At 47.5% G+C, this 72,089-nt stretch overlaps 1 protein-coding gene across 1 annotated transcript; it reads left to right on the forward strand.

The window, feature by feature from the left end:
* Positions 1 to 6,628: 6,628 nt before the first annotated feature.
* ghrhrl (growth hormone releasing hormone receptor, like) lies at positions 6,629 to 57,785 on the forward strand. Its single transcript, XM_078424254.1, has 13 exons — positions 6,629 to 6,682; positions 9,863 to 9,968; positions 12,994 to 13,101; positions 15,624 to 15,721; positions 26,240 to 26,337; positions 29,240 to 29,372; positions 33,043 to 33,196; positions 37,375 to 37,435; positions 40,483 to 40,552; positions 47,445 to 47,536; positions 50,370 to 50,499; positions 54,363 to 54,404; positions 57,687 to 57,785. Exons 1-13 carry the CDS (start codon positions 6,629 to 6,631, stop codon positions 57,783 to 57,785), a joined length of 1,245 nt encoding a protein of 414 aa, XP_078280380.1.
* The last annotated feature ends 14,304 nt before the right edge of the window (positions 57,786 to 72,089 follow it).

Below are 72,089 nucleotides of genomic sequence, written 5' to 3' on the forward strand. Positions count from 1 at the left end.
CTGAGGATCGCGAGCAAGGATGGCCTAATTTTGTATAGGAAACTGCAGATGCTGGTTAACACACAAAGTGCTGGAGTAACTCCAGGCAGCATCTCTGGAGAAAAGGAAGTAGTGAAGTTTCGGGTCGAGGCCCTTCTTCAGGCCCTTTTAGAAGAAAGATCTCGCCCTGGAACGTCATTATTCCTTACCCACTGAGTTACTCCATCTTTTTGCCTTTATACTTCATTACAATCAAGCCATCCGTAGTGTACAGATAAAGGGTGTAATGTTTAGTGCAAAATAAAGTTACATCTAGTTTAGTTTAGTTTAGAGATACAGCGCAGAAACAGGCCCTTCGGCCCATCGGGCCCGCGCCGACCAGCGATCCCCGCACATTAACACTATCCTACACCCACGAGGGACAATTTTTACATTTACCAAGCCAATTAACCTACAAACCTGCACGTCTTTGGAGTGTGGGAGGAAACCGAAGATCTCGAAGAAAACCCACGTAGGTCACGGGGAGAACGTACAAACTCCGTACAGACGGCACCCGTAGTCGGGATCAAACCCGGGTCTCCGGCGCTGCATTCGCTGTGAGGAAGCAACTCCACTACCGCACCACCGTGACCGCCATAAGTGCAAGATTAAAGATAGTCTGAGGGTCTTCAATGAGGTAGATAGCAGCTCAGGGCCAATCTCTGGTTGTGATAGGATGGTTCAGTTGCCCGATAACAGCTGGGAAGAAACTGTCCCTCAATCTGAAGGTGTGCGTTTTCACACTTCTGTACCTCTTGCCAGGGGAGGGGAGAAGAGGGAGTGTTGGGAATCCTTGCAACTGTTACTGTGATCCTTCCTGGGATTAAATAGATTTGTGTAGGTCATGGACACAAAATGCTGGACAGGTCAGACAGCATCTGTGGAGATGGAATAGGTGACGTATCAGGTCGTGAACCTTCTTCAGACCATCGGGTGGCGCCACCACAGTGGCTGTCTCGCCAGGAGTCTGTCTGTTCTTTCTACTGTTTTATTATTTTAAGTATGTGTTAAAGAATGTTTTAGTGTTTCTTGGTTTGTTTTATGTGGGGGGTGGGGGGGGGGGGAATTGGGGGAAACTTTCTCCGTATCGTATCTCCGTCCCCACTGCGGCCTAACATCGAAGAGTTGGCGGCCTTCCCAGGAGACCGGCCCAGCGCTTCATGCCGCGGGCGCGGCGCGGACTTTACCATCGTGGAGTTGCGATCCTTTGCCGAGGATCGACTGTGGAGAGCTCCAACCGCGGGGCCTGTGGACTTTAACACCGTGAAGCCCGTAGCCTCAGGTAAGAAGAGGCCGACTCGGGAGCTCCATGCCGCGGAGAGCGTTTCAACCACCCCGACGCGGGGAGTTTAGATCGATGATTGTACATCGGACTGTCGGCAGCGATGACAATAGACAATAGGTGCAGGAGGAGGCCATTCGGCCCTTCGAGCCAGCACCACCATTCACTGTGATCATGGCTGATCATCCACAATCAGTACCCCGTTCCAGCCTTCTCCCCATACCCCCTGACTCTGCTATCATTAAGAGCTCTATCTAACTCTCTCTTGAAAGCATCCAGAGAATTGGCCTCCACTTCCTTCTGAGGCAGAGAATTCCACAGCTTCACAACTCTCTGAGTGAAAAAGTTCTTCCTCATCTCTGTTCTAAATGGCCTACCCCTTATTCTTAAACTGTGGCCCAACAGTTTAAGAATAAGTGTTAGGACTCCCCCAACATCGGGAACATGTTTCCTTTCTCTAGCGTTTCCAATCCCTTAATGATCTTATATGTTTCAATAAGATCCCCTCTCATCCTGCTAAATTCCAGAGTATACAAGCCCAGTCGTTCCAGTCTTTCAACGAACAACAGTCCCGCCATTCCGGGAATTAACCTCGTGAACCTTCGCTGCACTCCTTCAATAGCAAGAATATCCTTCCTCAAGTTTGGAGACCAAAACTGCACACAATACTCCAGGTGTGGTCTCACTAAGGCCCTGTACAACTGCAGAAGGACCTCTTTGCTCCTATACTCAACTCCTCTTGTTATGAAGGACAACATTCCATTGGCTTTCTTCACTGCCTGCTGTACCTGCATGCTTCCTTTCAGTGACTGATGCACTTGGACACCCAGATCTCGTTGTACTTCCCCTTTTCCTAACTTGACACCTAATTTAACTTAATAATCTGCCTTCCTGTTCTTACCACCAAAATGGATAACCTCACATTTACCCACATTAAACTGCACCTGCCATGCATCCGCCCACTCACACAACCTGTCCAAGTCACCCTGCAACCTCATAGCATCTTCCTCACAGTTCACACTACCACCCAGCTTTGTGTCATCTGAAAATGGTTCTGCGGACGGTTCAACAGCCCCGACCGCGGGTGAACAAAGAGGAAGCTGATTAAACTTTGTTACCTTCCATCACAGTGAGGAATGTGGAATTCGTTGTGGTGGATGTTTATGTTAAATGTTACTTTATGTGGCTGTGTGGCTTGTTGCTTTTCACTTAGTATGGCTGTATGGTAACTCAAATTTCACTGTACCTTAAGTGGTACATGTGACAATTAAATTGATCTTGAAATCTTGACTGAGTGTCAAGTTTTCTAGTGAGGGAAACTAGAGGTAAGAAAGGGTACAGAGAACAATAGAATAAAAGGTATGAAAAGAACAAATCAAGGATGATCAAAGAAAGTTGAAGCATACAATGGTCAATGGTCCACAGCCAACACTCGGCTAACTCCATCTACGCCTCACCTGCCTCGGCAAGGCCAGCAGCATAATCAAGGACCAGTCTCATCCCCGGTCACTCCCTCTTCTCCCCTCTCCCATCAGGCAAGAGGTACAGAAGTGTGAAAACGCACACCTCCAGATTCAGGGATGGTTTCTTCCCAGTTGTTATCAGGCAACTGAACGGCCCCATCACCAGCTTGAGAGTGGTCCTGACCTACCATCTTGCTCATTGAATACCCTTGGACTATCTTTGATCGGACTTTACTGGATTTTACCTTGCACTGAACATTATTCCCTTTATTCTCTATCTGTACACCAGATGGCTTGATTTATGTATAGTCTTTCCGCTGACTGAATAGCATGCAACAAAAAAGCTTTTCACTGTACCTCGCTCGGTACATGTGACAATAAACTAAACTAAACTACTGAACAATTTTGAGGAGATTTCACAATTGAGCAGTAAAATGAAGGCACAAGGAACTGGAATGTTGGAATCTTGAAAAGAACACAAAGTGCTGGAGTAACTCAATGGTTCAGCATTTGGTGAGAGAATGGGCAGATAACGTTTTGGGTCGGGGCTCTTTATCAGATTGATTGTTGTAGGAGGGCGAAAGCTGGAAAAGCGTGGTGCGGTTGGGGCAGGGCTTGGGGGGATGCAGGTGAAGGAGGTTTGATTAGCTATCGTTGTCTGGTTGGGTCAGAGTTTGAGCTTGTTCAGCAGACATTCCAATGCACCCTGCACTGTTGTTAATAGTTTAGTTTAGTTTAGTTCAGAGATTCAGTGTGGAAACAGGCCCAGGGCCTACCGAATAGGGTTGCCAACTGTCCCGTATTAGCCGGGACATCCCGTATATTGGGCTAAATTGCTTTGTCCCGTAAGGGACCGCTCTTGTCCCGTATTAGGCCCGGGGGACACTGTAGGTCCAGGGGGCACTGTAGGCCCTGACACTGTAGGTCCGGGGGCCGCTGTAGGCTCGGACAGTGTAGGCCCGGAGGCCTGGGCGCCGCCTTACGGAGGTTACATAGCAACCCGCTTCCCAGCCCAGGCAGCCGCCATTGGTGGAGCGGGAGCACGTGGCCGCTGACTGGGTGAGGTCATGAGGGGCGCGGGGCGGCGATGTCACCTTTTGTCTCTTATTTGGGAGTGAGAAAGTTGGCAACCCTACTACTGACTCCACGCTGACCAGCGATCCGTGCACACTAACGCTATCCTACGCACACTAGGGCCAATTTACAATTATACCAAGCCAGTTAGCCTGCAATCTTGTACGACTTTGGGGTGTGAGACCCAGGGGAAGGCTCATGCAGGTCACAGGGAGAACGTACGAACTCCGTACAGACAGCACCCGTAGTCAGGATCGAATGCAGGTCACTGGCACTGTGAGGCAGCAACCTTATCGCACCAATTGAATTGCTTACAACCACACTTGGAATGACTGGGAAATCGTATCTTTATTGGACATTGGCATTGTTGGAGACTGAGGGGAGCCCCGATAGAAATATATAAAATTATGAGAGACTTAGACGGTCGACAATCAGAACCTTTCTCCCCAGATTGGAAATGTCCAAGCCTAAACAGCATAAATTTAAGGTGAGAGGGGCAAAGTTTAAAGGAGATGTGTGGAGAAAGTTTTTTTTAACACAGAGAGTGGTAGATACCTGGAACATGCTGCCAAGGGTGATAGTAGAGACAGATAGTGGTATTTAAGAGGCTTTTAGATATGCTGGGAATGGATCACAGGCAGGCAGAGAAGATTACTATCTTTAATCAGACTGCAATTTTTAAACGGACTTTACTGTACACTATCTTGCACTATACGTTATTCCCTTTATCCTGTATCGGTACACTATGGATGACTTGACTGTAATCATGTTTGGTCTTTCCGCTGACTGGTTAGCAGGCAACAAAAAAGCTTTTCATTGTTCCTCGATACAGGTGGCAATCTCCTGTATCACCGTGAGGAATGTGGAGGAGTCACTGTGGTGGATGTTCATGTTAAAATGTATTTTATGTGTCTTGTTGTTTTTTATTGGTATGTCTGTATGGCAAATCAAATTCCTCGAATGTTGCAAAACATACTTGGCTAATAAAGTATGATTATGATTACGACTTCCTGCTGGAACGACCGCAGGCAGTGAGAATGGGCCCGCACCTGTCCTCCACTAACACCCTGAGTACCGGCACACCACAGGGCTGTGTTCTGAGCCCCATGCTCTACTCCCTCTTCACACACGACTGTGTTCCTGCATTCGATACCAACACCATTGTCAAGTTTGCAGACGACACAACGGTGATCGGGCTGATCACCAACGGGGATGAAACAAAATACAGAGCGGAGGTGCAGAACCTGGCGGACTGGTGTTCGGATAACAACCTGTCCCTAAATACCACCAAGACCAAGAATATCATCAACTTCCGTAGGTCACATAACGGGGAATATGCCCCGATCTCTATCAACGGGGACAGTGTGGAGGGAGTGTCCAGCTTCAAGTTTCTGGGCACTCACATTTCGGAGGACCTAACATGGTCCAATAACACTGCTGTGCTGGTCAAGAAGGCACAGCAAAGACTGTTCTACCTAAGAACACTGAAAAAGTCTGGTCTACCCCAACAGCTGCTGACGACCTTCTACCGCTGCACCATAGAGAGCATCCTAACGCATGGCATCCCTGTGTGGTACCTCAGCTGCACGGAGGCAGAAAGGAAAGCTCTACAGCAGGTAGTCCATAGAGCTCAGAGGGCCATCGGAACACAGCTACCAGACTTGGAGGGCATCTACAACACACGATGCCTCAGAAAAGCCACCAGCATCCACAAAGACTCTTCACACCCCTGCAACAGTCTGTTCGAACTCCTTCCATCGGGCAGACGATACAAGGCCTTCTACGCCCGCACCTCCAGACTCAGGAACAGCTTCATCCCCAGGGCCATAGCTGCTATGAACCGGTCCTGCTGAGCCGGATGGTCACAACGCATAGATCAACTTGCACTTTACCCTGTCTAAAACTGTTACAATTGTTTCGTTGGGTTGCTGTTGTCTAAATTAATTAAATTATTGCATCGTATGGGAGGCGCATTCCCAATCTCGTTGTACCCCTGGGTACATTGACAATAAAGATATATTGTATTGTATTGATGGTAAACTAAATTAAGCGTTCTCAGTGGGGAGAGGGCCTGTTTCCATGCTTTTCACTAAACTAAACTATACTAAAACTGAACAATAATGAACAAAACTAGACAATGATTCCTTTTCTCTTCACTCTTCACTCCCTCCCTCCTTTACTTCTGAAGTGTCCCAACTTGAAATGTCACCCACCCTTGTCCTCCAGAGATGCTGCCTGACCCGCTGAGTTACTCCAGCACATTGTGCCCATCTTCGGTATAAACCAGCGTCTGCAATTCTTAGTTTGCAAACCAATCTTAGTTTAGTTTGTCTTGGCATGATGGTCACGAATGGCCATTGTGGGCCGAAGGGCCTGTTTGTGCTGGACAGTTCTATATTCTTAAAGTGAATGGAGGATGAAGTCGCTACCTGCATAATTGGACAATGCTGTGGTTCCCTGATCGAGCATTTGCTTTCCCACCTGTTCCTGGCTGTTAACTCATCGCAGGCTGCAGAGCAAAGGTTAAGGCCACACTTTGTTGGTCGGAACACCTTTTATTGTTCCCTTTTATCACCAGCCGAGCTGTGATTGCAACCAGTGCTGTAGAATCTCGCTCTCCTGGGTCGGACGGAGGGTGGGGGGGGGAGGTGTGGCTAGAAGAGGGAGGGGTGGGGAAGAGGGCGTGTGTGTGGGAGAGAGCGAGAGAGAGAGAGGGAGACGAAGGAGGTGGGACTTACCGCAGCAGTGTTGCACTGCCGACAGTCAGTGCAGGTCAGCGCTGCTGCCAAGCATGAAGAAAATCATCTGGTTCACCGCCTGGCATGTCCTCTCTCTCACGCCCACCGTGAGTACCCCTCGGGCAATTCTGGAGACCCCCCCGTCCCACCATCCTCTTGCGTCTGGGGGTGGAGGGGGGGGGGGAGATGCTGACCCTGGTAGTCCGACCGTTGCGTTGCGGAATGCTGCGGAAATCAAAGATCGCCGTAAAGTAGGCTTTCAACTCCACGTGATTCCCTTGCCTGTCTGACCCACCAGCCAGGTTTTTAAACCCAAGGCAACGGCTCAGCGGTGAATTACCAGATGTCAAAGAAAAACCAGGGAAACAAAAGAGTCAAAGAGGGTCACCTAATTTATAGAGAATAGACAATAGACAATAGGTGCAGGAGGAGGCCAATCGGCCCTTCGAGCCAGCACCACCATTCAATGTGTTCATGGCTGATCATTCTCAATCACTACCCCGTTCCTGCCTTCTCCCCATACCCCCTGACTCCGCTATCCTTAAGAGCTCTTTCTAGCTCTCTCTTGAATGCATTGAGTGAATTGGCCTCCACTGCCTTCTGAGGCAGAGAATTCCACAGATTCACAACTCTCTGACTGAAAAAAGTTTTTCCTCATCTCAGTTCTAAATGGCCTACCCCTTATTCTTAAACTGTGGCCCCTTGTTCTGGACTACCCCAACATTGGGAACATGTTTCCTGCCTCTAACGTGTCCAACCCCTTAATAATCTTATACGTTTCGATAAGATCTTCTCTCATCCTTCTAAATTCCAGTGTATACAAGCCTAGTCGTTCCAGTCTTTCAACATATGATAGTCCCACCATTCCGGGAATTAACCTAGTAAACCTACGCTGCACGCCCTCAATAGCAAGAATATCCCTCAAATTTGGAGACCAAAACTGCACACAGTACTCCAGGTGCGGTCTCACTAGGGCCCTGTACAACTGCAGAAGGACCTCTTTGCTCCTATACTCAACTCCTCTTGTTATGAAGGCCAACATTCCATTGGCTTTCTTCACTGCCTGCTGTACCTGCATGCTTCCTTTCAGTGACTGATGCACTAGGACACCCAGATCTCGTTGTACGTCCCCTGTTCCTAACTTGACACCATTCAGATAATACTCTGCCTTCCTATTCTTACCACCAAAGTGGATAACCTCACACTTATCCACATTAAACTGCATCTGCCGTGCATCCGCCCACTCACACAACCTGTCCAAGTCACCCTGCAACCTCATCCTCACAGTTCACACTACCACCCAGCTTTGTATCATCTGCAAAGTTGCTAATGGTACTTTTAATCCCTTCATCCAAGTCATTAATGTATTGGGGAATCTAGTCATTAATGAATTTGAGGAAGGGCATCCTTGCTATTGAGGCAGTGCAGCGTAGGTTCACCAGGATGGAGGGACTGTCATATGAGGAAAGGTTGGAAAGACTGGGCTTGTACTCACTGGAATTTAGAAGGATGAGAGGGGATCTTATAGAAACGTATAAAATTATAAAAGGACTGGACAAGCTAGATGCAGGAAAAATGTTCCCAATGTTGGTGATGTCCAGAACCAAGGGCCACAGTCTAAGAATAAAGGGGAGGCCATTTAAAACTGAGGTGAGAAGAAACTTTTTCACCCAGAGAGTTGTGAATTTGTGGAATTCTCTGCCACAAAGGGCACCGGAGGCCAATTCACTGGATGAATTTAAAAGAGAGTTAGATAGAGCTCTAGGGGCTAGTGGAATCAAGGGATATGGGGAGAAGGCAGGCACGGGTTACTGATTGTGGATGATCAGCCATGATCACAATGAATGGCGGTGCTGGCTCGAAGGGCCAAATGGCCTCCTCCTGCTACTATTTTCTATGTTTATATGTCAATGATTTGAAATGTGCAGAAGATAGACACAAAATGCTGGAGGAACTCAGCAGGACAGGCAGCATCTCTGGAGAGAAGGAATGGGTGGCGTTTTGGGTCTGAAGCTTCTGAAGAGGAGTCTCGACCCGAAATGTCACCCATTCCTTCTCTCCAGAGATGCTGCTGTTACTCCATTGTGTTGTGTCTATCTTCGGCTGAAACTGGCATCTGAATTTCTTTCCTACACATTTAAAATATGCAGTTCAGTGATTTTTAGTTTTTACCTGAGATACTTCTGGGGTTTTATAGTCGTAGAGTTAGGCGGGATGGTTCTTGAAGAAGTAAAATCACGATGTCACCTATTTTGTGGGTGGTGGAATCCTTACAATCCTTAATGTGGTCCATCCTGGGATTAAATAGATTTGATTTGAATGCAGACACAAAGTGCTGGAGTAACTCAACGGGTTAGGCAGCATCTCTGGAGAAAATGGAATATATAGTGTTACCGCGTTATAGCATTACAGTCACAGAGAAAGTGTAGATTTTTTTTTAAAGCGCAAGGGCCACAAGGTAGGTTGGAAGATCAGGACTATACCTTTGCCTTTAATGAGGAGCGTTCAGGGGTAGGATAACAGTGGGGAAGAAGCTGTTCCTGAATCTGGTGGCGCGCGCTTTTATGCTTTTATATCGTTTAACCGGGGTGGGACACATCTTTGATTATGTTGGCTGCTTTCCCGAGGCAGCATGAAGAGTAGACGGAGTCAATGGTGGGGAGCCTGGTCGGCATGATGGACTGGGCCACATCCACAACGCTCTGTCGTTTCGGCAACTTGAACGTTCAGGAGCGGAAAAGCGTGCAAGAAGTTGTGAATGCTGCCCAGTCCATCACCGGCTCTGACCTCCCCACCATCGAAGGGATTTATCAGAGTTGCTGCCTCAAAAAGGCGGCCAGCATCATCAGAGACCCACAGCACCCTGGCCACGCTCTCATCTCACCCCCGCCATGGGGAAGAAGGTACAGGAGCCTGAAAACTGTAACGTCCAGGTTCAGGAACAGCTTCTTCCCCACAGCCATCAGGCTATTAAACACTACAACCTCAAATAAACTGTGAACTATATAGACTATTATTATTATTATTATTATTATTATTATTATTATTATTATTATTATTATTATTATTATTATTATTATTATTATTATTATTATTATTATTATTATTATTATTATTATTATTATTATTATTATTATTATTATTATTATTATTATTATTATTATTATTTACAGTGTATTATGTTTACATATTCTGTTGTGCTGCAGCAAGTAAAAATTTCATTGTTCTATTTGGTACATATGACAATAAAACACTCTTGACTCTTGATTTTGTCTCACCTCGCTTAGGTAACTGCAATGCTCCATCCAGAATGCGACGTGGTATCGGCGATAAGGAGAGGGGAGGGGGAATGCTTGCAAAGAATTCGGGAGATGGGAAACTCATCAGTCTCAGGTAGGAAGTCCTTGATGTCTCTCTCCTTCAGTGGTTTGTTGTTAAATATGTCGTGTGGGTTCACAATGACTGGCCCACGAAGTTACAGGCAACATGGAACATAGAACAGTACAGCAGAGGATCAGGCCCTTCGGCCCATAATGTCTGTGCCCAACATGAAGCCAAGGCCAACTTTTTTAGTTTAGAGATACAGCGCAGAAACAGGCCCTTTCGGCCCACTGGGTCCGAGCCGACCAGCGATCCCCACACATTAACACTCTCCTACACCCACTATGGACAATTTTTACATTTACCAAGCCAATTAACCTACAAACCTGTACGTCTTTGCAGTGTGGGAGGAAACCGAAGATATCGGAGAAAACCCACGCAGGTCACGGGGAGAACGTGCAAACTCCGTACAGACAGCACCCGTATTCGGGATGGAACCCAGGTCTCCGGCACTGCATTCGCTGTAAGGCGGCAACTCTACCGCTGCGCCACCGTGCCGCCCTAAAGAACTCTTATCTGCCTGCACATGATCCATATCCCTACATATCCATGTGCCTATCCAGAAATCTCTTAAACACCACTATCGTATCTGCCTCCTCCACCACCACCCCTGGTAGCGTGGTCCAGGCACACAACACCCTCTGTGTAAAAGATCTTGCCCTGCAAATCTTTTTAAAACTTTGCCCCTCTCACCTTAAAGTTGTGCCCTCTAGCCACTCAGAGGGTGGTGGGTGTATGGAACAAGCTGCCAGAGGAGGTAGTTGAGGCCTGGACTATCCCATCATTTGAGAAACAGCTGGACAGGTACATGGATAGGACAGGTTTGGAGGGTTATGGACCAAGCGCAGGCAAGTGGGAATAGTGTAGCTGGGACATTGTTGGCCGGTGTGGGCGGGTTGGGCCGAAGGGCCTGTTTCCACACTGTATCACTCTATGACTCTATGGCTATTTGAATTTTCCATCCTGGGCACAATGTTCTGACCGTCTACCTTATCGATGACTCCAATAATTTTATAGACTTCCATCGGGTCTCCCCTCAACCCAGGATGATCCAGAGACAACAATCCAAGGCTGCCAACCTCTCCCTATAGCTAATACCCCCTAACCCAGGCATTGTTCCGGTGAACCACCCCTGTACACTTATATCTGGAGCGCCGGAGGTTGCGGGAAGACCTGTTGGAAGTATATAAAATTAGGAGAGGCACAGAGGGAGCAGACAATCAGAACCTTTATCCAAGGATGGAAAAAAATCCAAGACTAGAGGGCATAGCTTTTAGTTTAGTTTAGTTTAGAGATACAGCGCGGAAACAAACCCTTTCGGCCCACCGGGTCTGCGCCGACCAGCGATCCCCACACATTAACACTATCCTACACCCACTAAATTTACATTTTACATTTTACCAAGCCAATTAACCTACATATGTTTGGGTCTTTGGAGTGTGGGAGGAAACCGAAGAACTCGGAGAAAACCCACGCAGGTCACGGGGGGAACGTACAAACTCCGCACAGACAGCACCCGTAGTCGGGATGGAACCTGGGTCTCCGGCGCTGCATTCGCTTCGAGGCAGCAACTCTACCGCTGCACCACCATCACTTTAAAGTTAGAGGGGCAAAGTGTGCGTTCTTTACGCCTGGAACACACCGCCAGGGGTAGTAGTTGAAGCAGATATGTTAGTGGCATTTTAGAGGCTTTAGGATAGGCACATAGAGGGAATGGAGGTGTATGGGAGAGATGCAGGCAGATAAGTGATGGCCATGGCATCATGTTCGGCACAGACATTATGGGCCGAAGGGCCTGTTCTTGTGCTGCACTGTTCTATGTTCCATGTGAGTCTTGGTCTCCATCTTTACATCCTGAGTAACAGATTCTGACTGGATTTGGCAGGTTTGTCACAGGGAGGAAAGATAGCCCCCTTTGACCTTCCCCGAGAGGTCGAATCAGAAAGGATCCCTTTTGCAGAAGTGCGGCACGATGGTGCAGCGGTAGAGTTGCTGCCTTACAGCGAATGCTGCGCCGGGAGACCCGGGTTCCATCCCCATTACGGGTGCTGTCTGTACGGAGTTTGTACGTTCTCCCCGTGTCCTGCGTGGGTTTTCTCCGAATTCTTCGGTTTCCTCCCACACTCCAATGACGTGCAGGTTTGTAGGTAAATGTGGCTTGATAAATGTAAAAATTGTCCCTAGTGTGTTAATGTGCGGGGATCACTGGTCGGCGAGGACCCGGTGGGCCGAAGGGCCTGTTTAATGCTGTATCTCTAAACTAAACTGATACTATGAGAACAGTCAAACCCCACGCATCCCATAATAGACTGGAATCAGGGTGAACGGAGACACAAGGAACTGCAGATGCTGCAACCTTGAGCAAAAAACAAAGAGCTGGAGGAACTCAGCAGGTCAGGCAGCCACTCTGGAGAACACGAATAGGTGACGTTTCGGGTTAGGACCCTTCTTCAGACCTTATTACCGTCTGGGTAATCGTCTGTGCCAAATATAGCACTCCCAAATACGGGACAAAGTGACATCACTGCCCCACGGCCCACGTGACCTCACCCAGCCAGCGGCACCAATGGCGGCCGCCAGGGCCGGGAGGCGGGTTGCTACGCAACTTCTGTTAGGCGGCACCCGGGCCTCCGGACCTACACTGTCCGTACCTACACTGTCTGGAAAGTAGACACAGATTTTAACCAGCATCTGCAGTTATTTTTCTACTACACTGTCCGGACCTACAATGTCAGGGCCTACAGTATCCGGGCCGATAGTGTCCGGGCCTACAGTGTCCGGGCCTACAGCACCCCCCCCCCCCCCCCCCCGGGCCTAATACGGGACAAACCAATTTAGCTCAAAATACGTCTGGGCGATCACTGGTCAGCGTGGGCCAATGGGCCGGTTTCCATGCTGTTTCTTTCAAACAAAACAATGACAATAGCACAGCTGCAGGCAAACATGCTCTGGGGAGGGGGTGGGTCTTTGCTGTGAGAACAGCTGTTGGCGATGGACTTGCTGCTGTCCACATCCCTTGTTCTTCCCCTGTTTACAGGCTGCAACATGACCTGGGAAAATGCTCTGTGCTGGCCAAGCGCCGAACAGGGAGAGACCGTCAACGTGTCCTGTCCTGCAGTCTTCCTGCACTTCAGTCCCGTGTTAGGTAAGAGCACGCACCTTGGTCGGCATGTAGGAGTTGGGCCAAAGGGCTCTTTTCCCATGCTTGGTGACACTATGACTCCACCTCTCGACGGGCTTTGACTCAGTGGCTCCCTCTACAGGCTGCTCCTTCCTTCTGGCCGAATGGACCATCACTGCTTGAGGCGGTGGTGAGTAATGTGGGAGACCCTCTGCTTTAGTTTAGTTTAGTTTATAGTCACAGGCACTGAGGTACAATGAAAAGTTTTTGTTTTGTGCTATCCAGCCAGCGGAAAGACCATGCTTGATTAGGAATTTGAATAAGGTCCTCGATGAGTATTTCTCCTCTGTATTTACCGAGGAGAAAGACAGTAGGACGGAGGAACTTGGGGCAGTCAATAGAAGTGTCTTGAGAGCAGTCAGTGTTACCATCGACGAAGTACTGAAGGTGCTGTCGTGTATGAAGGTAGATAAATCTCCAGGACCTGATCAGATATATCCAAGGACATTGTGGGAAACTAGAGAGGAAATTGCGGGAGCCCTGATTGAAATTTACGAGTCAATCTTAAATACAGGAGAGGTGCCGGAAGACTGGAGGGTGGCAAATGTTGAGCCTCTTTTCATGAAGGACTGCAGTGAAAATGCTGGGAACTATAGGCCGGTGAACTTAACGCCTGTAGTTGGAAAGTTACGAGAGAGTATTCTCGATGAGGGATAGAATATACAAGCATTTGGATGGACAAAGGCTGATTAGGGATAGTCAGCATGGTTTTGTACGTGGGAGGTCGTGCCTCACAAATCTGGTTGAGTTTTTTGAAGACGTGACCAAAAAGGTTGATGAGGGCAGAGCTGTAGATGTTGTGTACATGGACTTCAGTCAGGCGTTCGACAGGTTCTGCATGGGAGGCTGCTCTGGAAGGTTAGATCGCAAGGGATCCAAGGAGAGATAGCTGAATGGACAGTAAATTGGCTCCATGGAAGGAAGCAGAGGGTGATGGGGGCAGGCTGCTTCTTGGACTGGAGGCCTGTGACTAGTGGTGTGCCTCAGGGTTCGGTGCTGGGCCCGTTACTGTTTGTCATCTACATCAATGATTTGGATGAGAACATACAGGGCAAGATTAGCAAGTTTACTGATGATACAAAAGTGAGTGGTTTTGCAGATAGTGAAGATGGTTGTTAAAGATTGCAGCAGGACCTGGATCGATTGGCCAGGTGGGCTGAGGAATGGTTGATGGAATTTAATAGAGAAATGTGAGGTATTGCATTTTGGGAAGTCAAACATGGGCAGGACCTACACAGTGAATGGTAGGGCTCGTGGGAGTGTTGTGGAGCAGAGGGATCTAGGAGTGCAGGTGCATGGTTCCTTGAAGGTGGACTCGCAGATACGGTGGTCAAAAAGGCTTTTGGCACATTGTGTTTGGTTTGGTTTAGTTTAGTTAAGAGACACAGCATGGAAACAGGCCCTTCGGCCCACCAATTTCACACCAACGATCGATCTACTGTTTACACTGGTTCTATGTTATCGCACTTTCACATCCACTAGGGAAATTTTGCAGAGATCAATTTACCTATAAACCTCCAGAACTGACATCCCTCTGCTCACCCGACCACCCCTGTGCCCCAGGGCAGCCTCCCCGGTCAAAGGAAGATCAACTGGCTAGCACGCAACAAAAGCTTTTCACTGTACCTTGGTGCACGTGACAATATACTAAATTGAAACTCAAGTTTTCAAGATTTCAAGATCATTTTATTGTCCCATGTACCAATTAAGGTACAGTGAAATTTGAGTTACCATACAGTCGTACTAAGTGAAAAGCAACAAGACACACAGCCACATAAAGTAAATTTTAACATGAACATCCACCACAGCGGATTCCACGTTCCTCACTGTGATGGAAGGTAATAAAGTTCAATCAGCTTCCTCTTTGTTCACCGGCGGTCGGGGCTGTTGAACCGTCCGCAGTCGCCGCTGCCGACTGTCTGAGGCCCTCGCGTCGGGATGATCGAAACTCCCCTCGTCAGGATTGTTGACAAACACTCTCCTCGGCATGGAGCTCCCGAGTCGGCCTCTTCTTACCAGAGACCGCGGGCTTCACGATATTGAAGTCCACAGGCCCTGCGATTGGAGCTCTCCACAGTCGATCCCCAGCAAAGGGATCGCAGCTCCGCGATGTTAAAGTCCGCGCCGTGCCCGCGGCATGAAGCGCTGGGCCGGTCTCCAGGAAAGGCCGCCAACTCCTCGATGTTAGGCCGCAGTGGGGACGGAGATACGACACGGAGAAAAGTCACATTTCCGTCGAGGTAAGAGATTGAAAAAAAGTTTCCCCCCACTCCCCCCCCCCCGCCCAACTCCCCACATAAAACACACCTAGGAACACTAAAACATAATTTAACACATACTTAAAATAACAAAAACAGAAGAAAGGACAGACAGACTGTTGGCGAGGCAGCCATTGCTGGTGGCGCCACCCAGTGTTTGCTCAGAGGGTTTCTGGAGGTTTTCTGGTGTATAAGCCCCTGGAATGATTGTTTCTTTGTGTGTGGCAGGGGTGTTCAGAAGAAACTGCACCAGTGAGGGATGGTCAGAGGCTATACCATCGGACATCGTGTCCTGTATGCTAAACGAGGCCACTCATGACGAAGAGGTGAGTCCCTTTTTCACAGATCAGAGAACCACGTTTTCCACCCGGGCTCAGCTCAGAAACCGGAGCGTCTGGAGGAAACCCGGGCAATCACAGGGAGAACGTGCAAACTCCACACACAGATCCAAGTTCAGCGTTAAACCCAGGTTTCTGGTGCTGAGGCTGCAGCTCTACCAGTGCCACGCCACCACTCTCCAGCTGCCTCGACCAGTTCCCAATTACTACACCGATCAGCCAAAACATTATGACCACTGACAGGCGAAGTCAGTGATTATCACACACTAACATTGATTATCTCGTAAAACATTAACAACACGAGTCTGAAGAAGGGTCTTGGCCCGAAACGTCACCCATTCCTTCTCTCCATGATGTTGCCTGACCTGCTGAGTTACTCCAGCATTTTGTGATACCTTCGATTTGTACCAGCATCTGCAGTTATTTTCCTACACAACATTGATTATCTTGTTACAATGGCACCTGTCAAGGGGTGGGATATATTAGGCAGCAAGTGAACAGTCAATTTTTGAAGTTGATGTGTTGGATGCAGAAGAAATGGGCAGGAGTAAAGACCTGAGCGACTTTGACAAGGGCCAAATTGTTATGGCCAGACGACTGGGTCAGAGCATCTCTGAAACGGTAAGGCTCATGGTGGTCATGGGAGGAATAGACAATAGACAATAGGTACAGGAGGAGGCCATTCGGCCCTTCGAGCCATCACCGCCATTCAATGTGATCATGGCTGATCATTCTCAATCAGTACCCCGTTCCTGCCTTCTCCCCGTTCCTGCCTTCTCCCCATACCCCCTGACTCTGCTATCCTTAAGAGCTCTATCCAGCACTCTCTTGAATGCATTCAGAGAATTGGCCTCCACTGCCTCCTGAGGCAGAGAATTCCACAGATTCACAACTCTCTGACTGAAAAAGTTTTTCCTCATCTCAGTTCAAAATGGCCTACCCCTTATTCTTAAACTGTGGCCCCTTGTTCTGGACTCCCCCAGCATTGGGAACATGTTTCCTGCCTCTAACGTGTCCAACCCCTTAATAATCTTACACGTTTCGATAAGATCTCCTCTCATCCTTCTAAATTCCAGTGTATACAAGCCTATGTGTCACAATACACAGTGCATCGCACCCTGCTGCGTATGGGGCTACATACAGAGGACCAACAGCATATTAGGCAGGTGGTCATAATGTTTTGGCTCATCAGGTCATAATGTTTTGGCTGATCGGTGTATACCAAGCCAAATAACCTTGGCAAGGGAGGAAACCATAGATCTCGGTGATTTTGGCTGATCAGTGTATTGGAGATGTGGAAGCCCCTTACTATTCTAATCCTATTGCTCTGACATCTTTAGACATTTCTGTAGACTTTGGAGACACCGTGTGGAAACAGGCCCCTTCGGTCCACCGGGTCCGCGGCGACCAGTGATTAGTACATTAGCACTATCCTACACACTGGGGACAATTTTACAATTTTACTGAAGCTAATTCATCTACAAACCTGTACATCTTTGGAGTGTGGGAGGAAACCGGAGCACCCGGAGAAAACCCACGCAGTCACAGGGAGAACATACAAACTCTGTACAGACAGCACCCATAGTCCGGAACGAACCCCGGTCTCTGGTGTTGTAAGGCAGCAGTTCTACTGCTGTGCCACTGTGCTGCCCAATCTCTCTGAATCAATGATGCTAGCGTTTATGTAATTGCATCTCAAATAGAAATCTAGTCCCTCCAGTTCCTAGGTGGCACACTTTGACCTGCCTCCTCCACTCTTCCAGCTTTCTCTACCCACCAACCCCACACCTGCACAAACATCCATGTTCCCCAGGGGCGCTGCCCGACCCGCAAAGAATTTCACTGTGTGTTTGCACATGTGACAATAAAAACACCATTGAACGATTTGAGTATGAGGATTTGAGTAAAGAGGTTCTTCTGCAGTTGTACAGGGCCCTGGAGTATTGTGTGCAGTTTTGGTTTCCTAATTTGAGGAAGGACGTCCTTGCTTTTGAGGCAGTGCACTGTAGGTTTACGAGGTTAATCTCCAGGATGCCGGGACTGTCATATGAGGAAAGATTGGAAAGACTGGGCTTGTATTCACTGGAATTTGAGAGGGAATGAGAGGGAATCTTATAGAGACGTAAAAATTATGAAAGGACTGGACAGGCTAGATGCAGGAAAAATGTTCCCAACGTTGGTGGAGTCCAGAACCGGGGGCCACAGTCTAAGAATAAAGGGGAGGCCATTTAAAATTGAGGTGAGAAGAAACCTTTTCACCCAGAGAGTTGTGAATTTGTGGAATTCTCTGCCACAGAAGGCAGTGGAGGCCAATTCAATGGATGAATTGAAAAGAGAGTTAGATAGAGCTCTAGGGGCTAGTGGAATCAAGGGACATGGGGAGAAGACACGCACGGGTTACTGATTGTGGATGATCAGTCATGATCACAATGAATGGCGGTGCTGGCTCGAAGGGCCAAATGGCCTCCTCCTGCACCTATATTCTATGTTTCTATGATTAGTTGAGGCAGATCCTATTGCAACGTTTAACATTGAGGCAGGTACATGAACAGCACAGGGTTAGAGGGATATGGGGCAAACGCAGGCAGGTGGGACTAGTGTAGAATGTTGGTCGGTGTGGGCACGTTGGGCTGAAGGGGCTGTTTCCACACTCTATGACACTCTGACTCTCTATTATTACCCTGGAGGTCCTGCTTCCTAGCCTTTTACCCAACTCCCTATACTCACATTGCGGTACCTCATTCAAAGGTAGTGTGCCTCATGTTTAAAATAGTTCTGTGCAGGAAGGAACTGCAGATGATGGTTACACCGAAGATAGATCCAAAAAGCTGGAGTAACTCAGCAGGGCAGGCAGCATCTCTGGAAAAAAGGAATAGTTTACATTTTGGGTCGAGACCCTTCTTCAGACTGAGAGTCGGGGGAGAGGGAAACCCCTGACCCCCAGTCGACCCGAATTGTCACCTATTCCTTCTAAAATTGTTCTGTTTATTTATAAACCTGAACATAATTCCAACGATAGAAATTGCTTTACATATATATATATATATATATATATCTGCACTGAGTCATAACCTTGCCTTTGTGCCTGTCTCTCTGCCCCTCGGTTACACTTTATTGCAGTTTAGTATGTGGACAATAAGCTCGTTAGTTTTTACCGTGTCATTAGTGAGATAATACAAAGCAAACAAGGTGAACTTTGGTCTTTCACTTGTTTGGCAATTCCCTGGTTTCAATGTGCCTACAATCACAGAAAAGCAAATGATAGTATTAGCTTCAATTGCTCACATGTTTGCACCTTTCCGATGAGATAAACTGCCATTAAAGGGGCTGTTGGAACAAGCAGACCTGACATCAAAAGGTTATCAATGAGAATTTGTGTCTGAAAAATCCTTTGTACTGTGTTTACTTTGTACTGTGTTTGGGGAGGTCACAGTGGCACAGCGGTAGAGTTGCTGCCTTACAGCGGATGCAGCGCTGGAGACCAGGGTTCCATCCCGACTACGGGTGCTGTCTGTACGGAGTTTGTACGTTCTCCCCGTGACCTGCGTGGGTTTTCTCCGAGATCTTCGGTTTCCTCCCAAACTCCAAAGAGGTACAGGTTTGTAGGTTGAATGGCTTGATAAATGCAAAGAATTGTCCCTAGTGGGTGTAGGATAGTGTTAATGTGCGGGGATCGCTGGTCAGCACTGACCCGGTAGCCCGAAAGGGCCTGTTTCTGCGCTGTGAATGTAAAAATTGTCCATAGTGTGTGTAGGATAGTGTTAATATGCGGGGATCACTGGTCGGTGCGTACCCGGTGGGCCGAAGGGCCTGTTTCGCGTTGTATCTCTAAACTAAACTAAAATTTCCAATGTTAAGCTATCTATTTAAGGTCATAAGTGATCGGAGCAGTATTACCCCATTTGGCCCATCGAGTCTACTCTGCGATTCAGTCATGGCTGACCTATCTCTCCCTCCAAACCCCACCCTTCCGTCTTCTCCCCGTGCCCCCTGACACCTGCATTAATCAAGAATCCAGTTATCTCTGCCTTAAAAATATTCATTGACCTGGCCTCCACAGCCATCTGTGGCAAAGAATTCCACAGATTCACCACCATTCCAGATTTACTTAAACTTTAGAGATGCAGTGTGGAAACAGACACTTTGACCCACTGAGTCCACGTCGACCGTGATTGTCCCATACACCAGCACTATCCTGCACACTAGTGACAATTTACAGAGAACGATTAACCTACACCCATGGTCAGGATCAACCCTGGGTCTCTGACACCGTGAGGCAGCATCTCTACTGTTGTGCCACCGTGCCGCCCAATTCATCCCTAAAGCTTAACTCTGCCATCTCAACTGGCTCAACACACGTTGTTAAACGGGGCAATTGGACCGCAAGGTGGTACAGCGGTAGAGTTGCTACCAGGGACCCGGGTGCGGTCCTGACTGCGGGTGCTGTCTGTGTGGAGATTGTACGTTCTCCCCTGTGATGGCGTGGGTTTTCTCCGGGTGCTCCGGATTCGTCTCACATTTGAAAGACGTGCAGGTTTGTAGGTTAATTGGCCACTGTAAATCATTCCTAATATGTAGGATAGAACTAATGTATAGGTGATGATTGGTCAACATGGTCTCAGTGAGCCAAAGGAACTCTTTTCACAGTGTATCTCAAAACTATACTAATGCTGAGGCCATTCAGTCCATTGTACCTGTGTTATCTCACGTATCCAAAATGTCACCTATCCATGTCGAAACAAGGAACTAAAGATGCTGGTTTACAACAAAAAAAAGACACAAAGTGCTGGTGCAACTGAGCAGGACAGGCAGCTTCTCTGGAGAACAAAGATAGGTGACATTTCGGGTCAGGATCCTTGTTCAGGTCCTTGTTCTCATAAGTTCATAAGTTTGCAAGTCAAAGGAGCGGAATTAGGCCATTCTGCCCATCGAGTCTACCCCGCCATTCAATCATGGCTGATCTATCTTTCCCTCTCAAACCCATTTTTCTGCCTTCCCCCATAACCCTTGACACCGGTACTAATCAAGAACCTGCCAATTGTTAGTGTAAAAATACCCGATGACTTGGCATCCACAGCCGTCTGTGGCAATGAATTCCACAGATTCACCACCCTCTGAAAAAATACATTCCTCCTCATCTCCTTTCTAAAGTTAGAAATATAGAAACATGGAAAAATAGGTGCAGGGGTAGGCCTTTCGGCCCTTCTAGCCAGCACGAGAGGATTTCTGTCCTGTCAGCTTCCAAGTGGGTGAACCTGTTCTCAAGAGGTACAACACCCAGGGTACCTTGCACTCCAAGTTTCCTTCCCTTTCTCACCGTCACCCACCTTCTCTCTTCCAGTACCTTCGGTGTAACAATCTCACTGTAGGACTTGTCCAGTAACGACTCAGTTTCTCGGACGAACCTGAGGTCATCCACTTGCATCTCCAGTTCCCCAACATGGTCCTTCAGGAGGTGAACCTGGATACACTTCTCACATGTGTAGCCACCAGAGGCACCAGCGGTGTCCCTGACCTCCCACATCCTGCAAGCATCGCACTGAATCAGCTTGCTTAACATTTCCTTCTTGCGTCTCACCCTCTCCAACGTTTGGTGTGGCCTCCTCCCTCAGACTCGCAGCCAAAGGCATGGATATGGAGGACTGGTTGGCAGTGGAATATGGTATTGACATAGATAGAGGACTGGTTGGCAGTCAGGAATCAAAGAGTAGGAATTAACGGGTCCTTTTCAGAATGGCAGGCAGTGACTAGTGGGGTGCCGCAAGGCTCAGTGCTGGGACCCCAATTATTTACAATATGTATTAATGATTTAGACGAGGGAATTAAATGTAACATCTCCAAGTTTGCGGATGGCACAAAGCTGGGTGGCAGTGTGAGCTGCGATGAGGATGCTATGAGGAAGCAGGGTAACTTGGATAGGTTGGGTGCGCGGGCAGATGCATGGCAGATGCAGTATAATGTGGATAAATGTGAGGTTATCCACTTTGGTGGCAAGAACAGGAAGGCAGATTATTATCTGAATGGCGTCAGATGAGGAAAAGGGAGAGTTGCAGCAAGACCAGGGTGTCCTTGTACATCAATCACTGAAAGTAAGCGTGCAGGTACAGCAGGCAGTGAAGAAAACTAATGGCATGTTGGCCTTCAATGCGAGAGGATTTGAGTTTGGGAGCAAGGAGTTGTACAACTGCAGTTGTACAGGGCCCTGGTGAGACCACACCTGGAGTATTGTGCACAGTTTTAGTCTCCTAATTTGAGGAAGGACATCCTTGCTATTGAGGGAGTGCAGCGTAGGTTCACCAGGTTAATTCCCGGGATTGTCGACTGGGTTTGTACTCACTGGAATTTAGAAGAATGAGAGGAGATCTTATAGAAATATTCTAAAATTCTTAAGGGATTGGACAGGCTAGATGCTGGAAAAATGTTCCCGATGTTGGGGGAGTCCAGAACCAGGAGTCACAGTTTAAGAATAAGGGATAGACCATTTAGGACTGAGATGAGGAAAAACATTTTCAGCCAGAGAGTTGTGAATCTGTGGAAATTCTCTGCCACAGAAAGCTGTGGAGGCCAATTCACTGGATGTTTTCAAGAGAGAGTTAGATTTAGCTCTTAGGGATATGGGGGAAAAGCAGGAATGGGGTACTAATTCTAGACAATCAGCCATGATCATATTGAATGCCACACTGAGCGGCAGACAGGTTTGCAAAGCAAAACGTGCTGTTGAGCCAAAGCCAAAGAGGTCGACATCAGGCAGCGCCGTGGGAGTAGGAGACTCCATTGTGAGCGGTAGGGACAGGGGTTTCTGTGGCAACAGATGGGATTCGAGGATGGTGTGCTGCCTCCCTGGTGCCAGGATCCAGGATGTCAGGGACAGAGTGCCCAAAATCCCCAAGGGCGAAGGTGAACAGCCGGACGTGGTAGTGCATGTCGGCACAAACGACGTCGGAAAGAAGGGGATAGATATTCTGCAGCGTGACTTTAGAGAGCTCGGAAAAATGCTGAAAAGCAGGACCTCCATGGTGGTCATCTCCAGTTTGCTTCCAGTTCCTTATGCTGGCGAGAGCAGGAACAGGGAGAGGAGCTGGTGCAGGGGGCAGGGACTTAGATTCTTAGACCACAGTGCAAAATTAGAGCACATGGTAAATGGGGTAGAATGTTGACATGGAGAGAGAATTGGTTGGCAGACAAGAATCAAAGAGTAGGAGTAAACGGGTTCTTTTCAGAATGGCAGGCAGTGGCGAGTGGAGTGCCGCAAGGCTCGGTGTTGGGACCACAATTATTCACCACATATATTAATGATTTGGATGAGGGAATTAGAAGTAACACTGGCAAGTTTGCAGATGCCACAAAGCTGGCTGGCAGTATGAACTGTGAAGAGGATGTTAGGAGGTTGCAGGGTGACCTGGACAGGTTGAGTGAGTGGGCAGATGCATGGCAGATGCAGTATAATATAGATAAATGTGAGGTTATCCACTTTGGCGGCAAAAACAAGGAGGCAGATTATTATCTCAATCGTGTCAGGCTAGGTAAGGGGGAGGTGCAGCAAGACCAGGGTGTCCTTGTACACCAGTCACTGAAAGTTGGCGTGCAGGTACAGCAGGCAGTGAAGAAAGCTAATGGCATGTTGGCCTTCATAATGAGAGGATTTCAGTATCGGAGTAAAGAGGTTCTTCTGCAGTTGTATAGGGCCCTGGTAAGACCACATCTGGAGTATTATGTCAGTTTTGGTCTCCTAATTTGAGGAAGGACATCCTTGTAATTGAGGTAGTGCAGCGTAGGTTCACAAGATTGATCGCTGAGGTGGCGGGACTGTCATATGAGGAAAGATTGAAAAGACTAGGCTTGTATTCACTGGAGTTTAGAAGGATGAGAGGGGATCTTATAGAGACATATAAAATTATAAAAGGACTGGATAAGCTAGATGCAGGAAAAATGTTCCCAATGTTGGACGAGCCCACAACCAGGGGCCACAGTCTCAGAATAAAGGGGAGGCCATTTAAAACCGAGGTGAGAAGGAATTTTATCACCCAGAGAGTTGTGAATTTGTGGAATTTTCTGCCACAGATGGCAGTGGAGGCCAAATCACTGGATGAATTTAAGAGAGAGTTAGATAGAGCTCTAGGGGCTAGTGGAATCAAGGGATATGGGGAGAAGGCAGGCACGGGTTACTGATTGTGGATGATCAACCATGATCACAATGAATGGCAGTGCTGGCTCGGGGCCAAATGGCCTCCTTCTGCAACTATTTTCTATGTTTCTATGTTTTTAATACCCGACCCCCAATACCATGTGCTCTAATTTTGCACACTAATCTCTTGTGTGGGACCTTGTCAAAGGCTTTTTGACAGCCAGATACATCACATCCACTGGCTCTGCCTGATCCATTCTTCTTGTTACATCCTCAAAATGTTCGAGAAGATTAGTCAAGCATGATTTCCCTTTTATAAATCCTTGCTGACTTAGAGCGATCCTGTCACTGCTTTCCAAATGTGCTGCTATTACAACTTTAATAATCGACTCAAGCATCTTCCCCACTACCGATGTAAGGCTAACTGGTTTATAAATCCCCATTTTCTCTCTCTCTCCTTTCTTAAAAAGTGGGGTTACATTGGCTACCCTCCAGTCCACAGGAACTGATCCAGAGTCGAGAGAACATTAGAAAATGACCATGATTTCTAGGGCCACCTCCATGAGTACTCAGGGATGCAAACCATCAGGCCCTGGGGATTTATCTGCCTTTAGTCTCAACAGTTTACTGCCAGAGGAGGTAGTTGAGGATGGGACTATCCCAACGATTAAGAAACAGTTAGACAGGTACATGGATAAGACAGGTTTGGAGGGATATGGACCAAGCGCAGGCAGGTGTGACTAGTGTAGCTGGGACATTGTTGGCCGGTGTGGGCAAGTTGGGCCGAAGGGCCTGTTTCCACACTGTATCACTCTATGATTCTATGAAAAAGATGAAATACAAGGGTTACTTGAAATTAGAGAAATCAATATTACATCCTTGTCCAGAGATGCTGCCAGACCCGCTGAGTTACTCCAATATTTTAATTTTTAATGTATAGCAGCATCTTTAGTTAGTGTAAGAAAATAACTGCAGATGCTGGTACAAATCGAAGGTATTTATTCACAAAATGCTGGAGTAACTCAGCAGGTCAGGCAGCATTTCAGGAGAGAAGGAATGGGTGACGTTTCGGGTCGAGACCCTTCTTCAGACTGATGCACAAAATTCTTCAGGAAACGGGGCTTCCCCTCTTCCATTATAGATGAGGCTCTCACTACACTAAGAGGTCTCTTCTACATCCCGCAGCTCCGCTCTTGCTCCCCCTCCCCCCATTCATAACAAGAACAGAATCCCCCTCGTTCTCACCTTCCACCCCACCAGCCAGCGTATCCAACAAATCATCCTCCAACATTTCCGTCACCTACAACGGGACCCCACTACTGGCCACATCTTCCCATCCCCTCCCCTTTCTGCGTTCCGCAGAGACCGTTCCCTCCGTAACTCCCTGGTCCACTCGTCCCTTCCTACCCAAACCACCCCATCCCCGGACACTTTCCCCAACAACCGCAGGAGATGCAACACCTGTCCCTTTACCTCCCCCCTCCGCTCCATCCAAGGACCCAAACAGTCTTTCCCAGACAGAGGTTCACCTGCACCTCCTCCAACCTCATCTATTGTATCCGCTGCTCTAGCACCTCATATTTCACCTGGGCAGCTTACAGCCCAGCGGTATGAGCATGACATCTCCAACTTTAGAAAGTTCCTCTGTCCCTCTCTTCCCCTCCTCCTTCCCAGTTCTCCCACTAACTTCCTGTCTCCACCTATATCCTTCCTTTGTCCCGCCCCCCAACATCAGTCTGAAGAAGGGTCTCGATCCGAAACGTCACCCATTCCTTCTCTCCAGAGATGCTGCCTGACCTGCTGAGTTACTCCAGCATTTTGTGAATAAGCATCTTTAGTTACTTGTGTCTTGTGTCTGCTCTCTAATTAAATGGTGGCTCAGCGGTAGAGTTGCTGCCTTATAGCGAATGCAGCGCCAGAGACCCGGGTTCCATCCCGACTACGGGTGCTGTCTGTACGGAGTTTGCATGTTCTCCCCGTGACTTGCGTGGGTTTTTTCCGAGATCTTCAGTTTCCTTCCACACTCCAAAGACGTACAGGTATGTAGGTTAATTGGATTGGTAAATGTAAGAAAAAATGTCCCCAATGGGTGTGGGATAGTGTTAAGGTGCGGGGATCGCTGGTCGGCGCGGATCCAGTGGGCCGAAAGGGCCTGTTTCCGCACTGTATCTCTAAACTAAAGTAAATTTAAACTAAACTAAAAAAATACGTACAGAATTCCAGAGCTGCGGAGTCTGACAACTGAAGGTGGAACTATTGATGATGCAGCGATTAGATTGAGTGATACACAATAGTCTGAAGTTTGATGACTTAGTGACTTATGTGTACTGTTGTTTTGTGGCAACCGGTATACAAGACTGAACATACTTCTCTCCTTGCAGGTCTCGTACTTCAGTACAATACAAATAATCTACACTGTGGGTTACAGTCTCTCACTCATTGTGCTCTCCTTTGCTGTGGTCATTTTGCTGATCTTCCGGTAGGTACAGCCAACATAGAACAGTGTGGCACAGTGGCGCAGCGGTAGAGTTGCTGCCTTACAGTGAATGCAGCGCCGGAGACCCGGGTTCACTCCCAATTACGGGTGCTGTCTGTATGGAGTTTGTACGTTCTCCCCGTGACCTGCGTGGGTTTTCCCCGAGATCTTCGGTTTCCTCCCACACTCCAAAGACGGACAGGTATGTAGGTTAATTGGCTTGGTAAATGTAAGAAAAAATGTCCCTAGTGGGTGTGGGATAGTGTTAAGGTGCGGGGATCGCTGGTCCGCATGGATTCAGTGGGCCGAAAGGGCCTGTTTCCGCGCTCTATCTCTAAATTAAACTAAACCTGTTCAACCCTGACCTTGGGCGCTGTCTGTTCAGAGTTTGTATGTTCTCCCTGTGACCGCGTGGGTTTTCTCCGGGAGCTCCAGTTTCCTCCCACAATCCAAAGACGTGGAGGTTTGTAGGTTAATTAGGTCTCTGTAAATTGTACCTGGTGTGTAGGATAGTGGTAGTGTACGGGGTGATTGCTGGTCAGCACGGACTCAGTGGGCCGAAGGGCCTGTTTCCAGGATGTATCTCTAAAACTAAAACTAAAACAGTAGATTTTAAATATACAGTGCGGAAACAGGTTGTTTTGGCCACCAGGTCCATGCCGACCAGCGATTACCCCTGACGCTAAAACTATCCTACACACTTCTCTCCCGAGATGCTGTCCGACCTGCTGAGTTACTCCAGCACTTTGTGAATAAATACCTTCGATTTGTACCAGCATCTACAGTTATTTTCTTATACTACACACTAGGGACAATTTTACAACTCACCAAAACCAATTAACCTACAAACCTGTACATCTTTGAGATGTCGGAGGAAACTGGAGCACCCGGAGAAAACCCACGCGGTCGCAGGAAAAATGTACAACCTCCGTACAGACAGCACCCGTAGTCAGGTTCAAACCGGGTCTCTGCTGCAGTGAAGCAGCAACTCGACCTCTGCACCACCATGTCACCCGCAGTACAGCACAGGAATGAACACTTTGGCCCACAATGTCTGTGCCGAACATGATGCCAAGTTAAATAGATCGGGTAAATGCACAATCTTTTAACCAAGGCTAGGGATATCAAGTACCTGGGGACATAGGTTTAAAATGAGAGGGGAAAGATTTATTAGGAATCTGAGGGGCAGCTTTTTCACAATCAGAGTGGTGGGTGTATGCAACAAGCTGCCAGAGGAGGCAGTTACGGCAGGTAATATAACAACATTTAAAATGTAGCACCTGAGGTCAGGATTGAACCTGGGTCTCGGGGTCATGTGAGGCGGCACCAGCTCTACCATCATAATATTCCATCTGTTGTAGGTCGAAGATCCATTGTCAGAAGCAACGAGAAATTATTCTGAGGAAAGGCTTCTTTCTCCACAGATGCTGCCTGATCTGCTGAGTGTTTCCAGCATTGACTGCTTTTACTTAAGCCTCTTTTAAGGATGAGTTAAGCTGCAATGACTTAATAACAAAAGGAATGGATGCCGAGAGAACATTTCGTACAAACAGGACAATATCTTTGTGACCTGCCCTGCCCAGCATCCATTCCTGGATAGAGTGGATGTGGGGAGAATGTTTACACTAGTGGGAGAGTCTAGGACCAGAGGGCATAGCCTCAGAGTAAAAGGATGTACCTTTAGATAGAACATGAGGAGAAATTTCTTTAGTCATAGGGTAGTGAATCTGTGGAATTAATTGCCACAGATGGCTGTGGAGGTAAAATCAATGGGTATTTTCATAGCAGAGATTGAAAGATTCTTGATTAGTAAAGGCCCTGTCCCACTTGGGCGATTTTAAGGCGACTGCCGGTGACTAGGCTGTCGCCGAACGTTTGCTGGGGTGTCACGGACATGATCGTGAGAATTGTAGCGGATCTCGGCATGTAGTGGAAACATTTTCCAGATAGAAATTTCTCGGAGATAGCTGGCTTGTCGCCAGGTATCGTAGCTTATTGCGGGCGTTGTCTGTCGCACGCTGTCCCCAGGTTTGCTAGGTTGTCGCCGATGCATTTAGAAGCACGTAATATTAAATTAAGTAAAGGCATTTGAAAATACCAGAAGGTAGTTTTGTTTAACCAATTTATTTACCGTCAGGACATTTGACAGGTAGATTGGAGGCGACAGTTTGACGGTCAGGTAAGCGTGGGAATTTCGCAATGTTTCCGAAGATGGTGTAATCTCTTAGCCAGGTGCTAGTTTCACAAAAAAAGTAACTTGTATCGAGCTGACTTGGAATTATCGTGGTCATTGTCGTGGGGTAAAAGAATATTTCGGCGATCTGCTACGACTTTGACAGTCGCCGGCAGTCGCCTTAAAAATCGTGTAACTGGGACAGGCCCTTAAGGGTGTCAAAGATTATGCTGCCTGACCAGTTGCGTGTACCGAGGTACAGTGAAAAGCTTTTGTTGTGTGCTAACCAGTCAGCGGAAAGACAATACATGATTACAATCCAACCATCCACAGTATACAGATACATGAGAAAGGGAATAACGTTTAGCGCAAGATACAGTCAGTAAAGTCCGATCAAAGATCTTCCGAGTGTCCCCAATGAGGTAGATTGTTCAGGACTGCTCCCTAGTTGTGCTAGGATGGTGCAGTTGCCAGATCAGGCATGATTGACTGGAGGAGTAGACTCTATGGGCCGAATGGCCTAATTCAGCTCCTATCACTTATGAACAAAAATCAGTTAGAGTCATAGTCATAGCATGGAAACAGGTCCTTCAGCCCAACTTTCCAATGCTGACCACAAAGTCCCATCAATGCTAGTCGCACCTGCCTGCATTTCGGTCCATATTCCTCTAAACCTTAACTATCAATGTACCAGTCCAGATATTAAGAAGGTTTCCCGTTCTCCTTTTCCAGGAACCTACACTGCAATCGGAATTACATCCACATCCATCTGTTCTTCTCTTTCATCCTCCGGAGTTTGGCCGTGATGATCAAGGATGCTGTACTCTTCGGCAACGCCGACACTGACCACTGTGCCCTCTCCACGGTACCGCGCTGTCGCTCACGCTGCCCGCTTTACCCAGGCAGCGCGACATCAATGCTGTCAATAGTGGGGGTGGGGGGCTACTCTGCGCCACATAGAGTTTAGTTTAGTTTTAGTTGAGTCTAAGAAGGTCGACACAAAATGCTGGAGTAACTCAGTGGGACAGGCAGCATCTCTGGAGAAAAAGAATGGGTGACGTTTCGGGTCCAGACCTTTTAGTTTGTTATTGTCATGTCATAGATTCAGAGAGAGTCAGAGAGTCATACAGCCATTCGGCCCAACTTTCCCATGCCGACCAACATGTCCCATCTACACCAGCCGCACCTGCCTGCCCCATATCCCCCTAAACCCATCCGAACCATCTACCTATCTAAATGTTTCTTAAATGTTGCGATGGTACCTGCCTCAACTACCTCCTCCGGCTAACTCATACCGAGGTACAGTGAAAAGCTTTCTTGTTGCGAGCTATCCAGTCAGCAGAAAGACTATAGATGATTACAATCAAGCCGTCCACAGTGTACAGATACAGGATAAAGATAATAATGTTTTGTGCAAGATAAAGTCCAGTAAACGTCCAATTAAAGATAGCCCGAGGGTCTCCAATGAGGTAGATAGTAGCTCAGGACCGCTCTCTAGTTGGTGATAGGATGGTTCAGTTGCCTGATAACAGCTGGGAGGAAACTGTCCCTGCATCTGGAGGTTGTTCAGTGTAGTTTATTGTCACACAAACCGAGGTACAGCTTTTAAAGCTTTTTTTGTCGTGTTTTTGTACTTCTGTACCTCTTGCCTGATGGGAGAGGGAAGAAGAGGGAGTGACCGGGGGTGAGACTGGTCCTTGATTATGCTGCTGGCCTTGCTGAGGCAGCGTGAGGTGTAGATGGAGTCAATGGAAGGGAGGTTGGTTTGTGTGATGGACTAGGCTGTGCACACAACTCTCTGGAACATCCTGGGCCACATTCACTACTCTCCATTGACGCTCTGTAGAACAATATACTGTATGCTCTGCTTCAAGCCTAACATCCAGAAGCTGTTTTAGCTTCTTATATCCAGATTCAGGGACAGTTTCCTCCCAGCTGTTATCAGGCAACTGAACCATCCTATCACCAACTAGAGAGTGGGCCTGAGCTACCGTCTACCTGATTGGAGATCCTCGTACTGTCTTGAATCGGACTTTACTGGACTTTATCTTACATTAAGAGTTATTCCCTTTGTCCTGCACTGTACACTGTGGGCAGCTTCATTGTAATCATGTACAGTCTTTCCGCTGACTGGATAGCACGCACCATAAAGCTTTACACTGCACCCTTCCATTGACTCCATCGACACCTCACGCTGCCTCAGCAAGGCCAGCAGCCCAGACCATCACACAAACCAACCTCCCTTCCATTGACTCCATCTACACCTCACGTGACAATAATAAACAAAACTAAATTAAACTAAACCCTGATCCTGCATAATTGGCTTGGTTTTAAAGTGGAAACGCAGAAATAGTAGTAGATACCAGGAACTACAACTACTGGAATTAGGCAAGCTAATAATAAAGTCCTAGCAAGCCTAATCTTTCCCTCTAGATCAGGCACTCTAGTCCTGGTAACATCCTCGTAAACATTCTTTGCACCTTTCCAGCTTAATGACATCCTTCTTGTAGCAGGGTGAACAAAACTGAACACAATACCGACCTCTTGTACAACTGTAACAAAATGTCCCAATTTCTAGAGTCAATAAAAGACACAAAGTGCCGGAGTAAGTTTGCAGGACAGTAGCATCTCTGGAGGACATTTGAAAGACACGGACTGGAGGCCAAACGCGGGCAGGTGGGACTAGAGTAGATGGGGTACCTTGGTGAGCATGGGCAAGATGGGCCGATGAGTCTGCTTCCGTGCTGTGTGACTCTATGAGTCGATGATAAAAGGGGACCGGAGAGGGAGGAGGGGAGCTGCTGAGAACGAAGGGGGAATTGGTAGGGTGGGGGTTTGCTGCCACGAGGGTTGCCAACTTTCTAACTCCCAAATAAGGGACAAAATGTGACGTCACTGCCCCGCACCCCACGTGACCTCACCCAGCCAGCGGCCACGTGCTCCCGCTCCACCAACGGTGGCCGCCCGGGCAGGGAGGCGGGTTGCTACGCAACCTCCGTTAGGCAAATGCACTCGACCCCGCTCCCCGAACACACTCTGTTAGCCTACAGTGTCCGAGCTTACAGTGTCCGGGCCTGCAGCGGCCCCCAGGCTTACAGTGTCTGGGCCTACAGTATCCGGGCCTGCAGCAGCTCCCAGGCCTAACACGGGACAAGGGCGGTCCCGTATGGGACAAACAAATTTAGCCCAAATTACGGGATGTCCCGGCTAATACGGGACAGTTGGCATCCACATACGGCGGCAGGCATTAGATATGACCATTCAATGAGCTTTTGTAACTTTGTCAGCGCCAAAATGTTGCAAACACTTGTGTACTGCTTTGGTGAGGTCTGTTGTATGACTTTACCGGGTTGTATGAAAAAACAAAGCAGATCACTCACTGTACCTACGTACATGTGACAATAAAGTATCATTGATCCATTGGATCATTGAATGAACAGGCCATTCGACTCATAAAGCCTATCCTGCCCTTCAGTAGTCTTAGAGTCATACAGTCTTACAGAGTGGAAGGCCCTTCGGCCTAACGTGCCCATACCGGCCAATATGTCCCAACTACGCTAATCCCACCTGCCTGCGTTTGGCCCATATCCCTCTAAACCTCTCATATTCATGTACATGTCTCATTGTTTCTTAAACTTTGTAATAGTCCCTGATTCAACCATCTCCTCTGACAGCTTGTTCCATTCACCCACCATCCTTTGTGTGAAAAGGTTACTCCTCAGGATCCTATTACATCTTTCCCCCCTCACCTTAAACCTATGTCCTCTGGTCCTCGATTCCCCTACTCTGGACAAGAGACTCTGTGCATCTACTCGATCTATTCCTCTCATGAATTTATACACCTCTATATGATCACCCCTCATCCTCCTGCGCTCCATGGAATACTCAACCTCTCCCGAGAGCTCATGTTCTCGAGCTATGGCAACATCCTCGTAAATCTTCTTTGCACCTTTTCCAGCTTGACAACATCTTTCCTATTACATGGTGCCCAGAGCATGTTCAAAATGTTGGGGGAGTCCAGAACCAGGGGCCACTGTTTAAGAATAAGGGGTAGGCCATTTAGAACGGAGATGAGGAAAATCTGTGGAATTCTCTGCCTCAGAAGGCAATGGAGGCCAATTGGATGCTTTCAAGAGAGAGTTTAGATAGAGCTCTTAATGATAGCGGAGTCAGGGGGTATGGGGAGAGGACAGGAACGGGGTACTGATTGTGGATGATCAGCCATGATCACAGTGAATGGTGGTGCTAGCTCGAAGGGCCGAATGGCCTACTACTGCACCTAGTGTCTATGGTCTAACATAATACTCTAAATGTGGCCTCACCAACGTCTTGTACAACTGCAATCAGTAAGATCATGGCAAAGCCATTAGCTGAACAACCTTCTCCTGGACTGTCTATATCCCCTAATTTGTCCAGCACTAAAATAGGTCCCTAACTGTTGGCTTCACCTGTGCTTGACGCACAATTATGGCGTGTCGTTCTTGAGAGAGGGCTGATGTATTCGGCAACACGTTGACCGCTGTGTGTGTTTTCAGGTGGGCTGTAAGGTCGCAGTGGTGTTCTGCTATTTCTCCTCGATGACCAATTACTTCTGGCTGTTGGTGGAGGCTCTGTTCCTCAACCTGCTGCTGCTGGTCGCGTTCTCCTACGACCGAGGCTACATGTGGTGGTGGTGCCTGCTGGGGTGGGGTATGTACCACAGCTCTAAGCACCTACTGAGATCCCTGCAGCACGGAATCCATGGTTGGCGAGGCCATGTCATAGAAACATAGAAAATAGGTGCAGGAGGAGGACATTCGGCCCTTCGAGCCTGTACGCACCGCCATTCATGGTGATCATGTCCTCTTTAGTGCCTCTTGCATGCGGACTCATTAGACCGTGGCACAGCGGTAGAGTTGCTGCCTTACAGTATAAGAAAATAACTGCAGATGCTGGTACAAATCGATTTATTCACAAAATGCTGGAGTAACTCAGCAGGTCAGGCAGCATCTCGGGAGAGAAGGAATGGGTGACGTTTCGGGTTGAGAATGCAGCGCCGGAGACCCGTGTTCGATCCCGACTACGGGTGCTGTCTGTATGGAGTTTGTACGTTCTCCCCGTGACCTGCGTGGGTTTCCTCCGAGATCTTCGGTTTCCTCCCACACTCCAAAGACGTACAGGTTTGTAGGTTAATTGGTTTGGTAAATGAAAATGTAAAAATTGTCCCCAGTGGGTGTAGGATGGTGTTAATGTGCGGGGATCGCTGGGCGGAGCGGACCCGGTGGGCCGAAGTGCCTGTTTCCGCACCGTATCTCTAAACTAAATTAAACTATTCCTGCTCACTTGCTAATCAGGGACAGGAGTTTTTACATTTTCCCTGTGACCACATGGGATTTCTCCAGGTGCTCCGGTTTCCTCCCACACTCCAAAGACGTGCAGGTTTGTAAGTTAATGGCTTCAATAAAATTGTAAATTGTCCCTCGTGTGTAGGATAGTGCTAGTGTACGGGGATCGCTGGTTGGCGCGGACACGGTGGGCCGAAGGGCCTGTTTCTGTTCTGTGTCCCTAAACTAAAGCAAACTAAACATTGAAACATATACCTTAGAGATGCAGCGTGGAAACAGGTGCTTAGGCCTAACATGTCCGCACAGACCAGCGATCACCCCGTACACTTGCACTATCCTACACACCAGGGCCAATTTACAACTTACAGAAGACAATTATGCTTCAAACCTGCACATCTTTGGCGTGTGGGAGGAAACTGAACCACCTGCAGAAGACCCACGTGGTCACGGGGCGAATGTACAAACTCCGTACAGACGGCACCCGTAGTCAGAATCGAACCCGGGTCTCTGGTGCTGTAAGGCAGCAACTCCACCGCTGCGTCATTGTGCCGCCCTTCTGCTGAACTGTTTGTAAGATAAGAATTTCACATTTCGTACATCTGACGATAAAATCATCATTGTACCATTGCACTTTAGACTTCGGTGATACAGTGTGGAAACTGGCCCTTAGGCCCACTGAGTCCACTCCGACCAACAATCGGAGACTAGCACTAGCGACAATTTACAATTTATAGAAGACAATTAACCTACAATCCCACACGCATTTGGAGTGTGGGAGGAAACCGGAGCAGGGGAAAAACCCACACGGTCACAGGGAATACATGCAAATTCTGTACAGACAGCACCCGGGTTTGATCCTGACTAAGGATTCTCTCTGTATGGAGTTTGTACGTTCTCCCCGTGACTGAGTGGGTTTCCTTTGGGTGCTCCAGTTTCCTCCCACACTCTAAAGACGGGAGGGATTTTATAGGTTAATTGGCTTCTGAAAATTACCTCGATTGTGTTGGATGCGAAAGTGGAATAACATAACATAACACTAGTGTAAGGGTATTAAATGGTTGGCATGGACTCAGTGCATTGTAACTCTAAACTCTCCTTATGCCCTCTACTGGTGGACATCTATATTCTGGAATCTTGAGCAACTCAGTGGGTCAGGCAGCATCACTGGTGGTGCAGAGGTAGAGTTGCCGCCTTACAGCAAATGCAGCGCCGGAGACCCGGGTTTCCATCCCGACTACGGGTGCTGTCTGTACGGAGTTTGTACGTTCTCCCCGTGACCTGCGTGGGTTTTCTCCGAGATATTCGGTTTCCTCCCACACTCCAAAGACTTGTAGGTTTGTAGGTTAATTGGCTTGGTAAATGTAGAAATTGTTGCTGGTGGGTGCAGGATAGTGTTATTGTGTTGGGATCGCTGGTCGGTGCGGACCTGGTGGGCTGAAGGGCCCGTATCTCTAAACTAAACTAAACTAAATCTGGCGAGGGAAGATGTTGAATATTTGCATTCCTATATTATTGAGAGAAAGGCAGCCAATCCACTTGGAGTTCAGCAAGGCGTATTGACAAAGTCCCGCACAGTAGGCAGGTCTAAAACGTTCAGTCACATGGGATCTGAGGCATTCTGGCAAGCGGTTTCCAAAATTGAGATGTAGGGAACTGCAGATGCTGTTTTCCCCCTTTCCCCCAACCCACCTAGATTCCATCCTCTGACTTCACAATTCGCAGCTTGTCTCCTTATCTCACACCTTTTCACCTCTGGCCCTTGTCCAACCATCTACCTTTCAAAACTTACCCTCACCGGCACAGTGGCACAGCGGTAGAGTCGCTGCCTGACAGCGCCAGAGACGCGAGTTTGATCCCAACTACGGGTGCTGTCTGTACGGAGTTTTCACGTTCTCCCTGTGACCGCGTGTGTTTTCTCCCTGTGCTCCGGTTTCCTCCCACATCTCAATAACGTACAGGTTTGTAGGTTAATTGGCTTCTGTAAATTGTCCTTCGTGTGTAGGATACAAGCGTACGGATGATTGTTGATCGGCGCGGATTCAGTGGGCCGAAGGGCCTGTTTCCACACCATATCTCTAAACTAAATTAAATCTCAAAGTTTCTCAGGTAAAAACTAGAAATCACTGATCTGCACACTTTAAATCATTAACATTCTTGGTTCCCTGATTTTGTTTGACAAATGATAATTCACCACTGTTCTCTTGCCTTGGGTTTAAAGTTTAGTTTAGTTTAGTTTAGAGATACAGGGCTGAAACAGGCCCTTCGGCCCACCGGGTCCGCGCCGACCAATGACCCCCACATATTAACACTATCCTACACCCACTAGGGACAATCTTTACGTTTACCAAGCCAACTAACCTACAAACCTGTACGTCTTTGGAGTGTGGGAAGAAACCGAATATCTCGGAGAAAACGCACGCAGGTCACGGGGAGAACGTACAAACTCCGTACAGACAGCGCCCGTAGTCAGGATCGAACCCAGGTCTCCAGTGCTGCATTCGCTGTAAGGCAGTAATCTACCGCTGCGCCACTGTAACCAAAGTCTTGTGAGTTTGTACGGTCTCCCTGTGACGCTAACACTATTCTACACCCACACACAAGGGACAATTTACAATATTTATCAAAGCCAATTAGTCCACAAACCTGTACGTCTTTGGAGTGTGGGAGGAAACCAGAGCCTCCAGTGCAAACCCATGCAGTCACAGGGAGAACGTACAAACTCCGTACAGACTGCACCAGTAGTCAGGATCGAACCTGGGTCTCTGCCGCTGTAAGGCAGCAACTCTACTGCTGTGCCGCTAACCCGTGTGGGTGAGCGTCAATTTCTGGGGGAGGGAGTGGAGTGGATGAGAATGTGGTAAGAGTAAAATTAGCGTCAGAAATAGGTACTTGAATGTTGGCTTGGACTCAGTGGGCCAAAGGGTCTGTTTCAGGGTAGGAAAAAAACTAGCAGATGCTGGTTTAAATCGAAGGTAGACACAAAATGGTTGAGTAACTGAGCGGGTCAGGTAGCATCTCTGGAGAGAAGGAATGGGTGACGTTTCAGGTCGAGACCCTTCTTCAGACTGATGTCAGGGGAGGGGGCGGGACAAAGATAGAATGTAGTCAGAGAGAGGAAGACTAATGTGAGAACTGGAAAGGGGGAGGGGATAGAAAAGGAAAGGGAAGTTAGAGAAGTCAATGTTCATACCGCTGGGGTATAAACTACCCAAGCGAAATATGAGGTGCTGTTCCTCCAATTTGTGCTGGGCCTCACTCTGACAATGGAGGAGGCCCAGGACAGAAAGGTCAGATTGGGAATGGGAGGGGGAGTTGAAGTGCTGAGCCACCGGGAGATCAAGTAGGTTAAGACGGACTGAGTGATGTTGTGTATGTGGAACGAGCTGCCGTGTCCACTAAAATCACTTCTTTAATGGTATGTTTGTGATTCTCCTGGCTGCTGAGAGTTCTGCCTGAAATGATGTTTATCTGGCTCTGTGCCTCCTGGAGGGACTTTAGCCTGAATTTAGCTGGGCCGCTAACAAACAATTTCTCTTCTTCAAGGTGTTCCAATTGTGTGCACGGCAGCCTGGGTGGTCACTAAATTCCAGTTTGAGAACACAGAGTAAGTAATAAATTAAAAGAAGATGTATGGATCGTGCTTCAACAAACGGCACGGCAGTAGAGATGCTGCCTTGCAGCGCCAGAGAACCGGGTTCGATCCTGACTACGGATACTGTCTGTAAAGAGTGTGTACGATCTCCCTTTTTTTTAATATATGCAAATACTTTTATTCATCAAACAAAAACGAGCATACAGAGTGGTAACATGATCAAAGGCTGCCTATATTGGCAGTTTACAAAACAAACAGTAATCAAATTAATATATCACCAACTTTATCAACAATACATTCGACCTCCCGCGGCGACCAGCATTCCCGGAAGGCCTCCAGAGTCCCCGTGGACACCGCGTGTTCCCTCTCCAGGGACACGCGGGCACGGACATAAGCCCGGAACAGGGGCGCGCAGCCGACCCCTGTGCGGCCGTCGACTGCCCGCTGCCTGGACCCGCGAATGGCCATCTTGGCCAGGCCCAGGAGCAGACCGACAGGGAGACCCCCTCCTCCCTCCCCCCTCTGTACCGCGTGCCCAAATATCAGGAGCGTGAGGCTAAAATGGAGCCAAAACATGAGGAGCAGCCCCTTCAGATAGTCAAACAGGGGCTGCAACCTCTCACACTGCAGGTACATATGGAACACAGTCTCTTCCTCACCGCAGAAGTGACAGGCAGCCGGCGAGTCCGTGAACCGGCTCAAGTACCTGCTACAGGCCACGGCTGTATGCAACACTCTCCATTCCAGGTCCCCGATGATCCCTGTGACTGTGGGTTTTGTCCGGGTGCTCTGGTTTCCTCCCACACTCCAAGCACGTGCGGGTGTGGAGGCAAATTGGCCTCTGTAACTTGCCACAAGTGTAGGATAGAACTAGAGTACGGGTGACTGCCAGTCTGTGGAAACCTGATGGAAGGGCCTGTTTTAGCATAGACCAACTGTCCCATATTAGCGGGACATCCCATTATTTAGGCCAAATTTGTTTGTCCCGCATGGGCCCACCCTTGTCCCGTATTCGGCCTGATGGGCACTGTAGGTCTGGAAACTGTAGGCCCGGACAGTGTAGGCCCGGACAGTGTAGGGTAACGGAGTGTGTTCGGGGAGCGGGGCCGAGTGTGTTTGCCTGATGGAGGTTGCGTAGCAACCCGCCTCCCGGCCCAGGCGGCCGCCATTGATGGAGCGGAAGCACGTGGCCGCTGGCTGGGTGAGATCACGTGGGTCACCTTTTCACCATTATTTGGGAGTTAGAAAGTTGACAACTTTTGCCTGTTTCCACGATGCATCTCTAAAAGAAATCTAAAAAAAAACAGTGAGTGAAATAATGACTTTCTCAACTCCCCTTTGTTCCTTCAACGAATGACGTCCAAAGTCCTCAGTAGATAGTTCAGTTATATAGTTATAACTCAGTAAATATAGTTCAGTTTAGTTCAGTGACACAGCTTGAAAACCACTGACCGCGCACCGAGTCCGTGTCAACCAGCGGTCACCTGTACACCAGATCTACCCAACACACTAGGGACAATTTATAGAAATTTAATCAAAAATATTTATTCAAATATTCAAATATTACATACAATACAATAAAACCAAAACAGAACCCACCACCAGAATACTATACAAACAAATATACCAATTGAAACTATTATACACAGCAGCAGTATGTTGGCACAATCGATATAGGTAGGAAGAGGAAGGAGGTTTTGCAACAATAGTTTACGGAATTGGGTAAAGACTGAGAAGCAGGACCTCCAGGGTAGTGATCTCAGGATTGCTTCCAGTACCTTGTGCTAGTGAAGGTAAGAGCAGGACGATAGGGGAAATGAATGTGTGGCTGAGAAGTTGGTGCAGGGGGCAGGGATTCAGATTTCTGGATCACTGGGATCTCTTCTGGGGCAGGGGTGACCTGTACAAAAGGGACGGGTTGCACCTAAACTGGAGTGGGACCAACGCCCTGGCGGGCAGGTGTAATGCTACACGAGAGGTTTCAACTGGATTGGCAGGGGGATGGGGTCTATATTGAGTATAGAAGTTGGGAGGTCATGTTGTGTTTGTACAAGACGTTGGTGAGACCGCATTTAGAATATTGTGTGCAGTTCTGGGCACTATGTTATAGGAAAGATATTGTCAAGCTTGAAAGGGACCAGGAAAGATTTACAAGGATGTTGCCAGGACTAGAGGGTGTGAGTTATAGGGAGAGGCTGAGTAGGCTGGGTCTCTATTCCATGGAGAGCAGAAGGATGAGGGGTGATCTTATAGAGGTGTATAAGATCATGAGAGGAATAGATCGGGTCAAACCCAGGCTCTAGTGCAATGAGGCAACAGTCCCACTGTAGGATTGTCACCTTGTCGTGGTGGAGAAGCTTGTGTGGTCCTGAGATCCTGAGAGCGATGCCGTCTGGAGCTACGCTCCTGGTAGGGTCACCCATGGCAGTAAGGTCGAGGGGGAGGTCCCTGACAAAGAGCAATCCAATCAAGACCTCAACGGCGGAACAGGCGGATGATGACTGACTTCAGTGGAGCGTCAAAACGGCTGGGAAGGCGGATGGAGGCTGCGGCAGAAAAGGGTCCCCGGTCGTCTTGGACTCCACGCCACTGGACCCTGACCCAGATCTGTCAAGGACCGTGTGTGTGGTGGCTGTCTGTGCACCAGTCTCCCCACGTTAAACAAAGTCACGCACAGGCATCCGACCCTATGGAGAGGGCAGTCATACTCGCTTCGAATGACTGCCGATGATGACTGTATCATTTGTTGCTGTTCTGGAGTAACACTGAATAGATTACCAGTGTGGCCAGGGTGCTCAGATTACAGTGAATAGATTGCAGCTTAAGGAATATGATTCATTTATATTTTGCTCTGTCTTTAGGTGCTGAGATGTGATAGAAGACTCTCTATATTATTCATTTATAAAATATGATTCATTTATATTTTGCTCTATATAGTTATATTTTGCTCTGTATATTTATATTTTGCTCTGTATATTTATATTTTGCTCTATATATTTATATTTTGCTGTATATATCAATATTTTGCTCTATATATTTATATTTTGCTCTATCGTTAGGTGCTGGGATGTGATAGAAGATTCTCCATATTGGTGGATTATCAAAGGACCAATTGTGGCCTCTGTTGCAGTAAGTGAGATGCATCCTTTTAAAATCAGCTTGGAGGGACACACTGCTGTCGAAGGGAGGAGATACAGTAGATAAGAAGCAAGGCGGCACGGTGGCACAACGGTAGAGTTGCTGCCTTACATGTTCACAAGTTATAGGAGTAGAATTAGGCTATTCGGACCATCGTGTCCACTCCGCCATTCAATCATGGCTGATCTCTGCCTCCTAGCCCCACTTTCCTGCCTTCTCCCCATAACTCTTGACACCCGTTCTACCTCTGCCGTAAAAATATCCACTGACTTGGCCTCCACAGGCTTCTGTGGCAATGAGTTCCACGGATTAACTACCCTCTAACTAAAGAAGTTCCTCCTCAGCTCCTTTATAAAATAGCCCCCTTTAATTCTGAGCCTATGACCTCTTGTCCTAGACTCTCCCACCAGTGGAAAACATCCTTTCCACACCCACTCTGCCTATGCCTTTCATTATTCTGTACGCTTCAATGAGATCCCCCTCAACCTTCTAAACTGCAGCTAGCTCAGGCCCAATGCTGTCAAACCCTCATCATATGTTAACCTACTCATTCCTGGAATCATTCTTGTAAACATCTTCTGGACCCGCTCGAGAGCCTGCACATCCTTCCTCAGATATGGACCAAATCTGCTCACAATACTCCAAATTTTGCCTGACTAGCGCCTTTTAGAGCCTCATCATTACATCTCTGAATTTGTATTCTAGTCCCCTTGATATGAATGCTAGCATTGAATTTGCCTTCCTTACTACCGATTTGACATGCAAATTAACTTTTTGGGAGTCCTGTACCAGCATTCCAAAGTTCCTTTGCACCTCCAATTTCTGGATTCTCTCCCCATTTAGAAAATAATCTATGCCTTTATTCTTCTTACCGAAATGCATGCACTTTGTTCTACTGAATTTCATCTGCCACTTCTCTGACCACTCTCCTAACCTGTCCAAGTCCTTCTGCAGAGTCCTTGCTTCCTCTACACTGCCTGCTTCTCCACCTATCTTAGCATCACCTGCAAACTTGGCCACAAACCTGCAAACTTGGCCACAAAGCCTTCAATCCCTTTATCCAAATATCACCTCACTGTACAAGAAGGGAGCAAAGCAGAAGAGCGGAAACTATAGGCCGGTCAGCCTGACTTCAGTGGTTGGTAAGATTTTAGAATCCATTATAAAGGAAGAGGTTACGCAGTACTTAGAAGTTCACAATAAAATAGGCCGAAGTCAGTGTGGCTTTGTGATGGGAAGATCTTGCCTGAAGAATCTGCTGGAGTTTTTTGAGGAAGTTAATAGCAGGACAGACAGAGGGGAGGCTGTAGATGTTAATCACCTAGATTTTCAGAAGACCTTTGATAAGGTGCTGCACGTCAGGCTGCGAGGGAAGATGAGAGCCCACGGTATTAAAGGAAAGATACTAGCACGGATAACGGGTTGGCTATGTGAACCATGTGAAGAGAAGTGGCCCCAGCACCAACCCTTGCGGAACTCCGCTAGTCACTGGCCACCAACCTGAAAAAGTGCCTTTTATTGCAACTCTTTGCCTTCTGCCATCCAGCCAACCCGTTATCCATGCTAGTATCTTTCCTTTAATACCGTGGGCTCTCATCTTCCCTCGCAGCCTGACATGCAGCACCTTATCAAAGGCCTGAAAATCTAGGTGATCAACATCTACAGCCTCCCCTCTAGTCCAGTCTGTCCTGCTATTAACTTCCTCAAAAAACTCCAGCAGATTCTTCAGGCAAGATCTTCCCATCACAAAGCCACTCTGACTTCGGCCTATTTTAGTGTGAACTTCTAAGTACTGCGTAACCTCTTCCTTTATAATGGATTCTAAAATCTTACCAACCACCGAAGTCAGGCTGACCGGCCTATAGTTTCCGCTCTTCTGCATTGCTCCCTTCTTGTACAGCGAGGTGATATTTGCAATTTTCCAATCTTCAGGAACCACTCCTAACTCTAGTGAATCTTGAAATACCACAACTAATGCCTCCACACTCTCTGAGGCCACCTCCTTCAGAATCCTGGGGTGCAGTCCATCCAGGTGACTAATCCACCCTCAGAACTTTCAGTATTCTAGCAACGTCTCCTTAGTAATCACTACTCCACTAACTTCCATCCCCTGACTCTAGGATTGCAGGCACATTGCTGGTGTCTTCCACTGTGAAGACTGAAGCAAAACAGTTATTCAATTCCTCTGCCATTTCTTGATTTCCTGTTCACACCTCCTGCATCATTCTCCAGCGGTCCAAAGTCCACTCTTAATAATAATAATAATAATAATCCATTTATTTTATATAGCGCCTTATCACATGCTCAAAGCGCTTTACAAAAACAATTAACATAGAAACAAACAGACAAACTATCCTGACGGAAAAGCGGCGAATACACAACGCCAGCGTCCTCTCACGTCAGGGTCCGGCAGTAGACATTAAAAAGCACAAGACACACAGATATAATTTTTTACACAAAACAGCCATCACAGTGATTGCTCTAGGCATACCCTCACTGTGATGGAAGGCAAAGTCTTATCTCCTCCTCATTCTTCTCCCGTGGTGCCACGAGGTGATCGAGGCTCCCAACTTTTTGAAGCCCCCACCGGGCGATGGAAAGTCCCAGGGCCGAGCCGAGCCGAGCAGGCCGATGAAAGTCCTGAGCCCCCACCGGGCGATGGAAAGTCCCAGGGCCGAGCCGAGCAGGCCGATGAAAGTCTTGAGCCCCCACCGGGCGATGGAAAGTGCTCTTGTCTCCTTTTTACTGTTTATAGATCGTTAGAACCTCTAGGGAATCCGGGGAATCCTCTTTTATATTATTGGCCAGCTTACATTCACACTTCACCTTTTCTTTCCAAACTGCCCTCTTAGTTACCTTTTGTTGTTCTTTAATAATATCCCAATCCTCTGGCTTCCCACTGATCTTTGCAATGTTATTTGCCTTCCCTTTTGCTTTTATGTTGTCCTTAACCTCCCTTGTCAGCCATGGTTGTCTTATTCTCCCCTTGGAATCTTTCTTCCGCTTTGGAATGAAATGAACCTGCACCTTCCGAATTATCCACAGAAATTCCTGCCATTGCTTCTCTACCGTCATTCCTACTAAAGCCCCTTTCCAGTCGATCTTTGCCAGCTCTTCCCTCGTGCCTCAGTGGTTCCCTTTGCTCAGCTGTAATACTGACACATCCGATTTAACCTTCCTCCTTTCAAATTGTAGGTTAAATCTTAACATATTGTGGTCACTACCTCCTTGTTGTTCCTTTATCTCAAGTTCTCTTTATTAAATCTGGTTCATTGCACAACATTAAATCTAGAATTGCCTTATCCCTGGTCGGCTCCACTACAAGCTGCTCGAAGAAACTATCTTGGAGGCACTCTACAAATTCACTTTCTTGGGTTCCAGTACCAGCCTGATTTCCACAGTCTACCTGCACATTGAAATTTCCCATGACCACCTTGTAGATTGCCTTTCCTACACGCCGATTTTATTTCCTGATGCAACTTGTACCCTACATCCGGGCTACTGTTTGAGGGCCTGTAAATAGCTCCCATTAGTCTTTTTACCCTTGCAGTTTTTCAGCTCGACATCTTCTGATCCTTTGTCACCCTGAGATAAGGACTGAATTTAATTCATTACCAGCAGTGCTACCCCATCCCCTCTGCCCACCTGTCTGTCCTTGCGATAGGATGCGTAGCCTTGAATATTTAGCTCCCAATTCCAATCCTCTTGCAGCCTCGTCTCCGTAATGCCGACAACATCATACCTGCCAATTTCCAACTGTGCTCCAAGCCCATCCACTTTGTTCTTTATGCTACATGCATTCAAATATATTACCTTTAATTTGGTGTTGACCACCCCTCCCCTCACAACCATCCTTGCTCCATTCTCCCTTTCTAAACTCTCTGTCTTGTTATTACTGGAGACTTCCATGACCTTTCCTGCACTCTCTTTCCTGTTAACTCCACGCATACGCTTCCACCTTGTTGACCCCCCCCCACTATTTATGTCAAACCCACCCAAGTAGCTCTAGCAAACCCACCTGCCAGAATGTTGGTCCCCCTCCAGTTAATGTGCAACCCGTCCATTTTGTGCAGGTCACCCCTGCCCCAAAGGTCACAGCATTACAGCACCAGAAACCCAGGTTTGATCCTGACTGTGGGGGCTGTCTGTATGGAGTTTGTGCGTTCTCCCAATCACATCGTAGGTTTTCTCCGGGTGCTCCGGTTTCCGCCCACATCCCTTAGACGTGCGGGTTTGTAGATTCATTTGGCTTCTGTAAATTGTAAATAGTCCCTGGTGTGTAGGATGGTGCTAGTGTATGGGGGATCGCTGGTCAGCACGGACTAGTTTTGTTTAGACAGATACAGCGCGGAAACAGAACCTTTCGGCCTACTGGGTCCGTGCTGACCAGCGATCCCCACACATTAACACTACCCTACACACGCTAGGGACAATTTTTACATTTACCAAGGCAATTAACCTACAAACCTTTGGAGTGTGGGAGGAAACGAAAGATCACGGAGAAAACCGACGCAGGTCACGGGGAGAACGTACAAACTCCGTACAGACAGCACCCATAATCGGGATGGAACCCGGGTCTGCAGCGCTGCATTCACTGTAAGGCAGCAACTCTACCGCTGCACCTGTTTCCACACTGTATCACTCTATGACTCTAAGAAACAGTTAGACAGGTACATGGATAGGACAGGATTGGAAGAATATGGACCAAAGGCAAGCAGGTGGGACTGGTGCAGCTGGGACATGTTGGCCGGTGTGAGCGAGTTGGGCCGAAGGGCCTGTTTCAGCGCTGTATCACTCTATGACTCTATGCTGTGCCGTACTGTTCTATGTACAGGTCCACCATCGATTTTCCGGCAACTGGTGTTCCGGCACCCCCATTAACCCAGACAAAACTACACGTCATCGAGTCATAGGGTCACAGAGTGATATAGTGTGACACCACTTATTTTTTGGGACGTCATTGAGTCATACAGTGTGGAAACAGGCCCTTCAGCCCAACTTGCCTACACCAGCCAACATGTCCCAGCTGCATTAGTCCCACCTGCCAGCATTTGGTCCGGATCCCTCCAAACCTGTCCTATCCATGTACCTGTCTAACTGCTTCTTAAATGTTGGGCTAGTCCCAGCCCCAACTACCTCCTCTGGCAGCTTGTTCCATACACCACCACAATTTGTGTGAAAATGGTATCCCTCAGATTCCTATTAAATCTTTTGCCTTTCACCTTAAACCTCTTGTCCTCTATTCCCCTACTCTGGACAAGAGACTGTGCATCTACCCAATCTATTCGCCTCATGATTTTATACACCTCTATAAGATCTCCCCTCATCCTCCTACGCTCCATGGAATAGAGACCCAGCCTACTCAACCTCTCCCTATATCTCAGACCCTCTAGTCCTGGCAACATCTTCATAAATCTTCTTTATACTCTTTCCAGCTTGACAACATCTTTCCTATAACACGGTGCCCAGAACTGAACACAATACTCTTAATACGGCCTCACCAACGTCTTATACAACTGCAACATGATCTCCCAACTTCTATGCTCAATACTCTGGGCGGTAAAGGCCCATGTGCCAAAAGCCTTTTTGACCACCTGATCTACCTGTGACTCCACGTTCATGGAGCTATGCACCTGCACTCCTAGATCCCTCTACTCTACAGCACTACAAGGAGCCCAACGATTCACTGTGTAGGTCCTGCCCATGTTAGTCTTCCCAAAATGCAACACCTCACATTTTTCTGCATTAAAATCCATCAACCATTCCTCAGCCCACCTGGCCAATCGATCCAGATCCTGCTGCAATCTTTCACAACTATCTTCACTATCTGCAAAATCACCCACTTTGTATATTGCAAACTTGCTAATCTTGCCCTGCGTGTTCTCATCCAAATCATTGATGTAGATGACAAACAGTAACGGGCCCAGCACCGAACCCCGAGGCACTCCACTAATCACAGGCCTCCAGTCCGTGAAGCAACCTTCCCCCATCACCCTCTGCTTTCTTCCATAAAGCCAATTTGCTATCCATTCAGTTATCTCTCCTTGGATCCCATGCGATCTAACCTTCCAGAGCAGCCGACCATAGGGAACCTTGTCAAATGCTTTACTGGTCCATATATACAACATCTACTGCTCAGTAGCTGTATGTCTACAGCTCTGCAGCAGCTCTGTACAGCACTGTAGCAGGCTGTAAATGTTTCTTACATGTTTCAATAGTAGCTGCCTCAACTACCTCCTCCAGCAGCTCATTCCATATACCTGCCACCCTCTGTGGTAAAATGTAGCCCCTTAGTTTCCTATTAAATCTTCAGTCGGAAGAACCCGAAATGTTATCCATCCGTTTTCTCCAGAGACGGTGCCTGACCCATTGAGTTGCTCCAACAATTTGTGCCTGCCTTCTGTATAAACCAGCATTTGCAGTTCCTTCCAGCCTCATTGCGGGCGGCACGGTGGCGCAGCGGTAGAGTTGCTGCCTTACAGCGAATGCAGCGCCGGAGACTCAGGTTTGATCCTGACTACGGGCGCCGTCTGTACGGAGTTTTTACGTTCTCCCCGTGACCTGCGTGGGTTTTCTCCGAGATCTTCGGTTTCCTCCCACACTCCAAAGACGTACAGGTATGTAGGTTAATTGACTGGGTGAATGTAAAAATTGTCCCTAGTGTGTGTAGGATAGTGTTAATGTGTGGGGATCGCTGGGCAGCGCGGACTCGGTGGGCCGAAGGGCCTGTTTCCACGCTGTAAATCTAAAAAAAAAATCTAAATTGCTCTAAATTGCTCTGGTCTTCTCACAAGGGCAGGACAGTTTTTCCCTAATGCATTTGTCTTCTTTTTTTAAATCAGCCTGTTCACATACTAATTCTTTTTTTTTGTTGCTTTTCCAGATCAATTTTGTGCTTTTTGTTAACATCATCAGGATCTTGGTTCAAAAACTGATTCCCAGGGACCAGCATCTGGCCAATTCCTCGCAGTACAGGTGAGCAAACTGCGCATCCCTGAGATCCCTGAGATTTATCAGGCCAACAGCCTCTTCACCACTACAAGCTCCAAATAAGTTCCAAACTACATAGACTTTGGGGCATTGACTGCATAGACTTTAGGGGTTTTGTCTTTTTGCGCTATTATTGTTTTGTTTGTTTTTATGTATGTGTATACACCGATCAGCCAAAACATTATGACCACTGATAGGCGAAGTGAATAACATTGATTATCTTGTTACAATGGCACCTGTCAAGGGGTGGGATATATTAGGCAACAAGTGAACAGTCAGTTCTTGAAGTTGATGTGTTGGATGCAGGAGAAATGGGCAGGAGTAAAGACCTGAGCGACTTTGACAAGGGCCAAATTGTTATGGCCAGATGACTGGGTCAGAGCATCTCTGAAATGGCAAGGCTTGTGGGGTGCTCCCGGTCAGCAGTGGTGAGTACCTACCAACAGTGGTCCGAGGAGGGACAAACCACAAACCGGCGACACGGTGTTGGGCGCCCAAGGGCAACGAAGGCTATCCCGTCTGGTCCGAACCGACAGAAGGTCGACTGTGGCACAAGTCACAGAAAATGTTAACGGTGGTCATGGGAGGAATGTGTCACAATACACAGTGCATCGCACCCTGCTGCATACGGGGCTGCACACGGAGGACCAACAGCATATTAGGCAGGTGGTCATAATGTTTTGGCTGATCAGGTCATAATGTTTTGGCTGATCGGTATATATATGTATGTATGTATGTGTATGTGTAAATGTATGTATACACACAATGAATTATTTTTTCTAATTTATTATATTGTTTAGTGTTTACATATTGTGTTGTGCTGCTGCAAGTAAGAATTTCATTGTTCTATTTGGGACAAATTACAATAAAATACTCGATTCTTGTAACAAAAAAAACCTGCAGATGCTGGTTTAATTCGATTGTAGACACAAAATGCTGGAATAACTCAGACGGTCAGGCAGCATCTCCGGAGAGAAGGAATTGGTGACCTTTCGGGTCGAGACCTTTATTCAGACTGATATTGGGGAGGGTGGGATAAAGATAGGACGGAGACAGGAAGACTAGTGGGAGAACTGGGAAGGGGGAGGGGATAGAGAGGGGAAGCAGAGACTACCTGAAGTGGGAGGTCAATGTTCATACCGCTGGGGTGTAAACTGCCCAAGCAAAATATGAGATGCTGTTCCTCCAATTTGCGCTGCGCCTCACTCTGACAATGGAGGAGGTCCAGGACAGAAAGGTCAGATTGGGAATGAGAGGGGGAGTTGAAGTGCTGAGTCACCAGTAGATCAGGTTGTTGGAGACGGACTGAGCAGAGGTGTTCAGCGAAGCGATCGCTGAGCCTGCACTTGGTCCCGCCTATGTAGATCTACACTGCATGTACACCCAGGATGAGGTGTTCCAAACTAGGGCATCGGAGATATCCTCATTCTTTAGGAAATGGGGGTTCCCCTCTTCCATTGCAGATGAGGCTCTCATTAGGGTCTCCTCAATATCCTGCAGCTCCGTTCTTGCTCCCCCTCACCCCATTCGTAACAAGGATGGAGTCCCCCTTGTCCTCACCTTCCACCCCATCAGCCATTGCATACAACAAATTATTCTCCAACTTTTCCGCCACCTCCAACGGGATCCCACTACTGGCCACACCTTCCCATCTCCACCCCTTTCTGCTTTCTGCAGAGACCGTTCCCTCCGAAACACCCTGGTCCACTCCTCCCTTCCCACCCAAACCACCCCCTCCCCAGGTACTTTCCCCTGCAACCGCAGGAGATGCAACACCTGTCCCTTTACCTCCCCCCTCTACTCTATCCAAGGACCTAAACTGTCTTTCCAGGTGAGGCAGAGGTTCACCTGCACCTCCTCCAACCTCATCTACTGTATCCACTGTTCCAGGTGTCAACTTCTCTACATCGGTGAGACCAAGCAAAGGCTCGGCGATCGTTTCGCTGGATACCTCCGCTCAGTCCATCTCAACCAACCTGATCTCCCGGTGGCTCAGCACTTCAACTCCCCCTCCCATTCCCAATCTGACCTTTATGTCCTGGGCCTCCTCCATTGTCAGAGAGAGGCCCAGCGCAAATTGGAGGAACAGCACCTCATATTTCGCTTGGGTAGTTTACACCCCAGCGGCATGAACATTGACTTCTCCCACTTCAGATAGTCCCTGCTTTCTATCTCTATCCCCTCCCCCTTCCCAGTTCTCCCTCTAGTCTTCCTGTCTCAGACTACATCCTATCTTTGTCCATGCCCCTCCCCTGACATCTGTCTGAAGAAGGGTCTCGACCCGAAACGTCACCCATTCCTTCTCTCCTGGGATGTTGCCTGTCCCGCTGAGTTACTCCAGCATTTTATGTCTACTCTTAATTCTTGATTGGTCAGACCGCATTTGGAGTATGTGAGCAGTTTTGGGCGCCAGTTTCTGAGGAAGGATGTGCTGGCGTTGGAGAGGGTCTAGAGGAGGTTTGCGAGTATGATTCCAGGGATGATTGGACAGGTTGGGAGAGTGGGCTGAGAAGAGGCAGATGGAATACAGCATTGCAAAGTGTGGAGTCATGCATTTTGGTAGTAGGAATAAAAGCATAGACTTTTTGCTAAATGGGGAGAGAATTCAGAAATTAGAGGTGAAAAGAGACTTGGGAGTGCTGGTGCAGGATTCCCAAAATCTGCAAGTCGTATCGGTAGTAAGGGAGGAAGGTCGACTTGATGGACCGAATGGTCTACTAGAACTTATGAATTTGTGAACTTTAAGGGCAGGGTCCACCTTGAGTGGATTTGGAGCCCCTGTGGCCAATACTGATTGCTCTCCTGTCCTCTCCTGCAGGCGTCTGATGAAGTCCACCATGCTGCTGGTTCCTCTGTTTGGGATCCACTACATTATCTGTGCCTTTCCACCTGATGGAGTTGTGCTGGCCATAAGGCTGTACCTCGAACTCTGCATCGGGTCGTTTCAGGTAGGGCAGACCACGAACTGTGCACGGGCGGTAAACTGACCTCGGGCCTCGTACATTGGACTGAAAATGTCCTGGTTGGGTTTGCTCCTGGGCCTGGCCAAGCTGGCCGTCCGCGAGTCGCGGCGCCAGACGGAAGAGGGCTCTGCCCGAGCCGGCTGCCTGCCCCTTTTCTGGGGTTATGTCCATGCCCGGGTGGGGTTAGAGAGGGAGTACGCGCTGTCCACGGGCACCCTGGGGGATTTCCGGGACCGCTGGGCACCGCGGGGGGTTGAATGCATCCCGGACAAGGATTGTAACATAGTTGTATGGTAGTTCATTTAGTATATTTGTTTGTCTTGTATTATGGTGGTGGGTTCTGTTTTGATTTTATATTATTTTTAATAAATTGAATACATTTTTTGATAAAAATGGGCTTCATCTCTTCATGTCCATAAGTGATAGGAGCAGAATTAGGCAATTCGGCCCATTGAGTCTACCCCACCTTTCAATCATGGCTGAACTATCTTTCCCTCTTAACTCCATTCTGCTGCTTCCCCATAACCCCTGACACCCGCACTAATCAAGAATCTATCTTTCTCTCTTAAAAATGACCATTGATTTGGCCTCCACAGCCTTGTGTGGCTTCTTTTATTGGAGATTTGGAGCACGAGAGGTGACCTCACTGAGGTGTACAATATTGAGGTGTACAAGATCATGAATTGTATAAGAGCACGAGGGGTACAGATAAACTGAACGCGTCACAGTCTTTTTCCCCAGTCTATAGAGGATCCTAAAACTAGAGGGCACAGGATAAAGTGGGAAGGGAGTGATTCACGAGGAACCTCAAGGACATTTTTTTCACTCAAAGGGTACCCTGTATCTGGAATGAGCTGGCAGAGGAAGTTATAGAAGGTATCACAACATGCTGGAGTAACTCAGCGGGTCAGGCATCATCTCTGGAGAGAAGGAATGGGTGACGTTTCGGGTCGAGACCCTTCTTCAGACTGATGTCGGGGGGGGCGGGAGAAAGAAAGGATTTAGGCGGAGACAGAAAGGCAGTGGGAGAACTGGGAAGGGAGAGGGGAAGAGAGGGACAGAGGAGCTATCTAAAGTTAGAGAAGTCAATGTTCATACTGCTGGGCTGTAAGCTGCCCAAGCGAAATATGAGGTGCTGTTCCTCCAGTTTGCCGCGGGCCTCACTATGACACTGGAGGAGGCCCATGACAGAAGTGGATACAATTACGAGTTCTGCGTTTGAATTAAGTTTAGTTTATTGTTACGTGCATCGAGGTACAGTGAAAATCCTTTGTTGCGTGCTAACCCGTCAGCAGAAAGACAATACATGATTACAATCGAACCATCCACAGTGTGCAGATACATTATAAAGGGAATCGCGTGAATGACGTTTAGTGCAGGGTAAAGTCCAGTAAAGTCCGATCAAAGATAGTCCAAGGGCATCCAATGAGGTAGACTGGAGCTTTGTTGAGTAGAGCTTTGAGCACGTGGCTCAAAGACTGGCGTGGAAGAAGTGGGTTTGAATTTGTGGGACATTGGCACCAGTATTAGGGAAGGAGGGAACTGTTCCGACAGGACGGACTCCACTTGAACCTGACTGGGACCAGACTCTTCGCAAACCGTAAAACCAGGGCCGTATATCGGGGTTGAAACTAAATAGTTTGTGGGGGGGGGGCAGGGTGCAAGGTGCAAGGTGCAAGGTGCAAGGGTGGAGTTAAAGGGAAAGAATGTGCAGGAAAAGTTACAGAAGTCTCCAGAAGTAACAGGGCGGAAAGCTTAAGAAGGGAAAAGAGAGTAAGACTGGGTAAAATCGGAACCATAAAATCTCCTCCCGTGAGAGGAGGGGAGGTGAATACCGAATTAATGGTGTTGTATTTATATGTGCATATTATAAGGAACAAAGTGGTTGAGCTTGTAGCACAGTTAGAAATTGGTAGGTATGATGTTGTGGGAATTACACAGAAATGGCTGCAAGAGGACCGGAGCTGAGAGATGAATATTCAAGGTTTAATGTCCTATTGGAAAGACAGACAGATGGGCAGAGGGGGTGGGGTAGCTCTTTTGGTAAGGAATGAAATTTGGTCCTTAGTGAGGGGTGACAGGATCAGAAGATGTAGAGTTATTGCGAGTAGAGCTGAGAAATTGTAAGGGTAGAAAGACTCAAATGGGAGTCATTACAGGCCTCCAAACAGTGGCCAAGATACAGCATGCAAGTTACAGACAATTGGCATGTAGGAAAGGCGAACAGTGGTCATGGGAGATTTCAATATGCAGGTAGACTGGGAAAGTCAGGTTGGTACTGGACCTCAAGAAAGGGAATTTGTAGAGTGCTTCCGAGATGGTTTCTTAGAGCTGCTTGTAGTGCCCCCTACCGGGGAAAAGGCAATTCTGGATATAGTGTTGTGTTATGAACCGGATTTGATAAGAGATCTCAAGGTATAGGAACCCTAACCACTAGTAGGTAGCGACCACAATATGATAAGATTCAATCTGCAATTTGAGAGTGAGAAGATGAAATTGGATGTGTCGGTTTTGCAGCTGAGCAAAGGAGACTAAAGAGGCACGAGGGAGACGCTGGCCAAAGGTGACTGGAAAGGGACCCTAGCAGGGATGATGGTGGGACGGCAATGGCAAGAATTTCTGGGAATCATTCGGAAGATGCGGGATCTTTTCATTCCAAAGAGGAAGAAAGATTCTAGTGGGCGAATGAGGTGACCGTGGCTGACAAGGGAAGCCAAGGACGGTATAAAGCTAAAAGAGAAGGCATACAACATCGCAAAGACTAGTGGGAAGCTAGAGGATTGGGAAGCTTTTAAAGAACAACAGAAGGTAACTAACAAGGCAATGGGGAGAAAAGATGAAATACGAAGGTAAGCTAGCCAATAATATAAAAGAGGCTAGCAAGAGTTTCTTCAGTTATATAAAGAGTAAGAAGGAGGCAAGAGTGGACTTTGGGCCGCTGGAAAATGATGCAGGGGAAGTGATAATGGGGAATAAAGAAATGGCAGAGGAGTTGAATATCTTTTTTGCATCAGTCTTCACAGTGGAAGACACCAACAACGTGCATGAAATTCACTAGGGAGAAGGTGCTTGGGAAGCTGAAAGGGCTGAAAGTGGATAAGTCACCTGGGCCGGATGGACTGCACCCTGGGGTTCTGAAAGAGGTGGCTTTAGAGATTGTGGAGGCATTGACATTGATATTTTAAGAATCACTAGAGACAGGAGAGGCTCCAGACGATTAGAAAATTGCCAATATTACCCCGCTGGACAAAAAAGGAGTAAAGCAGAATAGTGGGAACTATAAGTAGGAAAGAAAACTGCAGATGCTGGTTTAATTTGAAGGTGGACACAAAATGGTGGAGTAACACAGCGGGTCAGGCAGCATCTCTGGAGAGAAGGAATGGGTCGGGGCCTACAGCGTCGGGGCCTATAGCGCCCCCCGGGCCCAATACGGGACAAGGGCAGGCCCTTACGGGACAAACCAATTTAGCCCAAAATAAGGGATGTCCCGGCTAATACGGGACAGTTGGCAACGGTAACGCGGCACGGTAGCGCCAGAGACTCAGGTTCGATCCTGACTACGGGTGCTGTACTGTATGGAGTTTGTACGTTCTCCCCGGGACCTGCGTGGGTTTTCTCCGAGATCTTCGGTTTCCTCCCACACTCCAAAGACGTACAGGTATGTAGGTTAATTGGCTGGGTAAAATGTAAAAATTGTCCCTAGTGGGTGTAGTATAGTGTTAATGTGCGGGGATCGCTGGGCGGCACGGACTTGGTGGGCCGAAAAGGCCTGTTTCCGGCTGTATATATATGATATGATGATGATATGATAACCCTAGATTGATCGCATTCTGTTTGTTTCCTCACAGGGTTTGACAGTGGGAATCCTGTTCTGCTTTATGAATCAGGAAGTAAGTGGAAGCTTAATGTGTTAACTAACCTCCTCTCTTCCAGATGGCATGCAAAGTATTTCCCAGTGATGATAACCATGTGATGAAAAGTGGCAGTCATACAGTCATACGGAAACAGGTCCTTTGGCCCAGCTTGCCAATGCATAGTAATGGAGTCATACTGCAAGGAAACAGGCCCCTCAGCCCATCCTGTCCATGCATGGGGTCATAGAATCATACAATACAGAAGCAGGCCCTTTGGCCCAGCTTGCCCATGCTGATCTACACTACACTAAAGGCGGTAGTTGAGGCAGGAACTATAACAACATTTAAAGGACAGGTAGTGGACAGGAAAGGTTGAGAAGGACATGGGTCAAACACAGGCAGGTGGGACTAATGGTAGATGGGGCATAGGGGTGCCAACTATCTCACTCCCAAATACAGGACAAGGTGACGTCACCGCCCCGTGCTCCACGTGACCTCACCCAGTCAGCGGCCACGTGTTCCCGCTCCAACAATGGCGGCGCCTGGGCTGGGAGGCGGGTTGCTACGCAACCTCCGTCAGGCAAACACACTTGGCCCCGCTCCCCGAACACGCTCCATTAGCCTACACTGTCCAGGCCGACAGTGGCACGCGGGCCTAATACGGGACAAACCAATTTAGCCCAAAGTACGGGATATCCCGACTAATACTGGACAGTTGGCAACCCTAATGGGGCACCTTGCACGGTATAGGCAAGTTGGGCCGAAGGACCTGTTTCCATGCAGTATGATTCTGCGACTCTATGACTCAAAGTAGGAGGAGGAGTGGGCCATTTGGCCCCTCGAGCTTGCTGCCACATCCAATTGGAACGTAGAACAATAATAATCATTATAATAGTCATTATTTATATACTTTCATCAGGATTCCCCTCAACCTCCTGACAATCCAATCTTGACCAACCTCTCCTTACAGCGACTTCCCTCTAAAGGAGGCAGCATCCTGCTAAACCTGCATCCTCCCAAAGCCTCCACACCATTGCTGCAAGGAGGTGACCAGAAATAAACACAATGCACCAAACGTGACTTTGGTGAGTTGGGTAGAACACAATTGGGTAGGCCATTTAGAACTGAGATGAGGAAAAACTTTTTCAGTCAGAGAGTTGTAAATCTGTGGAATTCTCTGCCTCAGAAGGCAGTGGAGGCCAATTCTCTGAATGCATTCAAGAGAGAGCTAGATAGAGCTCTTAAGGATAGCAGAGTCAGGGGGTATGGGGAGAAGGGAGGAACGGGGTACTGATTGAGAATGATCAGCCATGATCACATTGAATGGCGGTGCTGGCTCAAAGGGCCGAATGGCCTCCTCCTGCATCTATTGTCTATTGTCTATTGTCAAAGGATTTGCATAGAACATCAAGCATAGCACAGGACAGCACAGGATCAGGCTCTTCGGCCCACAATGTCTGTGCCCAACATGATGCCAAGTTAAATTAATTTCCTCTGCCCGCATGTGAACCATATCCCCCCATTCCCTGTATATCCATGTGCCTATCTAAAAGATTCTTCGAGGCCACTATCGTATCTGTCTCCACCACCACCCCAGGCAGCGTGTTGCAGGCCCCCGTCACAATCTATGTGAAAAAAACCTTCCGCGCACATCTCAAAGAAAATAGATTCTATTTTCTATTTCTAGGAGGAGGCCATTTGGCCCTTTGAGCCAGCACCGCCATTCATTGTGATCATGGCTAATCATCCACAATGAGGATTTGAGTATAGGAGCAGGGAGGTTCTGCTGCAGTTGTACTGGGCCTTGGTGAGACCACACCTGGAGTATTGTGTACTGTTTTGGTCTCCTAATCTGAGGAAAGACATTCTAGCCTTAGAGGGAGTACAGAGAAGGTTCACCAGATTGATCCCTGGGATGGCAGGACTTTCATATGAAGAAAGACTGGATAGACTAGGCTTATACTCGCTGGAATTTAGAAGACTGAGGGGGGATCTTATAGAAACATATAAAATTCTTAAGGGGTTGGAGAGGCTAGATGAGGGAAGATTGTTCCCGATGTTGGGGAAGTCCAGAACTAGGGGTCACAGCTTAAGGATAAGGGGGAAGTCTTTTAGGACCGAGATGAGAAAACATTTCTTCACGCAGAGAGTGGTGACTCTGTGGAATTCTCTGCCACAGAAGGTAGTTGAGGCCAGTTCATTGGTTATATTTAAGAGGGAGTTAGATGTGGCCCTTGTGGCTAAAGGGATCAGGGGGTATGGAGAGAAGGCAGGTAAAGGTTACTGAGCTGGATGATCAGCCATGATCATATTGAATGGCGGTGCAGGCTCGAAGGGCCGAATGGCCTACTCCTGCACCTATTTTCTATGTTTCTATGTTTCTAATCAGTACCCCATTACTGCCTTCTCCCCATATCCCCTGATTCCGCTAGACCCAAGAGCTCTATCGAACTATCTTTTAAATTTATCCAGTGAATTGGCCTCCACTGCCTTCTGTGGCAGAGAATTTCACAAATTGACAACTCTCTGGGTGAAAAAGTTTTTTCTCACCTCAGTTTTAAATGGCCACCCCTTTATTCTTAGCCCCACTTTAAACTTTATCTCCTTCAAACTTTGCCCTTCTAATCTTAGAGCTATGCCCTCTAGTATTTGACATTTCAGAAGTTCATAAGTTATAGGAGCAGAATTAGGCTGTTTAGCCCATGGAGTCTACTCCGCCATTCAATCAATGCTGATCTACATTTTCCCACTGAACTCCATTGTCCTGCCTTCTTCCCATAACCCCTGACACCCGTACGAATCAAGAGCCTGGTGATCTCCACCTTAAAAATGTCCATTGACTTGACCTCCACAGCAGTCTGAGGCAATGAATTCCACAGATTCACCAGGTGGCGCTGTAGTAGAGTTGCTGTCTTACAGCGAATGCAGGGCCGGAGACCCGGATTCCATCCCGACTACGGGTGCTGTCTGTACGGAGTTTGTACGTTCGCCCCGTGATCTGCGTGGGTTTTCTCCGAGATCTTCGGTTTCCTTCCACACTCCAAAGACATGCAGGTATGTAGGTTAATTGGCTTGGTAAATGTAAAAATTGTCCCTAGTGGGTATAGGATAGTGTTACTGTGCAGGGATCGCTGGTCGGCGCGGACCCGGTGGGCCGAAGGGGCCTGTTTCCGCGCTGTATCTCTAAACTGAACTAAACTAAACCATTCACTGACTAAATTTCCACCCTTGGGATAAAGGTTCTGAGCATCTCCCGATGTGTTTTGCTGGATGAAGACGTGTTGCTAACGCATTAAAGGATTGGCTCTTCCTCGGCAGGTACAGACTGAGATTCATCGACGGTGGTTGCGGAGTCAGTTGGATAGTTACGGTGCTGTGCCCGTCATTGGGAAGAGCCAGATGGACACCTCCTGCTGAGCTCTGGGCCAAAGGCCTAACCAACCCCCTCCCATCAATCCCGCTGCACTTCTCTTGCTACCTCACCACTCTCACAGAAGACGGATGACTACACCAGCCTCCCCCCCCCCCCCTCCCCCAGCGATGACACCCCTCTTCCCCCCCTCCGTCCGACCACTAAAAGCCCCACGCAGCCAACTGTGGTAAGAAACCTCTCTGGTGCCTCATAGAAGAACGTTTTTCACGCTGGACAAATTACTTGGATGCATCTAATCCCGCAGGGTGAGTGATGAATTGCTAGTCCATCTTCCTGCACCTCAGGGCGGCACGGCCATGCGGCGGTAGAGTTGCTGCCTTACAGCGCCAAAGACCCAGGTTCGTTCCTAATCCTAATCATAATCATACTTTATTAGCCAAGTATGTTTTGCAACATACGAGGAACTTCATTTGCCATACTGTCATACCAATAAAAAACAATAGAATACACAAAATACATTTGAACATAAACATCCACCACAGCGACTCCTCCACATTCCTCACTATGATGGAAGGCGAAAAAAAGTTCAAACTTCTTCCCTTTGTTCTCCCGCGGTCGGGGGCCTCGAGCCTTCCGTTGACGGGACGATCTTGGCTCCCGTAGCTGGCAGCGTATGGGCCCTCCACATTGGGGCGTTGAAGCTCCTGCACGGGGGGGAGAATCTCAGCTCCCCCGCGCCGGGTGATCGGACCCCGGGTCGGAGCTGGTCGAACCTTCTGCGTCGTTTTGAGCTCCCGACATCAGTCTCTACCCGAGACTGCGAGCTCCTCGATGGTAAAATCCGCAGGCCGCGGTTGGAGCGTTGATCCCAGGCAAGGAATCGCAGGCTCTAATGGTAAGTCCAAGTCAATCCCGACCAAGTCAATCCCGAGCAAGGCCTCCAGCTCCATGATGTTAGGCCGCAGAGCGACCGGAGACATGATCTGCAAAAACAACCGAGTTTGTACATTCTCCCAGTGACTGTGTGGGTTTCCTCCGGGTGCTCCGGTTTCCTCTCGTACTCCACACCCCACTCCTTATTATTTGTAGGTTAATTGGCTTTGGTAAAATTGTAAATTGTCTCTAGTGTGCGTTAGTGTGCGGAGATCGCTGGTCGGCACGGACTCGGTGGGCCTCAGGGCCTGTTTCCGCGCTGTATCTCTTAACTAAATTAATCACAGTTACGTAACACACCCTTCAATGACCTCAACATTTGTCTGAAGAAGGGTCCCTACCCAAAACCTCACCTATTCACGTTCTCCAGCGATGCAGCCTTGACCCGTTGAATTACTCCAGCACTTTGTGTCTTTTCTTTCAGTTCCACAATGCTCTTAGCATTGGCACATTACACGGTGGCGCAGCGATAGAGTTGCTACTCCACGATTCCGTGCCTACCAGCGATCACCCTGCACATTAGCACTATCCTGCACACTAGGAACAATTTATAATTTTTACCAAAACCAATTGATCTACAAATCTACATCTTTGGAATGTGGGAGGAAGCTGGAGCACCCAGGGGAAAACTACCCAGGTCACATGGAGAACGTACAAACCCCGTATGGACAGCACCCATAGTCAGGATGGAACCCGGGTCTCTGGCACTGTAAGGCAACAACTCTACTCCTGCCCCACTGTGCCGCGGCTAGTTTAGATGGGTCATCTCGGTTGGCATGGATGGGTTTTGCTGAGTGGCCTATTGCTTGTTGTCTGACTCGTTGCCTCTTCTGTCTAGACCAGGCTTGGTTTACACTGAATGTAAGCATGCAGGTACAGCAGGCAGTGAAGAAACCTAATGGCATGTTGGCCTTCATAACAAGAGGAGTTGAGTATAGGAGCAAAGAGGTCCTTCTGCAGTTGTACAGGGCCCTAGTGAGACCGCACCTGGAGTACTGTGTGCAGTTTTGGTCTCCAAATTTGAGGAAGGACATTCTTGCTGTTGAGGCAGCACAGATTCAAGAGGTTAATTCCCGGGATCGCGGGACTGTCATATGTTGAAAGAATGGAGCAACTGGGCTTGTATGCCCTGGAAGTTAGAAGGATGAGAGGGGATCTTATTGAAACATATAAGATTATTAACCTGAGGCAGGAAACGTGTTCCCGATGTTGGGGGAGTCCAGAACCATGGGCCACAGTTTAAGAATAAGGGGTAGGCCATTTAGAACAGAGATGAGGAAAAACGTTTTCACCCAGAGAGTTGTGAATCTGTGGAATTCTCTGCCTCAGAAGGCAGTGGAGGCCAATTCTCTGGATGCTTTCAAGAGAGGGTAGGATAGAGCTCTTAAAGATAGCGGAGTCAAGGGATATGGGGAGAAGGCAGCAACGGGGCACTGATTGTGGATGATCAGCCATGATCACAGTGAATGGCAGTGCTGTTTCGGAGGGCCGAATGGCCTCCCCCTGCACCTATTGTCTATTGTCTATTGGTTCATCTGACTTGTGAATGCAATCGCTGCACCCGTCCGACATAATCTCTTGTGTTTTTTTTACGTAATGCAGGAGAAATTAGAAGCTGGCTCGCGCTCTTATCTTCTGAACAGATCCCGTCTCGCCATCTCCATGAGGGGACCCACCAACGGCACCTGAGAAGTCCTCGAGGGTTAACAGGATCTTCTCTGATGGGACAGGCTGGGTCAATGAGGAAGATGGCCGCCATTCTGACATGACTTTGAAGGTGGGGTTGGGGGGGGGGGGGGGGGAGGAGGGGGTTGGGGGGGAGGATGGACATACTGACATACTTCCACCAAACGTCTGCAATCTTCAGCATCTCAAATCCTACTTCGCCACCAATGGAAGACTTCCTCCTCATGCCATAGGTAGGATTCCAATACAGATCGCATGGACCTCTTTGCAGCCACGGGCGAACAAGGGATCAACCACCGCACGATGCTCCAAGCTCACCTCCTCAATACAGTGCGTGGGATGCAGGCTATCTATTCCCCAGGGGGGTCAATCTGGCCTTTGGAAACTTGCCCATGACTCTCGGATGATAGGGAGTGGTAAAAAAAATCAAAATAGGATCCTCATGATCAAACATATTCCTTGAAGATATTTATTGAGTAACTATTATATTTATGCAAAGCGAGAATTAAATTTACAATTACTTTGTATTTGTCATAATCGTAATCATACTTTATTAGCCAAGTATGTTTTGCAACATACGAGGAATTTCATTTGTCATACAAATAAAAGGCAATAGAACACACAAAATACATTTTAACATGAACATCCACCACAGTGACTCCTCCACATTCCTCACTGTGATGGAAGGCGAAAAAAAGTTCAATCCCTTCCCTTCTTTGTCCTCCAATGATCGGGGGCCTCTAATCTTCCGTTGACGGGACGATATTACTCCCATAGCCGGCGGTGGGCCTTCCTCTTTGGGGCGATCCTGCATCGGGGGGCAATCTCAGCTCTCCCGGGCCGGGCGATCTGACCCCGGGTCCGGACTAGTCGAATGTCGTGCGGTTTTTGGAGCTTCCCGACGTCGGTCTCAACCCAAGACTGCGAGCTCCTCGATGTTAAATTCCGCAGGCCATGGTTGGAGCATCGATCCCAGGCAAGGACTTGCACGCCCAGGCATTTATGTAAAATATATATACTTTTTAGATAGTTAGATTAGTGTATTGTGATATACACTACGGTGCAATGAAATTTCTTGTTTATTTTAAAGAAAGAGTGTGGAAACAGGCCCTTCAGCCGACCGAGTCCACTCCGATCACCCGTTCACAATAGTTCTGCGTTATCCCACTTTCTCATCCACTCCCTACACACTAGGGGCAATTTACAGAGGGCTAATCAATCAGCAAATCTGCACGTCTTTGGGAGGTGGTAGAAAACGAGAGCACCCAGAGGAAACTCATGCGGTCACTGGAAGCTCTACACACAGACAGCACCCGATGTCAGGGTCAAACTTGTGTGCAGTGAGGTACACGTGCAATATAAATCTTGCTTGCAGTTGCATCACAGGCGCATGGACGCAGACAACGTGTCGAACATAAATCATACATAGGTTCTACAAGACAATGAAAAGAAAAAGATTGTGCAAGAGGCAATTAGAATCCAACCCGTGTTAGTGCAAGAAGTGCTGCGTAGTGTTCCTTTGCTGAGGTAGGATTAGGGTTGTGCGGGTCGTTTCAAGAACATAGAAACAGAGAAAATAGGTGCAGGAGGCCATTTGGCCCTTCGAAACAGCATAGCCATTCATTGTGATCATGGCTGACCATCCACAATCAGTAACCCATGCCTGCCTTCTCCCCATATCAATAGACAATAGACAATAGACAATAGACAATAGGTGCAGGAGTAGGCCATTCAGCCCTTCGAGCCAGCACCGCCATTCAATGCGATCATGGCTGATCACTCTCAATCAGTACCCCGTTCCTGCCTTCTCCCCATACCCCCTCACTCCGCTATCCTGAAGAGCTCTATCCAGCTCTCTCTTGAAAGCATCCAACGAACTGGCCTCCACTGCCTTCTGAGGCAGAGAATTCCACACCTTCACCACTCTCTGACTGAAAAAGTTCTTCCTCATCTCCGTTCTAAATGGCCTACCCCTTATTCTTAAACTGTGGCCCCTTGTTCTGGACTCCCCCAACATTGGGAACATGTTTCCTGCCTCTAATGTGTCCAATCCCCTAATTATCTTATATGTTTCAATAAGATCCCCCCTCATCCATCTAAATTCCAGTGTATACAAGCCCAATCGCTCCAGCCTTTCAACATACGACAGTCTCGCCATTCCGGGAATTAACCTAGTGAACCTACGCTGCACGCCCTCCATAGCAAGAATATCCTTCCTCAAATTTGGAGACCAAAACTGCACACAGTACTCCAGGTGCGGTCTCACCAGGGCCCGGTACAACTGTAGAAGGACCTCTTTGCTCCTATACTCAACTCTTCTTGTTATGAAGGCCAACATTCCATTGGCTTTCTTCACTGCCTGCTGTACCTGCATGCTTCCTTTCATTGACTGATGCACTAGGACACCCAGATCTCGTTGAACTCCCCCTCCTCCTAACTTGACACCATTCAGATAATAATCTGCCTTTCTATTCTTACTTCCAAAGTGAATAACCTCACACTTATCTACATTAAACTGCATCTGCCATGTATCCGCCCACTCACACAACCTGTCCAAGTCACCCTGCAGCCTTATTGCATCTTCCTCACAATTCATACTACCCCCCAGCTTAGTATCATCTGCAAATTTGCTAATGGTACTTTTAATCCCTTCGTCTAAGTCATTAATGTATATCGTAAATAGCTGGGGTCCCAGCACCGAACCTTGCGGTACCCCACTGGTCACTGCCTGCCATTCCGAAAGGGACCCATTTATCCCCACTCTTTGCTTTCTGTCTGTCAACCAATTTTCTATCCATGTCAGTACCCTACCCCCAATACCATGTGCCCTAATTTTGCCCACTAATCTCCTATGTGGGACCTTGTCGAAGGCTTTCTGAAAGTCGAGGTACACCACATCTACTGACTCTCCCCTGTCAATTTTCCTAGTTACATCCTCAAAAAATTCCAGTAGATTTGTCAAGCATGATTTCCTCTTCGTAAATCCATGCTGACTCGGAATGATCCTGTTACTGCTATCCAAATGCTCAGCAATTTTGTCTTTTATAATTGACTCCAGGATCTTCCCCACCACTGATGTCAGACTAACTGGTCTATAATGACCTGTTTTCTCTCTCCCTCTTTTCTTAAAAAGTGGGATAACATTTGCTATCCTCCAATCCACAGGAACTGATCCTGAATCTATAGAACATTGAAAAATGATTTCCAATGCTTCCACTATTTCTAGAGCCACCTCCTTAAGTACCCTGGGATGCAGACCATCAGGCCCTGGGGATTTATCAGCCTTCAGTCCCATCAGTCTACCCAAAACCATTTCCTGCCTAATGTGGATTTCCTTCAGTTCCTCCATCACCCTAGGTTCTCCGGCCCCTAGAACATTTGGGAGATTGTGTGTATCTTCCTCAGTGAAGACAGATCCAAAGTAACGGTTTAACTCGTCTGCCATTTCTTTGTTCCCCATAATAAATTCCCCTGCTTCTGTCTTCAAGGGACCCACATTTGCCTTTACTATTTTTTTCCTCTTCACGTACCTAAAAAAACTTTTGCTATCCTCCTTTATATTATTGGCTAGTTTACCCTTGTACCTCATCTTTTCTCCCCGTATTGCCTTTTTAGTTAACTTTTGTTGCTCTTTAAAAGAGTCCCAATCCTCTATCTTCCCACTCTTCTTTGCTATGTTATACTTCCTCTCCTTAATTTTTATGCTGTCCCTGATTTCCCTTGTCAGCCACAGGTGTCTCTTACTCCCCTTAGAGTCTTTCCACCTCTTTGGAATAAATTGATCCTGCAACCTCTGCATTATTCCCAGGAATACCTGCCATTGCTGTTCTATCGTCTTCCCTGCTAGGGCCTCCTTCCAGTCAATTTTGGCCAGCTCCTGCCTCATGCCTCTGTAATCCCCTTTGCTATACTGTAATACTAACACTTCCGATTTACCCTTCTGCCTTTCCATTTGCAGAGTAAAACTTATCATGTTGTGATCATTGCCTCCTAATGGCTCTTTTACCTCTAGTCCCCTTATCAGATCAGGATCATTACACAACACTAAATCCAGAATTGCCTTCTCCCTGGTAGGCTCCAGTACAAGCTGTTCTAAGAATCCATCTCGAAGGCACTCTACAAACTCTCTTTCCTGGGGTCCATTTCCAACCTGATTTTCCCAGTCTACCTGCATGTTGAAATCTCCCATAACCACCGTAGCATTACATTTTTGACACGCCAATTTTATCTCCTGATTCAACTTGCACCCTATGTCGAGGCTACTGTTTGGGGGCCTATAGATAACTCCCATTAGGGTCTTTTTACCCTTACAATTTCTCATTTCTATCCATACTGATTCAACATCTCCTGATTCTATGTCACCCCTTGCAAGGGAATGAATATCATTCCTTACCATCAGAGCAACCCCACCCCCTCTGCCCACCTGTCTGTCTTTTCTATACGTTGTGTACCCCTGAATATTCAGTTCCCAGCCCTGGTCCTCTTGTAGCCATGCCTCAGTGATCCCCACAACATCATACTTGCCCACGACTAACTGAGCCTCAACCCCCTTGATTCCGCAACCCCCTCGAGCTCTATCCAACTCTCTTTTAAATTCATCCAGTGAATTAGCCTCCATTGCCCTCTGTGGCAGAGAATTCCACAAATTCACAACTTTCTGGGTGAAAAAGTTTTTTCTCGTCTCAGTTTTAAATGGCCTTTAACTCCCCTTTATTCTTAGACTGTGGCCCCTGGATCTGGGCTCTCCCAAATCGGGAACATCTAGCTAGTAATCACCCTTGTGATAGTAGCAGTATCCTACACACTAGGACAATTTACAAAAGCCAATTAATCTACAAACTCTTTGGAGTGTTGGAGGAAACCAGAGCGCCTGGTGAAAACCCATGCGGTCTCAGGGAGAATGTGCAGACAGCACCCGTAGTCAGGATCGAACACGCGTACATTGCGCTGTCAGGCAACAACTTTACCATTGTGCCACTGTACCGCCAAGCTGTTGCTGAACCTGGTGGTGAGGGACTTCAGGTTCCTGTACCATGACTGCCATTCCACCATTGAATAATAAATGTGAGTTACTAAAATGCGGTCACGGTGGCGCAGCGGTAGAGTTGCTGCCTTACAGCACTTGCAGCGCCGGAGACCCGGGTTCGATTCTGACCACGGGTGCTTTCTGTACGAAGTTTGTACGTTCTCCCCGTAACCTGCGTGGGTTTTCTCCGAGATCTGAGGTTTCCTCCCACACTTCAAAGACGTACAGGTTTATAGGTTAATTGGCTTGATGTATGTGTAAATTGTCCCTAGTGGTAGTATTAATGTGTGGGGATCGCTGGTCGGTGCGGACTCGGTGGGCTGAAGGGCCTGTTTCCGTGCTGTATCTCTAAATTAAATTAAATTTAAAAATTAAACTAAATTAAAACATTCATGCACAGCCGAGAGCTGAGAGGACAAAATCATGAGAGGAACAGATTGGGAAGATGCACAGAGTCTCTTGCCCAGAATAGGGGAATCGAGGACATTGGTTCAAGATGAAGGGGAAAAGATTTAATAGAAACCCGAGGGATATGGGATTGATGCCCATATCCCTTGGTCCATATCGCTCCAAACCTGTCCTTTCCATGTAGCTGTCTAACTGCTTCCTAAATGATTGGATATTCCCAGCCTCAACTATCTCCTCTGGCAGCTTGTTGCATACCCACCACCCTTTGTGTGAAAAAGTTACCCCTCGGGTTTCTATTAAATCTTTTCCCCTTCATCTTGAACCAATGTCCTCTGGTCCTCGATTCCCCTATTCTGGGCAACAGACTCTGTGCATCTTCCCAATCTGTTCCTCTCATGATTTTGTCTCATGTCAACTCTTCAGATCTCCCCTCAACCTCCTGCGCTCCAGGGAATGGAGACCCAGCCTACTTAACCTCTCCCTATAGCTCACACCCTCTAGGCCTGGCAACATCCTCATAAATCTTTTCTGAACCCTTTCAAGCTTGACAATACCTTTCCTATAACATGCTGCCCAGGTTTGAACACAATATTCTCACCAATGTCTTATACAACTGCAACATGACCTCCCAACTTCTATACTCAATACTCTGACTGATGAAGGCCAAAATGCCAAAGGCCTTTTTGACCACGTTACCTACCTGTGACTCGATCTTCAAGGAAGCATGAACCTGTACCCCTAGATCCCTCTGCTCTATAACACTATCCAGAAGCCCACCATTTACCGTGTTGGTCCTGCCCTTGTTCGACATCCCAAAATGCAACACTTCACACTTCTCTGTGTTAAATTCCATCTACCATTCCTCCGTCCACCTGGCCAATGTGTGGGGGCCTACACATACTGCTTAAGAAAACTCTCCTGAACACTTATGAGGAATTACACCCCATCTGAACTCTTCACGCTATGATTTTCCCAGTCTACATTGGGAAAGTTAAAATCCCTTACTACAACAACCTTATTTGACCTGCAGCTGTCTGCAATCTCCCAGCACATTTGTTCTTCTAATTCCCGTTGACTATTCAGGTGTCTGTAGTACTCACCCAACAAGGTGACCATCCCTTTCTTGTTCCTCAGCTCCACCCATACAGCCTCACTAGACGAACCGTCCGTAATGTCACCTCTGACCACTGCCGTGACATCCTCCTGAACCAACAATGCAACCCCCCTCCTCTTTTACCCTCACCCTTGTCTCTCCTGAAGCTCCTGTACCCCGAAACATTGAGCTGCCAGTCCTGCCAATCTCTTAACCAGGTTTCAGTCATGGCTACAACATCCCAGTCGCTCGTACCTATCCATGCCCTAAGCTCACCTGCCTTACCCGTCAGGCCCCTTGCATTAAAATACGTGCAGTTCAAACCAACCCTACTTCCTCGCTCTCCACCTTTCCACCTGCCTATTCTGTCCTCTGACCTCTCCCACACCACCCTCCATACCAACTTCTAACCTCTCACGTTTCTGTCCTGTACGAGATCCCACCCCACTGCCAATCTAGTTTAAACCATCCCGTATAGCATTAGCAAACCTTCCCGCTCGGATGTTGGTTCCCCTCCAGTTTAGATGCAACCAGTCCCCTTTACACAGGTCACCCCTGCCCCGGAAGAGATCCCATTTATCCAGAAATCTGAATCCTTGCCACCTGCACCAAATTCTCAGCCACGCATTAATTTCCCCTATCTTCCTATTCTTACCTTCACTCGCAACTGGTACTGGAAAGAATCCTGAGATCACTACCCTGCAGGTCCTGTTTTTCTGTTTTCAACCCGATTCCGTAAATTCTTGTTGCAGAACCCCCTTCCTTGTCAAACCAGTGGCCACAGTTTAAGAATAAAGGGGATGCCATTTAAAACTGAGGTGAGAAGGAACTTTTTCACCCAGAGTGTTGTGAATTTGTGGAATTCTCTGCCACAGAGGGTAATGGAGGCCAAATCACTGGATGAATTTAAAAGCGAGTTAGATAGAGCTCTGGGGGCTAGTGGAATCAAGGCATATGGGGAGAAGTTAGCACAGGTTACTGATTGTGGATGATCAGCCATGATCACAATGAATGGCGGTGCTGGCTCGAAGGGCCAAATGGCCTCCTCCTGCACCTATTTTCTATGTTTCTATGTTTCTAACTGCTGTTCCCATTCCCCAACACGTTTATTCAGGATCTGCACCTGGACACAATTTCTGCAGATGTAGTTTCCAGAAGCACCAGCAGTGTCCCTGACTTCCCACATCCTGCAGGAAACACACTGTACCAACTTTCCTGCCACTTCTTCAGTGACAAAAATCACAAATTTATACCAGTATACCAGAAAAGGTAGTTTCCAATAGGTTGTTACTTACCAATTTTTGGTTGAGAGCCGTTGAATGAAAAACAAATCTACCACTTTGGAAACAGTGAATTAGCCTGTTTGCAGCAAACAGAATTCATTTCCATACACCTTGATTTCACTTTTCAGTGCAAGGCGCTAAAATCACATCAATGACTCCAATGTATACAGTGTTATGATCATCGGCGGTCACTCGAAGCGAGTATGACTGTCCTCTTTAGGACGCCTGTGCCTGACTTTGTTTGAAGTGCACAGACAGCCGCCACACAGTCCTTGACAGATCTGGGTCAGGATCCAGTGGCATGAAGTCCAAGACGACCGGAGACCCTTGTCTGCTGCAGCGTTCATCCGCCTTCCCAGCCGTTGTGACGCTCCACTAAAGCCAGCCATCATTCTCCGCCTGTTCCACCGTTGAGGTCTTGCTTGGATTGCTCTTTGTCAGGGACCTCCTCCTCGACCTTACCGCCATGGGTGACCCTACCAGGAGCGTACCTCCAGACGGCATCGCTCACAGGACCATATAAGTTTCTCCACCACGACAAGGTGACAATCTACAGAGAATAGTGTTATGAAAAACATCAGGAAAGGTAGTGTACAATCACTTTCTAACTTTTAGTTGATGGCTGTTGTATGAAAAACAACTCTACTGCTTTGGAAAAAGCGAATGGGCCTGTTTGCAGGAAACACCTTTTATTTCCATACATCTTTAAATAACTTTTCATCGCACGGCCCGACAATCAATCCAATGCCTCCAGTGGATGCAGAGTGTTGAATTACATCAGAAATGGTATTTTACAGCACGATGTTGCTTAGTACCTTTTAGTTCTGTAGCAAACAGAATTCATTTCCGCCCATCGTGAAGTCACTTTTCAGTTCAAGGGTCTGCAAACAAACCAATGACAACAGTGGAAGCAGAGTGGCGATATACCTGTACATCAGAAATGGTATTTTACAACACGTTGTTACTTACTACATTTTAATTGATAGCCGTTGCAAGAAAAACAATCCAACCACTTTGGAAACAGTGAATTAGCCTGTTTGCAGCAAACAGCATTGATTTCCACATATCTTGAATTAACTTTTCAGTGCAAGGTACTGCAATCTAACCACTGCCTCCCATGGATGTAGAGTGATGAAATACACTAGGAAAGCTAGTTTCCAACACGTTGTTACTTACTACCTTTTAGTTGAAAGCTGTTGTAGGAGCCATTTGTGTTTGTACTAGCTATTTAGCATATTATATTATTTTGTATCTTATTGTATTTATTTTTGGACACTTGGGGGTTATCGTGAGATGAATACATATATGGGCATAATGGACTGGGAGGAGCCAGAATTAGAAGTACATCTGGGGATGCAGAGATGGGAGGGGTCAGACATGGAGGAGCTTGTCAAGATATATTTCTTACCAGACCTATGACGAGATAATAGTTTGGAGAGATACAAATCTGTTTGTATTACTACTTCAATAAACGACTAATAAAACTGAAATGTCTTGAAGATCTTTCTGTTGTTGGATTGCGCCAAGATCATTCACTGCACTCTCTGTGAATGGTGGCAAGTGGAGAGGACTTCGGTGGGAAGGACCGAAGTTGCCACTACAGCCGTAGTGTGAAAAACAACTCTTCGGTGAAACAGTGAATTAGCCTGTTTGTAGCAAACAGCATTCATTTCCACACATCTTGAAATTGCAAGTGTCAGGGTGGAGTTAAAGGCAAAGAGAGTGCATTTACTTTAGATTAGTTCAGTTTAGTTTAGAGATACTAAACTAAACGAAATGTTCCAGAGATGTTACAAAACTCTCCAGAAGTAACAGGACGGAAAGTTTATGAAGGGATAAGCGAGGAAGGTTGGGTAAAATCAGAGAGAGGGGAGGAGAATACCTGTGAGATGCAAATGTGAGTGCTCACAATCACGATGCTCGAGACAATCTAGAGAAACAAGTACATTTTATTTGCAAGTCTGCAGAGTTGGGTGCCTCCCCTCTCGAGACACACCGAGGTCGGGAAAATCCCTTCTTTTTATTCACTTCACTTTACAATTGTCACACCTTAAATTCCTCCCCTTCGGGCTCCTTCCAATCGGAGCACTGAGGTGCACAATCTAACGACACCGCCCCTGTTGCCTCCCACATCATACATCGCATGTGCATTTAAATGAGGCATCTTGTCATGCGGGGCGTTTTTGCAATATTCATTTATCTTATTAGGCAGGCGCAGTACAGAGTAGTTCATGCCCTCTCCCCTAGTGCTCTGGTTATCTTGCCCTCTCCCCTAGTGCTCTGGTTATCTTGCCCTCTCTCCTAGTTCTCTGGTTATCTTGTGCTCTCTCTGCTAGTTCTTTGGATATCTTGCCCTTATCCTTGGAATGTCACCATTTGTCCTTGCGGTTCTTATCTAGCCGAGCACAGTCGGGTCAGCTATTTCTCATGGTCCTTAGTTTAAATCAATTATCCCTTTTTACCTCTCTCTCACAATACCAATTTAAATGTGCTGTATTTGTATGCGTGCAGTGGATGAACTTGTGGCACAGTTAGAAATTGTTAGGTATGATGTTGTGGGAATTAGAGAAATGGCTGCAAGAGGATCGGAGCTGGGAGCTCAATATTCAAGGTTACAAGTCCTATTGGAAAGACGGACAGGTGGGCAGAGGGGGTGGGGTAGCTCTTTTGGTGAGCAATGAAATTCAGTCCTTAGCGAGGGGTGACATAGGATCAGAGGATGTAGAGTCATTGTGGATAGAAATTGTAAGGGTAAGAAGACCATAATGGGAGTTATTTACAGGCCCCCAAACTGTAGCCAGAATATAGGAAACAACTTACATCAGGAGATACAATTGGCATGTAGGAAAGGCAATGCTATGGTGGTCATGGGAGATTTAAATATGCAGGTAGACTGGGAAAATTAGGTTGGTACTGGACCCCAAGAAAGGAAATTTGTAGAGTGACTCTGAGATGAATTCTTAGAGCAGTTTGTTGTAGAGCCTACCAGGGAAAAGGTAATTCTGGATTTAGTGTTGTGTAATGAACCGGATTTGTTAAGCAAATTCAAAGTAAAGGAATCACTAGGAGGTAGCGACCACAATATGATAATTTGCAATTTGAGAGGGAGCAGGTGAAATCGGATGTGTCGGTATTTCAGCTGACCAAAGGGGACCTCAGAGGCATGAGAGAGGAGCTGGTTTCAGATGAGCAAAGGGGACTACAGAGGCATGAGAGAGGAGCTGATTGGAAAGGAACCCTAGCAAGGATGACGGTGGAACAGCAACAGCAGGAATTTCTGGGAATAATTCGGAAAATACAGGTTTTTTTCATTGCAAAGAGGAAGAAAGATTCTAGGGAGGGAAAGAGGCGGCCGTGGATGTCAAGAAACATCAAGGACAGTACAAAACTAAAAGAGAAGGCATATAACATTGCAAAGATTTGTGGGAAACCAGAGGATTGGGAAGCTTCTAAAGAACAACAGAAGGTAACTGAAAAGGCAATATGGGGAGAAAAGATGAAATATAAAGGTTTGCTAACTAATAATATAAAAGAGGATTGCAAGAGTTTCTTCAGTTATATAAAGAGTAAGAAAGAGGCAAGAGTGGGAATTGGACCACTGGAAAATTATGCAGGAGTAGTGATAATGGGTAATAAAGAAAACTTATTGAACTCAAATAACATTTTTACATCAGTCTTCACAACCACCGAGTGGCGCCAGCAATGGCTGCCTGGCCAACAATCTGTCTTGTCCTTTCCTTCTTTGTTGTTTTTTAGTATGTATTAAATATATGTTTTAGTGTTCTTTAGCTTGTTTTATGGGGGGGGGGGGGGGGGGTGGGAGGGGTTGGGGATTTAAAAAAAAATCTCTTACCTCAATGGAGATGCGATTTTTTCCCGTATCGTATCTCCGTCCGCACAGAGGCCTAACATCGTGGAG

This window comes from Rhinoraja longicauda, chromosome 2, assembly GCF_053455715.1.
Source record: "Rhinoraja longicauda isolate Sanriku21f chromosome 2, sRhiLon1.1, whole genome shotgun sequence".
In the NCBI taxonomy this organism is placed as follows: Eukaryota; Metazoa; Chordata; class Chondrichthyes; order Rajiformes; family Arhynchobatidae; genus Rhinoraja; species Rhinoraja longicauda.

Bases quoted from the DNA above. Each gene is read 5' to 3' on its own strand.
- ghrhrl (XM_078424254.1), top strand. From the start codon at position 6,629: ATGAAGAAAATCATCTGGTTCACCGCCTGGCATGTCCTCTCTCTCACG. The intron at 33,197-37,374 runs GTATGTACCACA...CTCTTCTTCAAG, and splicing joins GTGGTGCCTGCTGGGGTGGG to GTGTTCCAATTGTGTGCACG. The intron at 47,537-50,369 runs GTGAGCAAACTG...CCTCTCCTGCAG, and splicing joins GCCAATTCCTCGCAGTACAG to GCGTCTGATGAAGTCCACCA.